We start from the raw sequence: 70,865 nt of genomic DNA on the forward strand, positions 1-70,865 counted from the left end.
GAATAGGAACAAGTTTTGGTATGAGTTTCTTGCAAACCAAAGCTTCTCTCAAGAAGGCTCGTGGTTCTGAGAGGGAACGTGTCACCTTTGTGTGCATAATTCAAATTTTAAATACAAGCACATGCTCCAGTGCACCAAAGCTGGTTGAAAAATCACATGTGTGTCCTCGGGTAAATTTCTAGGTCCCATGCCAGAAATGGGAATGAAATTCAAACATCTGGGCATCATGGCTCAGCTGGAAACATTGAGAAACTTGGTTTTTTAATTCCTGTAAATCTGAAACACGCATGAAAATCATGAAACTTGGCTTGGTGTCATGACATGGCACCAACATGTTGTGGTAATTTTGCTGTCCGATTTGCGAAGGCGCACACATTAACAATCGACAAAGTTATTTTGGAACAAGTGTTGTCATGTTACAATCGGAAACAAAAGTATTATTGAAACCGTGGGCGTTCTATTTACCATTTACGTGCCGCCACGCGTCCCCTTTTTTATTAGCTAGGAGGCGTCGTGCAGGGTAGCTATTTGAGTACGGGAGGCGTGCGATCAGACCCCTGCGCATGCTTATCGGGAGGAGAGCCCTTTGACCTCCATCTGCCGTCCACCTCTCTCCCAAGGTCTCCATTAATGGCGCCCGAGCCTCTGTTTAATGGCTTGGCAATGTCTCACTCGACTGAGATTTAAGAGAGAAAAAAGAAAATCTGAAAATAAAATTTTGCATGGATCTTGATGTAAGATCCGACGGACCTATATAGCATCTACTGCGACTTATAGCAAGACTGATGAATATATATAAGGACGACGAGAGTGGATAATAATTGTCTTACGTAACTAGGAAGGTAACTAAAAAAGCCACATGCGGCTACGCCCGAAATACACAAGGGCAAAAGAAGAAGGAAGATGCATACAACGATCTGGCTCGCTGATCTCTACTTTCTTTATGCGTTGCAGGTCGCGGAGACTAGTTCTCGCGGTGGGCGATGATCTCTTTCATCAGTTTCATGTCCTTAATACGCTGCTTGGCAGCATCCATGGATTCCTCCACCAGCCTGTTGCGCTCGATGCGGAGCATGGCATTCTCGTCCATAAGTTTCTTGATGATGACGCCCGTCCTCTGCAACAAGGCAGCGGTTTCCTCCTCCTGCTTTGCCCTTCCGGCGATCTTCTCCCTTAGCAGGTCGCGCTCGCCCCGGAGCTTCGCATTGCCCTCCCTTAGTTGCCGGATGACTCTGGTAGCCTCGTCCTGCAACCTCACCCAGCCGGAGATCTGATCCATCTGGCTATGGACCATCGCATGCATGCGCCTGCAAGAGTCCTCGCCTGCTCGTGAGAAATTTTCCCAGGCCGTCGCGGCGCGACGGGACCTCCGTGCTGCTTTGGCGGCGCGGCGGGACATCTTTGCTGCTTCCGCGGCATGGCCGGACCAGTCCGCTACATCGACGACGCGGCGGGACCTCCGTGCTGCTTCGGCGGCGCGGCGGGACCTCTGTGCTGCTACTGCTGCGCGGCTGGACATGTCGGCTACTTTCGTGGCGAGGCGGGCCATCTCTCGTGCTTCCTCTTCCATGCTCACCTCTCCCTGGTGGAAATCTCTCGACCCAGAACTCATGCTGGCCATGGCTTGATTGACTTGATTGTTTTTTGTGGATGAGGAGTTGAGGAGGAATGTGCAGTCATCTTAGCATAGTAGTATTTATAACCGAGTACTACTAATACGCTCCTAAGTGGGAAACCGTTTAGGTTGTGATCGGTGTGAACAGGTTTGGAATTAAATATAGCGTGGTAGTAGTAGTAATTTGGAATGTGACGAGACGCGCTCAAAATTTATTGACGGTTCTAGTTTCGAAGTGCGGCACAATTCCCGGATGGCGTAACGTCGACACGTTTCTCGGCCATGGTGTAGCATATGCCATGGTACTAGTTCTTTTTCTACTGTTGTGTATGTGCAAAAACTGGCACCGTCGGATACATATCTTACGCTTGGCGTTCGACAGAATAACCTCGTGGCGAGCTATAGACTAGTCTTTTTTCAGACGAATTACACCTATCTCTCGGGACTTCTCGCACGCACCATCACTGCTCCCTAGGTCGATGCCACCCACATACACTTGTACTCTGAGAAGAGGTGCACGCACGCACTCGTCCTCTCTCATACACGCATCTGTAGCTACGAATTGTAGTGTTCTCAACCATCCGATTGGCTCTATCATAGGTTTCACGTTGCTCCTTGGCCTTGAGATTGAGAAGTTTAAAACGCGGAGGCTAAGATGGAGGCGCGAGGTTTTGGTTAATGTGCGGGCCGCACACGGCACCAACACGACATGAGCTTCGTTTGCCTGGTGCGCATGCAGTCGGGTGAGTTGTCCAAGTATAGACACAACCAGGCCCTCGTTGGTATCCGCGCCTCGACTTTGGCTGGTCATAGTGGAGAGTAACATAGACAAGTTACTAGTCTATGTTACTAGTACCTTCATAGTGGGTAGTGTCATATAGTATACGCATAATTTGGTGACGAGCGCTCTCTATATGTACCACCTTTTTTCTTTAATTTCATCTTGTTAGTTTTGCTCCATGGCGCAATCCATCGATACTACTACTGTACAAATGTATACTTTTTTTAAAAGGCTAGAGGGCGGGTAGTCTAGCTTGGTCCTTTTCACGAGAGGCGAGGGCCTTTGTGATTTGACGGCTCATTACTGCTGGAAGGCGGGGCCTTGTGATTTGACTGCTCGTACAAATGTGCCGATGACCTGAGGAGGAGCAAAGAACCGTGCAGTATACTCAAGTTTTCCACTGGAGTAGTACTACGACGGAGGAGCGCGAAACACGGCAGCCCAGTGCCATATGGCGATAAAAATGATCTAATTTGCTAGTCATCTCATTGTTAGCATTGTTCTATTCATGTCTCGCAGAGAACGTGACACGTGCGGCGAAACACCCGAAGCAAAAGAAGAAACACAGGAGCAAAAGAAGAAGGAAGATTATCACCCCAAATGATCTAATTCGCCGCGGAGTCGTAACTGCTTCTTCATCGCCTCCACGACCTCCATCTCCTTGCGCGTCTCCTCCGCCATCTTCTTCATTCTGTCCATGACGCGGGATTTCTCGACGCGAGCCTTCATCATCTGTTCCACGGCCGCATTACGTACCTTGACAGCAGCCGGGTGCTCGATGCGGAGCTTCGCCAACTCCTCCTTCTGTTCCATGACGAGGGCCTGCAGCATCTTCATCGAGGAACTACTACTCTCATGCAGCTTCTTCCAGCCGGCGTTCTTCTCCTTCAGCAGGTCGAGCTCGTGGCAGAGCTTCGCCTTGTCCTCCTCAAGTTGTAGGATTTCGCCGGTCGCCTTCTTCTCCGAGGCAATGCTCTTCTTCAGCAGCATCACCAAGCCGGCGGTCAACTCCCCCTGCTTATTGAGCTCAGCGGGCATGTCGTCGAGGCTCTCCTTCAGCAGCTCCACCAAGCCGTGGATGAACTCCTTCGGCTTATTGAGGTGCTTATTGAGCTGATCAGGCATGCCGTCGAGGGATAACAACTCCAGCGCCGCCAGCTTGGCATGTTCGCCTCCGCGGCGAGGGCGCTCCTGGGAGCCATCGCTAGCCCGTGAGAGATCTTTCGAGGTCTCTGCGTGGCGGCGAGCCCTCTCTTTTTTTCCGCAGCCTTGGTTGCCGCTCCCTTGTTACGAGTAGTTCTCGACCTAGAGCTCTGCGCACCCGACATGGCAAGGACGGACGAAGAAGAAGCACTTATGAGGAGGAAAGGTAGAGTAATTTTCGGTTAGGTAGTTCCCCTTTTTATAACCTAAGTACTAGCACTAGTACTAATACCTGCATAGTGGGAACACATTCAGGTTTGGTACGTACTAGTAGGTGTGAGCAGGCTTGCACTTAATTGTAGCACTAGTACTTTCGAATGTGATGGGAACAAGGTAAAGATAAATAGATGGGTTTTGGTTTCGAGGCCCGAAACGGCTCCCGATGAGTTTAATGGAACATAAATTTCAAGTAGACTACACTGCTCAGATGTGTAAATATTATGTTACTGTCAAAAATTGGCACAAAATACAAAGGAAACCAATGGAAGTACTACTAGCAACCCATGATTTAACTACTCGCATGCACGCAGTGGAGTAGTAATGTCTTTCTTCCTCCCTCACGTCCACTCAATTTGCATGTGTTGTATTAATTGATCATCAATGAAGTGAAGGACTTTACACGCGTCAAATTATCACATGGGGTGGATCTTGGTACAAAATTGCGTCCGCCCGTGTACCCACTTGTGCGTGCGAGGGAATGAGTGCGTGCATGGCGTGCGTGCACATCTTCGCTTTGTGCATGTACCGCCAGTGTGGCTCAGGGAGGACGAGTACATTCTTCTGGAACCAGCAGCACGTCACTGTGATCAATCCACACAAGGATGTCGCGACAACGCCTCCACATGTGCCACGTGGCTTCATGAATTGTAAGAGAGACACTGTGTAGCGTGCCACTGTGTTTGCACCTACTCGAAGTACTACTAGTAAGGTACACGTGCATTGCACGCGTCAGATTTTGCAACGAAATTATGAATAAATACCACACTATAGCATGTAAGCTCTGAGTCATATATGCCTGATGTAGACCTTCGTTTAATTCTTATAGTTCATCTCATTCAAAATCAATTAGTTTTTGTAGAAAACATAGGGCCTCTTTGATTCGTAGGATTTCTAAAACGCGGGAATAGGAAGAACATGGGATTAGAGTGGAATGTCGTCTTGAATCCTACAGGATTGTACGAGTGTTTGATTGTGCATAGAAAAAACGCAGAATTCTTTCAAAGAGGTTTGAGTGGATGGGATGTTTCCTATGAAATCTAGTGCAAATGAATCATATGGAAAAATTCCTATGGTTTACAATCCTACGAATCAAACAACCAAGATAGGAAAAATTCCTAAGGATTAGAATCCTCCAAAATTCCTTTGATAATCCTTTGAATCAAAGAAGCCCTTAATCTATTTTATGATTCATGGAATTGTGCGTTGTAAAGCATAAAGTAAAAACAAATAATGGCAATTCAACTAGAAAAAAAGTTTGGGCAGTTATAATACGGAAGATTCTAGAACAAAGGAGAACCACTGTTGTTTTGAGATTTGTGCATTATGCTTAAGTTCAACCATGGAGTCTGCTAGATTGTACATGTGGCAAAATCCGATGGGGGCTAGAATATGGTGCGAGGGGCCGAGTGGAGGGAGACTATGAAGGAGTGCACAACTGCGAGATCGATATTTAGAGAGAGGGGGCGAGAACGTGCGCTGTTGCGCGCAGTGGCGGAGCCATGAAAAATGTCCCATGAGCTAGGGGGCCAAGCATTGCTAATCCTTTACGAGGAGGGCCAATTCATCAACTTAAACCATTTTTACCAGCAATTGTCTAATGATCACATTCATATTAGCCTCGATATATAGTGATGTTGGGGGGCAGGGCCCTTGCTGCCCCCTGTCTTCGCCATTGTGCGCGCGTCTGAGAGATGAAGCGGAAGGCATGGATGATGAGAGGGGGCGTTGGATATATAATTAATGTGGGTGTATTAGCTATATATGTAATCCTATATAGAGAGGTATAGATTGATCGATGTGGATGTGGGAAAGAGGGTGAGACATCACTAGATATATAGATTGATCGGTTTATGTGGAAAACTATGAAAGACCTAGCTATACACACACACATAGAGGAACATCGATTGTTGCGCATGCACGTGAGAGATAAAGAATGCCCGATATGATGGAGAGGGGGATGTGTGTGTGTGCCTTCATGGGAGAACGACCTGAAGAAAAAGATTACATGTGTGCGATGGATAATGCCGACTGGTAGTGTGTGTGCATGCATGCATGCACGAGAGAAAGTTAGTGGTACAATTATAAAGAGAAGACCAATGTGTGGGTGTAAAAGACTAGGTGAGGTCATAATCAATGTAAAGTTGAATTCAAATATTTGAATAAGAGATCATGATGTTTGAAACCCATGCATGCATGAATATAACGGAGATCTGCGCGGTGTGGTTTGGAAACGAGCATGTTGTAATGTATACACATTGAACAAGGTCAGACTGGTTTGAATTTGAGATACCGATGGCAGACATCGTTTGGCTACATTGCATTCGTGCATGGACACACTATTCTAATTGGAGATGATGGGTGGCTTTCGCATCAAATATCTATATCTATACCCCTATATATATTATATTTTATATTTTTTATATAGTGTGCGGATAACTTTAACTTTGAAAGATGGTCGTTGGATGAGGCCAATCCGATGGTGCAGAGCTGGCAAATTTGAGCACTACTGGCCGTTGGATATCATCTAGATTCCACCAGATTTTGCCACATGTACAATCTAGAAGACTCTATGGTTGAACTTAAGCATAATGCACAAACCTCAAAACACAAGCACTTCTTCTTTGTTCTAGAATCTTCCGTATCAGAATTGCCCAAATGTTTTTCTACATGATTTGTTTTTACTTTATGCCTTACAACGCACAATTCCATGAATCTTAAAATAGATTAGCTTTCTTATAAAAACTAGATGATTTTGAATGAAATGAACTATAGGAATTAAACGAACATCTACATCACGCATATATGACTCAAAGCTTACATGATATAATGTGGTATTTATTCATAATTTGGTTGCCAAATCTCATGCGTGCAATGCACATGTACCTGACTAGTCTAATGGTGTCTGTGTGTGTTGTGCGTGTTAAACATATTGTACGTAGTATATCATACTAGTCTAAATTGTCCTTTTTTAGTACACGTTAAGCTTGTTCTCCCGAAATTTCAAGCCGCGCCTTGTTATGCCGAAATTTCAAGCTAGCGTCTCTGTCTATCGTGCTGCGAAACTCCCGCCTCTTCAACCAGCGCCTTGTAACCCCGAAATATTTAAGATAAATCTTTGTCTCATTGTGCTCCGACAACTCCCTCCATCTCAACCCGCGCCTTGCTATTCCAAAATTATAACGCACGCGAAAACTCCCACCTCCTGTGAAATCCTGACACGCGAAATGCCCGTGATACCCCTGAACCGAAAGAACCGCCTCAAATCGGTGGGGGTACTTTCGTAACTTACCCCACATTTGGGACAAGCGCGTCCCTAAGCCATGGTTCCCCACTCCCATCCCATCCGCCCACCCATTCGTACACCGAGGCCGGGAAAACCCGCGAAGCCCCACACCCTCCTCTGTCCGCCACCCAGCCGGAGCCTCTTCCCCGACGACGTCGTCCACAGCAACACCTCGATGTCCCTCATCCACCATACCGGATGAGGATCCGTCGTCGATCTGGTCGTCCCGCCGGTTCAGCCACCCCGTCCTCCACCTCCAAGGAGCTGCCCCGACGTTCCCCTCGTCTTTCGCGCCACCTCCATTCCCACACCGCCATCTTCACCTGCACCACCGGAAGAGCATCATCATCACCGTTTCCTCGGATGAAGCTGCGGCCTAATCGGCGCCACCAAAGAGGTTGTACACTAATCGCCGCATTTTCTTCTTGATTTGATCTCACGGTGCTGCCGGCGCTCAGTCCCGAGCCAACACGGCGCGGCTCCATCCACGGCGGCGTTGCCGGCCACTTCCTCCATGGAGCCGCTCCCTCCGCGGCGACGTCCACATCAGTAGGAGCTGCTGCTGCTTTAGCTCTCGCTCGCGCTGCTGCTCTGCTCTTGCTCTCGGTCCCCTGCCTCGTCTGCTCTTGCTCTTGCTCTTGCTCTTGCTCGCACTGCTGCTCTCGCTCTTGCTCTTGCTTGCGATGTTGCTCCGATTTAGCTACACTTCAGTTGACTGAATCGACTTTTGTGTCAGTCGATTTTCAGGGGGGGCTCGCCGGAGTTAAGGAAGAACCAGCCGCAGCGGGGAGGGGGGCTCACCGGAGAGGTACCCCACTATCTATCTTAGGGTTTAGGGTGGGGGCGGTGGTCGCCGGCGGTGGTGGGGCGGTGGCGTGGGGATCGCTGGAGAAAAAGCTCGGCACGGGGGGGCCTAGAGGGATGGCCGGGGCGGCGGCGGACCGGCGGTGGGGAGTGTTTTCAGGGCGGGCGGGGCGACGCACCACCGGCCGCGGGCGGCTATTTGGCCGGTGGTGGCTGGCGGCTCAGGGGGGTGGAGGTTGAAGATGAACTGCAGGCCCTTGATTTCGTATCCAACGGCTGCAAAATCGACTGACCAGAGATGAAAAAGTCAGTCGACTGACGTGTAGCCTCACCTCTAGTGCGTTCAGTTTCGATAGTAAAATTCAGTTTCGACAGCAAAATTCAGTTTCGATAGTCAAGTTCAGTTTCGACAGTTAAATTCAGTTTCGACAGTTAAGTTTAGAGATGAGCGGCTGATGTATTTTACATCTAGCACTTTGTGGTTATGTATTTTACGTCATCTATTGGAGATGCTATTAGAATTCCACTCAGGTTAACATTGTCTCTCTTGTCCTGCTTCAGCCTCGGCATCGTACAACTCACCGGAGCTGCTCCAATGACGAAACCCTCCATCACAGCGGAGCAGTACCTCGGGCTCCATCTCCAGACGCCTAAGATCTTCTTCCCCTCCTCCGACAGCCAAGTCAGCCGGAGCATCCTCACCGGCTAACCCAATCACGTTGAGATCGACATGGCTTCGCCAAAGAGGTTGTACACTTGCTGCATATCTTTTTTACTCTACATGTTATATATATTGTCCACTGAGCACACGGAGTAACGGGAAATACGATTATTTTATCCTACTATATGACAAGCAGTGAGGTACCAGGCAACTTAGCTATCCGTGATGGACTCTCTTGAACACCATCATTATTTATCTCTGCGCGTTTGAGCTGTGCATTTGTCGATGGCCCTGGGAGTTGAGCTAGTAGGGCAGTGGCCTGGGTCCAAAGTAACAGAAGTAGCACAAAAACATTTTTTTAGTGTAGGCTTTTCCTTCCTCAAGCCTGCCTACTAGAATCGCCAGTGCTTGAAAGGACAAGTGAATGAAAAACATAGGAATTGGAAAGTTTCGTATGGTACTACTTTTCATGAATTTGGTGCAAAGGAATGGAGCAAAGGAAAACTGTAGGATTTGTTCCTTTAGTGTCTCCTTGAAAGAAAAACCGTAGGAATTTTAATTTCCACTTGTCCTCCTTTTCAAATTCCTATTCATGAAGCACAAGACTAAGAGATAGTAGCATTATAGCATTATAACCGTACATTTTCTTGTGGTTTAACTTAATCTCACCATGCTTCTTTGCATCATGTGATCTTCCAATTCTTGTGAACCAAACACCCAGATTGGCAGAAATCATGTGTTTTTAAATTCTCTGTTTTGCACGTGCATTCCTATCCTATTCCTGTCTATTTCCTATCCCTGCATTGTTAGAATCCTCAAATGCAAACAAGCCCTTACACAATTACTTCTGTTACAGATATGTGTCAAAGAAAACCTTGTGTGGTTTGTCCTGCTCCTGCGGTGCTGTGTTCCACCCCAGCTCAGCTGCTCCAATGACGGAAGGGTTCACCACAGCAGGGATCCGCTTTCCAGACTGTCTTTCGCCGCCTCAGATCTTCTTCCTCACCGCCGGCAGCCACGACAACTGCATTACCATCATCAACTGAGCTGATGACCTTGAGGACTACACGGGTCCGCAAGAGAGGTCGCACTCTTCCGTGTCTGCTTACGTTATGCATCGCTTAATATGATGACATGCTACTTTATCGTCGTGTTCACCTATTAGACTCCGAGTCAGGTCCAAACTTATGCTGAAACTTGAGTTTTTAAATGGTTGTGGGGTACATATTGGGGCAGCAATCAGTACTATCTGTCTATTATCTGGTTAATCTCGGGTGTCTACTATGAGTTTCATGTTGGGTGCAAACAAACATTAAAGGAGCCATTATCTGTATTTTTTAGCTAAAGCTATTATCTGCCTGCTATCATTGGTTTTGGGTCTATCCACAGTTTGCTACCATCACTCTGGATTTGTGCATGCACTCCTTACATAATCTCGCTATGTTTTATTCCTATGCATGTCAGTTATTGTACACAATGGAACTGAACATGTAGAGCAAAAGAGACGAGCCTTGCGTGCCAATAAAATTTCATGCAGACGTCGCTCCATGTGGGCGCAAAGGCAGCCCCCCTCCACCCATTTCGGATCGTAATCAAGAGGAAGATAACTGTTCTGAGGGGGATTCAGAAGCAGAAGACCACTCCTATTTACCCCATGAGGTCTTCGCTCCAACTTGGCATGCTGATGCTGGTAATATCATGCATATGGTGCCTTGCATTGCTTACTGTATACATCAAAGATGTCATCTGCTTAGTTTAGACATGCTTTGTGTCAATGCCATCTGTTTAGTTTCTTTATCGTATATGTGAATCATGCAATGCCATCTTGTTTAGCCAGGCATCATATATGTGAATTTTGCAATGCCACCCTGGTTAGCCAGTCATCTTATATGTGAATTATATCATGACATCATTTTTTATTACGTGTTAAATTTGTCAACAATTTTAGTACATTCAATTACTCTTCCTGTGCATCAGCATTCGGCACGGTCATGGAAAAATCTGGAGTGGAAACAAGGTCTTCAGAGCAGACAATGCTATCTGACGAAGCGCATGTCTTGCTGGTTACAGATAGCTCCTCAGAGGAGGATTCAGAGACAGATGACCAGTCCTATTCCCCCCCCCCCGAGGTGCATGCTCTAACTTGGCAGGGTTATGTTGCTCATATCGTGCGTATGGTATCTTGCATTGCTATGTCATTTGCTTAGTTTAGACATGCTTTGTGTGAATGCCACCTGTTTAGTGTCTAATTACCATATATGTGAATTATGCAATGCCATCTTGTTGCAAGACATTATATATGTGAATTATGCAATGCTATATTGTTGCAAGGCATTATATATGTGAATTATGCAATGCCATGATGTTTAGCCAAGCGTCATATATGTGAATTATATCATGTCGTCCTTTTTTTTGTATTTCTCATTGCTTTTGTCGACAACGTTTGTATATTCAACTGCTCTTCTTGTGCATCAGCCATTTGAATTAGTGATGGGAAATCTGGAGTGAAAACAAGGTCTTCAGAGCAGACAATGTTACCTGCTGAAGCAGATATCTTGCTGGTTACAGATAGCTCTTCGGAGGAGGATTCAGAGGCAGATGACCAGTCCTATTATCCCCCTGAGGTGTATGCTCAAACTTGGCAGGGTTATATTACTCATATCATGCATATGTTGTATTGCAATGCTTAGTTTTTACATCATATACACGATATTGAATGCCATCTCCTTAGTTGACACATCATATATGCGATTGCCCTCTGCTCACTTCCTTAGTATCTAAATCATATATTTGAATTATATCATGCCATGATGTTTACATAGACAGCATGTATCTGAATGATGGCATGCCAACCCATTTTCTAAAGACATAATATAGTTATATCATCTCATCATGTTCACATAGTCATCATATTTTGAACTATGTCATTCTATCCGTGAATTATATCATGCCATCATGTTTCCATCGACGGCATGTTTGTGATTTATGGCATGCCAACCACTTTAATAGACACATCGTATAGTTATATCATGTCATCCTGTTTACATAGTCATCATATTTTGAAGTATGTCATTCTATCCTGTTTAGTTAGCCATCATACATGTGAAATTGTGTCATGCTATCCTGTTTAATTTGCCATCATATATGTGAAATTATGTCCTGCTATTCTGTTTGGTTAGACAACATAAATGTGAATTATTTCATACCCTGTTTTCTTCCCTACTATCCATTGCACCTATCTATCTTACAATGTCTGTACATTCAATTACTTTTCCTGTTTATCAGCCATTTCAATTGGAGGGGGTGATGGTAGTATCTGTGGGAGTAAAAACACGGTCTTCAGAAAAGATCGTGCTACCTGTCGATGGAGATAGAACCACGATTGTACTTGCCCAAGAACCAGCCCCACCACACATAACCCAGACTCACGCAGATTGTACCCCTACCCAGTTGGACAGAGAACCAGCTACACCCCTTCTAACCCCAACCCCAGCAGATAGTAACCCAGTTCCCATTGACACAGCACCGTCTCCACCACAGAGCACCCAAACACGAGCAGTTAGTAAGGCAACTGCAGTGCCCAAAGCACGAGGACCACCACTCCAAACCCCAAGTCAACGCTTAAAGCAGAAGAAGAATTGTTCTCAGGTCAGGTTCCGTAGCTATGGTTCATACTACTTTGCTCTTGCATCACTGTATTTACTCATACCAACTAATTTCAAATTTGAAGGATGCAATTGAAACTCCAATGGCGCAACAGGTATGTTTTAAACCTGTTTCTTTAACATGTTTGTTGTTGTAACTTGCTCTATGTTGATTTCAGTTTCAATTGAATAAACAGTTATGTTCTCATGCCATGCACATTACAAGTGTTGTTATTGCTGTGTAGTTTCCCACACTTATATTCTGTCTATGTTGCTTTGTCTTAAATAGATATGATTCGAACTGTATCTATCTTGATTTGGCAACATAAACTAGAATGATATAGACCATACAGTGACCATACTACATAGATATATGTTTGTTTCATGTTGTTATCCTATCCACCTTACTACTGAACTGGTTTACCAAAATGAGTTTCATATACTACATTGTAAACCTGTGATGTGTTTGTTTGTTTCTCTTTTAGAACGCGGATAAAATATTGGAGAAGAGTACCCCGTTATGCAATGGTAAAGGAAGTAATGCAGATAAGGTTCAAGATAGTGAGACGTCCCTGTTGGCCTCCAAGAAAGCTGATAAAAACTATATTGAAGACACTGAGACAACCCCAAAGTCCTATCTTGATGTAGTGTTCGAGTTACTGGCTACTACTGCTGGCACCAGCTCTTCGAACTCGCTGCCTGAATCAGTTCGGCTTCTTGAGTCTCAACTTCAAGTTGAAAGACATCGATCAGATGTTATGCGACAGGAAGCTGAAGGACTGAGGAAGTCCTTGCAGAATTCAGATGCATACTTTCTGGTGCAACAGCAAGTGCTGGAGGATTTAAGCGCCAAACAAGAGAAAGTTAATAAGCTTGCTAAGCATCTTGCCAGCATTATGGGTACCCAGGATATTGTTTCTTGAGCTCTTCTGAAGTGGTTTTATGTAACACCCCGCATGTAACTTGCCATATTTGTAACTCCGACTCTTGCCATTTTCGGCTATATGCTATGATATTCCCTTCGTGGTCGCGTTTTGTTTGTCGTTTTGTATTTTGTTCATGTCATGCATTTCATATCATGTCATCAAGTGCATTGCATCTGCATACGTGTTCGTCTCATGCATCCGAGCAATTTCCCCGTTGTCTGTTTTGCCATCCGGCGCTCCCATCTCCTCTGGTGCACCCCTCTTGTTTTCTTTCGTGAGCGGGTGTCGAACGTTCTCAGAATGGACCAAGGCTTGTCAAGTGGCCTTAGTATACCACCCGGAGACCACCGGTCAAGTTTCGTTCCATTTGGAGGTCGTTTGGTACTCCAACGGCTAACCGGGCATCCGCAAAGTCCATTTGTGTGTTGCAGAAAAAACCCCTCTCTAAACAGCCCAAAACCCACCAAACTCTCTTCCATGTTGTAGGTCGTTCGATCACGATCGTGTGGGCGAAAACCGCACCTCTTTTGGACTCTCCTAGCTCCCTCTACCTATTTATATGTGACCCTCCCGAAAAACGAACGCAGACGAAACCCTAACCCGCTCCTCGCGCCGCGCCGGACGTGTCCGCCGCCGGCCGGACAAACCCGCCGCCGCCCGCAGCCGCTCACGGCGCGCCACGTGGCAGCCCGTACACCGCCGCCGCCGAAGCCCGCCGAGCCCAGCGCGGGCCCGCGGGGCCCGTTCGCCGCCTCCGCCGGCTCCCGCGCCTCCACGACGCCATCGCCGCCGCTCGCCGGTCCACCGCCGGCCAACCTCGCCGGTCCGCCGCGGGCGCCGCCTCTCCGTCGCCGGCGGGCTCGCCGCCGCCACCGCGGACGCCGGCCCCGTCCCCGGCACCCTCTTCCTCCTCTGCCTCCGGTCGCCGCCGCCTCCTTCCCCTTCCTCTCCTGACGCCGGCGGGCCCGAGCTCCATCGAGGCCATCCCGATCGGATCTGGAAGTTACTGTAGCAGGTTGACTTTCCCCGAGACCCTGAGAAATCCTAAGTCATTTGATTTTGATGATATGTGCCTCTGTTCAACATTGCATAACTCTCTGCATATAGCTCCGTTTCGCGCATGTAATATGTCAAATTGTTCGTATCGTGATGCTCTACATTTATTTCAATTGCACCATGTTCATTAGAGGCCATCTTGATCCCAAATCTCTATTGCAAGAGTGCTAGTTGCTGTTATCTGCTGGTTCTTATCAGAACTTGGAGATTTATCATTTTTGTATCATTAAATCTGTGCATCTTATGGGCATGAGCTCTACATGTGTTTTGTTGTATGCCATGCCATATTTCCAGTGGTGTATGCCATGTATTTTTGTGATATCTGTGGTGACTAGCACAAGCATGCAAACTAGGCCCCGTAATGTTTCTGATTTCAGGGACTTAGTAATTTCTCCAAGTCTTCGTCTGCTGTTATTTTGTTGTCATGTAAACTTGATGCTACAGAGAGATCCATACATATTTTGGAGATGTTCAGTAAGGATGTTTTGTAGATATTGTTGTAGTTGATCCATTCCTGCACTTGTTTGCAATTATGGAGTGCCATAGCATGACTCAATCTTGCTCTACTTTTGCTATAAAATATTTCTGGCAGATTCTTAACATGATATTCATTTTTGCCAAGCTTGTTGTAGTTGGTCCATACATGCTATGCTTTTGTTCTTTCCATGTATACCTTCATAAACATGCCATCTTGCTGTAGGTATGCTATATTTGTCATGCATTGCTCTGCGGTGAGTGCATCAAGCTAACAAACATGCCTTCATATTATTGTTTCTGCGATGCTCTGTTGTTTCTGCCATGCTCTGTTTTCTGCCAAGTCTGAAACCTGTTATCGAAACTTGCTATGTTTACAAGCTTGTCATCATATCTTCTGGTCCTTTTTGGCTTATAGTCATTAAGGGACTTTTGTCGTATGCATTTCGTAGAATACTTCCATGCCTTGTTTTGCCATGTTAAGTTCCGGTAGCATGTTGATTTCGTGCTCTGAACATTGCTGCCTGATGCTGTTTTCTGCCATGTCCAGTAATTTCACTAAGTCTGTGAACCTGTTATCTTTTGCGCTTTTGCCATGCTTGTTTGAGCTTGTTATATTGTGATCTAGCCATAGCTCAGTGTTCATCTTTTGTCGAGAATATCCTGTAGATTACTGTCATATGCATTGTTGCTACGTTGGAGTGTTGTAGCATTGTTACTTGTTGCATTCTAAGTGCTATCATGCCGTTAATCGCAGATTCGTGTCATTCTTGTTTTGCTTGCCATTTGCAAACCGTGCATCCGTTTCCGGTGATCTTTATATCGATTTCGACCGAAATAATCTCATATTTCCAGTGGCATGCTTGGTTTGCCAAGTTACTGCCTTATTCATCATTTTCCTTCCGGAGCACGCATATGCATCGCATATCATATCTCGCATATCATACATGTTTTGCATCATGTTGCTTGTGCATTTCTCGTGATTGATTGTGGTTCTGTTGCTTGTGTTCTTGTCTTGGGTAGAGCCGGGTGACCAGTTCATGAACGAGGAACCTGTTGAGTACGCTTACGAGGATCAAGCTTTCGACAACTCTGAGAACCTTGCAAGCAAGATGACCACCCCTCGAAATCACTTCTATCTTTGCTTTGCTAGTTGTTTGCTCTATTGCCATGCTGCGCTACCTATCACTTGCTATATCATGTCTCCCATTTTGCCATGTCAGCCCCTAACCATCCTTTCCTAGCAAACCGTTGTTTGGCTAAGTTACCGCTTTTGCTCAGCCCTTCTTATAGCGTTGCTAGTTGCAGGTGAAGTTGAAGTTTGTTCCATGTTGGAACATGGATATGTTGGGATATCACAATATCTCTTATTTAATTAATGCATCTATATATATTTGGTAAAGGGTGGAAGGCTCGGCCTTATACCTGGTGTTTTGTTCCACTCTTGCCGCCCTAGTTTCTGTTATACCGGGATTATGTTCCTTGAGTTTGCGTTCCTTGCGCGGTTGGGTGATTTATGGGACCCCCTTGACAGTTCGCCTTGAATAAAACTCCTCCAGCAAGGCCCAACTTTGGTTTTACCATTTGCCACCTAAGCCTTTTTCCCCCGGGTTTTCTAGAGCCCGAGGGTCATCTTTATTTTAAACCCCCGGGCCAGTGCTCCTCTGAGTATTGGTCCAACCTGTCAGTCGCCGGTGGCCACCAGGGGCAACTCTGGTCTGGCCTATCGGAAGCTTGGACAATCCGGTGTGCCCTAAGAACGAGATATGTGCAGCTCCTATCGGGATTTGTCGGCACATTCGGGCGGCTTTGCTGGTCTTGTTTTACCATTGTCGAAATGTCTTGTAAACCGGGATTCCGAGACTGATCGGGTCTTTCCGGGAGAAGGTTTATCCTTTGTTGACCGTGAGAGCTTATGATGGGCTAAGTTGGGACACCCCTGCAGGGTATTACCTTTCAAAAGCCGTGCCCGCGGTTATGAGGCAGATGGGAATTTGTTAATGTCTGGTTGTAGAGAACTTGTCACTTGACCCAATTAAAATACATCAACTGTGTGTGTAGCCGTGATGGTCTCTTCTCGGCGGAGTCCGGGAAGTGAACACGGTCTGAGTTATGTATGACGTAAGTAGAAGTTCAGGATCACTTCTTGGTCATTGCTAGATGACGACCGTTCCGTTGCTTCTCTTCTCGCTCTCTTTTGCGTATGTTAGCCACCATATATGCTTTTGCCGCTGCAGCTCCACCTCATTACACCATCCTTTCCTATAAGCTTAAATAGTCTTGATCTCGCGGGTGTGAGATTGTTGAGTCCTCGTGACTCACAGATTCTACCAAAACAATTGCAGGTGCCGACGATGCCAGTGCAGATGATGGGGTCGATCTCAAGTGGGAGTTCGATGAGGAACGTGGTCGTTACTATGTGTCTTTTCCTGATGATCAGTAGTGGAGCCCAGTTGGGACGATCGGGGATCTAGCATTTGGGGTTATCTTATTTTCATTTGGATCTTGACCGTAGTCGGTCTATGTGTGTATTCTGGATGATGTATGAATTATATTTATGTATTGTGTGAAGTGGCGATTGTAAGCCAACTCTTTATCCCTTTCTTGTTCATTACATGGGATTGTGTGAAGATGACCCTTCTTGCGACAAAACCACTATGCGGTTATGCCTCTAAGTCGTGCCTCGACACGTGGGAGATATAGCCGCATCATGGGCGTTACATTTTAGTTCTGGACTTGTTTTGCTGCGGCGTTTATATGCTGCTTTGTTCCCTATATTTGCACTTGTGGCGAACTTTGATGCCTAGTGGATGTAATATGTGTAATAGCCATGATAGCCTAGCGTAAGTTGCTTGCTTATTTATTTCCTTATTGTCTTGTTTATTTGTTTTCTTGTAGTCAGTGCAGTTCTTTTTCCGTGGTTTGCTAGTGGCCGCAATAACCTATTTTTAAAACTAGGCCACAATAACCATGGGCTACATATTCACTGTAGTTAACATGGGCCTCCTACAGGCCATAGAAACAATGCGCCTTCTAAGGGCCGTAGAAACAATGGGCCTTCTGTGGCATAGAAACAATGGGCCTTATACGGGCCGTAGACACAATGGGCCTTCTACAGGCCGTATCATCAATGGGCCTTCTACGGGCCGTATGATCGGTTGGCCAAACATGGGCCAATATCAGACCACATTATGGCCGTAAATGGGCTAGAGTTGAAATCGTCCATTCATGGGCCGACCATAACGGGCCGTCGTTAATCGGCCGTATTTGATGACGCTATGAAAACGACCCAACGTATTAACGGGCCACAAACGGGCCGACTATAACCACGGGCTGAATTTGGCCCACAAGCGGAAAATTACAGTAACGGGCCGTAAGTAAATGAATGCTGGAAATGAGCCCAAGAATAAATGGGCCCTAAGAAGGCCGAAAGATAACATGGGCTGGAAACGGCCCAACGGAATAATGGGTCGTTAATGGGTATAAAGTGATACACTGTTCATTACAGGCCAGTTTCACCATGTGCCGTTAATGGGTATAAAGTGATACACTATTCATTACGGGCCAGTTTTACCATGGGCCGAGAGTTACTAAGGGCCTCATATGGGCCGAAAGACGTCATGGGCCAGAAGTTAAAATGGGCTGGAATTATATTGGACGGCCCAGATGACGATACTGGGCCTAATTCGGATAGGCCGTAAACGGGCCCTGGGTTAGCGGGCTGTAAATGGGCTATATGCGAACAGGCCATTAACAAGCTTGCCGTGGGCCGGCCGGCCACCTTTTGACCAAGCCAAACGGGCCAGCCTTTTCACAGGAATGGGCCTCTGTTGGGCTGTGCCACATGTCGACGTATCATAGGCGCTTTGGGTCCAATGAGTGGATGACATCTGTCCCAACGGTGAGCCGACACGTGTTTCCTCCAGCCAATGATGATTTTACACGTGGAAAATCCCCATTGGTCGGGGCTGTTAACGGGTTATCGGATCCAAAACCAGACCCGATAGCTTAACGGCGTTCCGTTACGGTGGATGCCACGTGTCGGTCACCCGTGACGAAAGCACTTCTATGACGCGTGATTTATCGTCATGGAAGTGGACACTTCCGTGATGATAATTTTGGTAATGTCATGGAACACTTCTACGACAGCACAGGTATGACTATCTTGATTCTGTCATAAAATTGTCATGGATGTACATGCATAACAGAAAACGTGACCTACTGTGACAAACACGTATCATCACGGAAGTGTATTTTTCTGTAGTGATAGCAACGGGAGATCTATGAAGCTGTGGTGTGCCCTCCAAGTCAAGGATAGGCAGGATCTCTTTACCTCTTATTGTAATCTATCTCCGGTAACCCTAACCCTACCGGTGTCTATATAAACCGAGGGTTGTAGTCTTTAGATGTAGAGCTACATCAATCACCTCATCACCTTAGGGTTTAGCTCATGTTGATCTCGAGGTAGATGTACTCTGTAACCATACTATACATCCAATACAATCAAGCAGGACGTAGGGTATTACCTCTTCAAGAGGGCCCGAACCTGGGTAAACACTGTGTTCATCATCCCTTGTTCCCCATCGATCCCAGATCCACAGCTCGGGACCCCTACTCTGAGGTCTGCCGGTTTTGACATCGACACCAAGGTTAGCGTAATATGCTCTGGAGAGATTGCTTATAACTGAGGGTCATGAGCGATGCGGTCGGGGGCATTGCATCAACTCATGAGGACCCCTGACCTCGTGAGACCTTGGAGATTTTGACGGTCAAGCCGGCGAGGATCACATGTGTGAGCCCCGCCTCCGCCCACGTGGTGAACTTGTCGATGGCGGCGCAGAGGCGGCGGTAACCGCCGTCCTGAAGTCAGCCCCAGATTCCTCTGTCTTGTCGTCTGTTATCGCCGCCACCGGGTTGTGCCGTCTGAGGGGTGGCCCGCGGGGGCAACCTACCCCGATCGACGCTTGGGGAGCGCCTCTAGGGCTGGAAGGGAAATCCAGCTCGCTGCCCCGCCGCTGCGGGGCCCTCCAAGTCCTCTCCTGAAGGACGAGCAGACGCAACAAGGGCAGTGTCGGATTTCAGGTTCCGGCAAAACCCTTGAGGTTCGAACACTGGGGTGCGCACGAAGATTTCCCCCTACATAATCACGCCCTCACCCTCACCGCAATCTCAAAGCCTAGCTCGACGAACTCGTAACACAAGGGACACAAGATTTATACTGGTTCGGGCCACCGTTGTGGTGTAATACCCTACTCCAATGTGGTGGTGGAGGATTGCCTCTTGGGCTGGTGATGAATAGTACAAGGGGAAGAACAGCCTCCTGAGGAGAGGTGCTCTTGTGCTTGGGTGTGAGGATGGAGTGGATCCTATCCAAGATGAGTTTGAGATGATCTGAATCAGTTCTCGCTCAGTTGCCTCCTACTGTGGTGGCTAGTCCTATTTATAGAGGCCCTGGTTCTCTACCCAAATATTGAGCGGGAAGGGATTCCACAATGGCCTGTTTGAAGGGAGACAACTAGTACAAGCTATCCTGACAAAAGTAGTCCTTGCTTGCCAAAGGCTCTGATGGTGACGCCGTCTTGGGCTCCACGGTGACCTCCGTCCTGCCGTCCTACTGGTCTTGGTCTTGTTGCACCGATATGGAAACCTTTGCCTGATGCCTCATTCTCATCGCCTGCACTTGCCTCTTTAGCACCAAAGAGGAAGCGAGGACACTGTGCACGCTGGCGCCCGCCTGGCGCCCGCCTGGCCTTGGTCGTCATGGCTGACGTCGGAGGAACCTCGCGAGGTTCTCCTTGCCTTGGTCTCTCCGCCCCTCGCGAGCCAGCCTGGTGAGGCTGCTCCCGAGGAGGTCTTGTGTCGTCCGCCTCGTGAGGCTTGGCCACTCACGAGGGTCTTGAATGCTTGCTGGTGACGGGCCGTACTGGGCCGCGCGTGGAGCCACGCCGCGGGCCGCAGGCAGGCAAGTCTGGGGACCCCCGTTCCCAGAACGCCGACAGTAGCCCCCGGGCCCAAGGCGTGCTCGGACTTGGCTTCGAGGCAAAGCCAAAGAGCAAGTGTGGAGCGTCGCGGGCCCCAACAGCATGTGGCCTTGGTTGACGCGTGGCGATTGATTGGACGTGGGCGTCTCCGCTTCCCCATGCTGCCTCGGCAACTGCCTGATTTGATGAGTCCCTGCTGCATGCAAAAAGGGTTACATTACCTGCGATCGTGGAGGCCGACGGTTGGCCTCCCTTGGGCTATAAATGAGGAGGGAGGCGGAGCCCCCGTTGCTCATCTCTTCTTGCCACGCCCGCTTCTTCTCTCTTTGTCCATTGCTGGTAGAGACACCAATGGCGCCTATTCGGAGGTTTTCGGTCGCAGAGAAAGGAAAAGCTCCCCGTGACGAGCCCGGGCCGCTTCCGCCGAAGAAGAGGCCGAGCCACCGCCGCGACGTGGTCGTGAGACCAGAGGTGACGAGGCCTTGGTATGAGTGACCTCCTCCTAGGTACCCGCTGCCTCTGTACGCCCAAGCTGAGGGCTTCGGAGGAAGAGGCGACGAGCGACGCCGCCCGCGCCGGGGCGACGCACGCTGTCGCCCCAGGAGTCCATGACGCGGACTCCTCGTGTGAGCTCGTGCTGTGGGTGGCGATGCCTCCACGCACTTGGATCCGCTTCCCCCAGTCTTCTCTGCCGAGATGCCGCTGAGGGGCCCTCTGGAGCTGTGGCTGCAGCACGCCGACTGCGACGCCCGGCGACCGGAACGGAAGTTGAAGTCATCTCCCCGGGCAAGATCTTCATGACCCGAGGCTAGGGTGAGGTCGTCCGGGTTTGCCGTGTAGAAGGCACCCTCGCGATCCACTTCGAGTACGACGGCGCCTCCACCATGTTCTTCAAGGTCTTCGACACGGAGGGCCGCCGCTTGGAGTGCTGCCTAGGACAAGGCCGTCAGGATCGCCCCGCTAGCGGTTCCTCCAGCAGCAGCAGCGACGCGTGGGAGTCCAGCGACTCTCCCGATCTCTACGAGACTCCGGAGACGAGCGATGACAACTACGTGCCCCCGAGCTTTCGCCGCACCCGGAGCAAGGCTGTAGCATCTGGTAGCCGCCGTTGCTGATCTGGATGGGGTTGGCGCCGGCCTCCCGTGGCCCACTGTTGATGATGGCGTCGGCCGTGCTGGCGCGTGTAGATAGGGCTCCTTGAATTTCCTTTCTTTTGCTTCCTGCGAGGAATCGAGAAGAGCCCCGCGAGGGTGTGTAAAGGGCCTGTAATGTCTTTTGTTGACACTATCCTTATTGTGAAATTGTGCGGGCGCGTGCCCTGTTTCGGCTCAGTCTCCCCTTTCTATCCTCGCGACAGCTTGATGCTCTACGCTGACAGGTCCCGGTCCCCAGGCAGGCTGCAGCCGTCGCTGGTATGCCAGGTTGCGATGCCGTGGTCAAGGCCAGGAGGTGAGCGGCCTGAGGTCCGGTAAGAGCCCTTGAGACGCGATGCTCAGGAGGTCCCCTTTAGCGCTCAAGCGAACATCGAGGTAAGAAAGGGGGCGACGCTGCCGTGATAGGGCTGCGGCAAGTGAGGATCCCGTGCCGTAGCGATTGGTAGATTTCGAGCGCGAACTTATCTTGGTAGTCTGGAGTCGTTTCCTTGCGTTGCGCCTAACTCGTGTGTTGGCGGTCGTGGTGTAGCTAGGTCAGGCCCGTGCGTGCCTTCCCCTCTTCTTCATTCTCTCCTTGGTGCTCTGCGTCCTCAGGTCCCGGCCATCGAGCGAGCACAGCCACCGCTGGTATGCCTGGTCGCGATGCCGTGGTCAAGGCCAGGGGGTGAGGGCTGGAGAGCCAGTAGGAGCTCCTGAGTCACGATGCTCAGGAGCCCTCCTTTTAACGCGCAAGCGAATCGCATGGGAGAAGAGGGAGCCCGTGGTACCGCCCGCTGTTGTCCTCGGGAGGTTCCTGCACGTCAACACGAGGAGAGGCACAGATTGCCATTATGATTGTCGGCCGGCCATTGCCCACTCCGCAAGAGGATGAAGGCACTGAGGGCCTGGTGAGGTGACGCGCGCGGGGCGTGCCACGGGTCATAGCTCGACCGCTCAGATTTGTCGACGTTGCAGGGACGGACCCAAGCACAAGCGACGTGCCAGCGTGAGCAGCTCCCGTGGTAGGTGTCAATCAAGCAAGTGAGAGCCATAGATAGATTACGCATGGAAAGCAGGCTAGCTTAGGTAAATGCAGGAATGATACATGCCACTGGGTCAGACCCAAGCGGCTTGGGGATGATGCAGCCCGAGGAGCGCCCCCAACAGAGTAAGCTAAAGACGCAAAGGGATACATGCCACAGGGACGGACCCACGCGGCCTGGGAATGATGCAGCCCGAGGGGTGCTTGCAGCTAAATGAACTTGGAAAATGTCACCTGGTTCTATTGTTGAAGACATGTTGGGGCAGTTGAAGACGCGTGGTGCAGGGGTCGCTCCTCACGAGCTACCGGAGCCCTGAGCCTCAGGAGGCTCTGGGGGTCCAGACGGTTCCTTGAGGACCGTCTCCATCTTCGCCAGGACTGCGTGGTGCCTGGCCTCCTGAGCCGCCAGGATGCTCCGCAGGTTGCGCTGGAAGGCGGACGCCACGCTCGGCAGGCCAAAAGGCATGCGAACGTAGCTGTGAGGCGGGCTCTCGCAGCGTCCCACGCGCGAAGGCCAGAAGAGCTCCTGAGATGTGGCTCTGTTGAGCCCTGGGATGTCGATGTAGCCGCACAACCCGCCATCCTCGCCTGGATGGGGAGCTGCACCAGGTGAGCGGCGGTCGCCGCGCATGGCTCTTGCTTCCTGCAGTTCCTGAGTGGTCTTGGCGATGAACTCCTGAGCGTTGGGCGCTCCTCGCCCGATGTCTTCCTGAGGGAAACGTGCTGTGAGGCACGCCTCCACATGGTGCCCGAGCGCCTCCCTTGTGATGTTGGCAAGGTCTGAGGCCCTCCAGAAGAGAGCCCCCGAGCCCTGCCCGAGGAGGGCGCCGGGCGCGCCTTCCTATGCGAGGGAGGGAGGCGCCCCAGGCGTGGGCGCTGATCCTGACGAGGTACCACTTGCGGCGCCGTTCTCCTGAGGCCCGGCACGGAGTAGCTGCTTCTTCTTCTTGGGGACAACCTCAGGAGGGTACTGTGCTGCATTGTTGTCGGGGTCTTCGATTGACGCTGCTTGGAAGGCGCGCTCGAGGGAGCACACCGCATCTCTTTCTTCGTAGGGGACTGTGATGATCCCGCCACTTCCTGGCATCTTGAGGACGTTGTAGCCGTGGTGCGTCACTGCCATGAACTTGGCCAGGGCCGGGTACCCGAGGATGGCGTTGTATGGCAGGCGGATGTGGGCGATGTCGAAGTCGATGAGCTCGGTGCGGTAGTTGTCGCGCTGTCTAAAGGTGACAGGGAGGCGGACCTGCCCTATCGGCATGGTGGAACCATCGGTCACTCCTGAGAAGGGCTTGGTAGGCTGAAGCTGATCGTAGGGCACCTGAAGGCTGTCGAACATTTCGACGGACAGGACGTTGAGCCCTGCGCCGCTGTCGATGAGGGTCTTGGTGACTTGTACGTTACTGATGACGGGAGAGCAAAGCATTCGGAGGGCGTCAGCGGTAGCCGCGCACTTGAGCTGATCTGCTGAACTGAAGGTGATGGCGCACTTGGACCACCTGAGTGGGAGCGTGGCCTCAAGCTTGGGGAGGACTGCATTCACCTCGCAAGCAAACTTCTTGAAGATTCGCTGTGAGGCTGGGGCTTGAGCTCCGCCCAAGATGCAGGCGATAGCGTGCGGCTCTTGGAAGCCCCCAGCCCCCTCGTCCTGATGGTGCTCGTCGTTCCTTCTTGGTGGTGGCGGCAGCGGAGGGAGACCGGCGTTGCCTTGAGGGCGGTCCTCGCGAGGCTGATCCCTCCATGCGCCCTGGCGAGGCTGATCTTGCCAGCACTCCTCACGAGGCCGGTCACGCCACTCCTGGCGAGGGCCACGGTCGTCCCTGCGTCCTCCGCCGCGTCCTCCTCCTCGAACGTAGCCCCGGTCATTGCGCTCGGGGCATCGACCGAGGCGTCCATCTCGAATGGCCCTGAGCTCTTGACAATCGTTGGTGTTGTGGCTGTGAACGTTGTGGAAGGCGCAGAACGGCCGGCTGCTCTTGGATGACTCGGGCTGGTCGCGGCCGCGCTTCGTGTCCGGCTCCGCCGCGAGCACGGCCACTCCCTTACGCTTCACGTCCTTGGCCTTGGCCTTCTTCTCCTCCAGGTCGGCAGCTGGGAGCTCAAGGAGGGAAAGGCGCCCTTCCTTAGCCCTTGCGCACTTGGTCGCCAGGTTGAACAACTCCAAGTACGTGCACAGCTCCTCGTGGATGGCGAGCTCCTCCTTCATCTTGACGTCGCGGACACCATCGGAAAACACAAAGATGATGGCCTCGTCCGTCACCTTGGGGATCTTGAGGCAAACATTGTTGACGCACTGGATGTACTTCTGGAGGGTCTCTCCTGGCTGCGGCTTGATGCGGCGCAAGTCACCCGCGGCCAAAGGGCGGTCGCGAGTGTCCTGGAAGTTTGCGACGAAGCGGCAGCGCATCTCGTCCCAGGAGGAGATCGAGCCCGGAGGCAGGTTCAGGAGCCATGAGCGAGCACCATCGTTGAGAGCCATAGGGAACCAGTTCGCCATGACTTTCTCGTCGCTGTTGGCCGCCTCAATGCTCAGCTCGTAGAGTTGCAGGAACTCCGCGGGGTCGGGGGTGCCGTCGTAGCGAGGAGGCAGGTCTGGCTTGAACTTGCCCGGCCATGCGACGCTACGCAGCTCTGGGGTGAAAGCGCGGCAGCCCGTGGTGGCCACCGGGACCCTTTGCTGATGTGGAGCCCGCCCTTGATGTCCGCGCAACGCCCCCGCAGGCGGCGCACGGCCTTGTCGTGGTGGCGCGGGGAGCACCGGAACGTTTTCTCGCGGACGAGGAACTTCTTGGCAGCTTCCTTCTTCGCGCGCGGGTGCCCGACACGGGGGGTCGCGCCGGGGGGGGCGTACGCCTTGGCGCCAGGACGCCGTCTTGGTGCCGAGGTGGTGGAGGTGGCGCTCCGTGAGCCACGTCGCCCGCAGCTGGCAGGGGGCGAGGCAGCGAGAGGGAAGGCGCAGGGGAGACCCCTGCGGCGCTGACGAGCTCGGCGATGCGGTCCAGCCAGTCCTCGTAGAGGTCGTCGATGGGGCGATAGCGCGGGAGCTCGCGTGCCATGAGCAATGCGGCCTGCGCATCCATGGGAGCGCGACGAGCGTGAGACGCCGAGCCGGCCCGGGTCAGCGACGGAGTGGCAGTGCGGCCGTCCCGCCGCACCGAGGGGTGCGGCGAGGATGCTTGCTGCTCGTTCCCCGCCGGGCCGGTGACGGCATTGGCGGCAGGCGATGGGGAACGACAGGGAGGCCCGCCGACGGGAGCCGTCTGAACGACGCGGGCGGCGAGGGCGGCCCGGCGCTCAGCGCGGGCTCGACGGACGTTCGACATGGAGGCGATGAAGCGATGGGACGCGGATCGGTGGAAGAAAATTCTGGCGCACCCCTACCTGGCGCGCCAAATGTTGGATTTCGGGTTCCGGCAAAACCCTTGAGGTTCGAACACTGGGGTGCGCACGAAGATTTCCCCCTACCTAATCACGCCCTCACCCTCACCGCGATCTCAAAGCCTAGCTCGACGAACTCGCAACACAAGGGTCACAAGATTTATACTGGTTCGGGCCACCGTTGTGGTGTAATACCCTACTCCAGTGTGGTGGTGGTGGATTGCCTGTTGGGCTGGTGATGAACAGTACAAGGGGAAGAACAACCTCCTGAGGAGAGGTGCTCTTGTGCTTGGGTGTGAGGATGGAGTGGATCCTATCCAAGATGAGTTCGAGATGATCTGAATCAGTTCTCGCTCAGTTGTCTCCTACTGTGGTAGCTAGTCCTATTTATAGAGGCCCTGGTCCTCTCCCCAAATATTGAGCGGGAAGGGATTCCACAACGGACAGTTTGAAGGGAGACAACTAGTACAAGTTATCCTGACAAAAGTAGTCCTCGCTTGCCAAAGGCTCTGGTGGTGACGCCGTCTTGGGCTCCACGGTGATCTCTGTCCTGCCGTCCTGCTGGTCTTGGTCTTGTTGCACCGATATGGAAACCTTTGCCTAATGCCTCGGTACTCATCGCCTGCGCTTGCCTCTTTAGCACCAAAGAGGAAGCAAGGACACTGTGCGCGCTGGCGCCCTCCTGGCCTTGGTCGTCACGGCTGACATCGTAGGAACCTCGCGAGGTTCGCCTTGCCTTGATCTCTCCGCCCCTCGCGAGCCAGCCTGGTGAGGCTGCTCCCGAGGAGGTCTTGTGTCGTCCGCCTCGCGAGGCTTGGCCCCTCACGAGGGTCTTGAATGCTTGCTGATGAAGACGGGCCGTACTGGGCCACGCATGGAGCCACGCCGCAGGCCGCGGGCAGGCAAGTCTGGGGACCCCCGTTTCCAGAACACCGACAGGCAGGCTCCGTTCCAGGGTGGAGGCCGTTACTCTGGTAGAAAGCGGGAGGTCTCCATGCCCCCGCATGTGACGTTGAGCAACTCGGCAACCCATTCGAGCCAAGCGTCATAGTTACCATTGGTGGGACGGTAGCGCAACAGCTCACGCGCCATGAGGAGCGCAGCCTGCGCACTCATGAGCCCGCGATGAGTGTGAGGGGATGACGTTGTTGCGGGGCCAAAAGGGGACGCGGTGGCGCGACCGGCGCGTTGCACGAAGGGCGGTGGCGATGGGCCCTACCATCGACGAGCAACAATGCCAGCGGCTGTGTTGGCCGTGGGGTAAGCAGGGCGGCAATGAATACCACGGCTGAGGAGCGCCGCTTGGGCGGCGTGAGCGGCCCAACACTCAGTGCGAACTCAGCAATCTTTAGCCATGGGCGCGGCGAAGCGGGACCGGAGCGTGCTTGGTGAAGAAACGAAGCCCCGACACGCCCCTACCTAGCGCGCCAAATGTCGGATTCAGGGCTCCGTAGACCCAAGAAGGTTTGAACTCTGGGGCGTGTGCGAAGATCTTGACCAGCTCCAAACTCAAGCTCACCGCTCCAGGGCCTAGCCTCATCGAGTTCGTGCGAACGGGGAAGTAGATGAACGTGCTAGTTACCCAGGTTTGGGCCACCTTGCGGTGTAAAAACCTACTCCTGCTTTCGGTGGATTGGCCTCACAAGGAGGGGGCGGATGAACTAGTACAGAGGACGAGCGACCTCGCGAGGGCTCAAGTGGCGAGGGTGGAATGGATTTGATCCCCCTCTATGGTGGAGACTAGCATATCATTATAGTGGCCTCAGTACTCTTCCTTCATATCTGGCGGGAAGGGATCCCACAACTGCCAATTTTGAAGGGGGACAAGTAGTACATCTTATCCTGACGAAAGGTAGTCTTCGCCTGCAAAGCTTCTGGCCATGATGCAGCGGTGGGCTCGGTGATGACATCCGTCCTGTCGAGCTCGTGGTCTTGGTCTCGTTGCACCGGAATGGAAAGCTTTGGGGCCTCCCTCGGGAACCTGCGCCTGCCCTTGCCTCCTTAGCACCAAAGAGGAAATTGTCCCCTCTGCACCTGCTGGCGCCCGCCTGGCCCTGGTCGTCATGGCTCACATCATCTTGAGCCTCATGAGGCGGGTACCTGCATAGAAATCTCCACTCCTCGGGAGGCATCCTGGGATGGCGCTCCTCAGGAGGTCTTGGTGTTGCTCACCTCGCGAGACCAGGGGCTCTCGCGAGGGTCTTGTACTTGAGGTCTTGAAGCTGGGCCGTATCGGGCCGTCGGAGAAGCCACGCGCTGGGCCACAGGCTGGCAAGTCTGGGTACCCCCGTTCCCAGAACGCCGACAGGAGTACTAATAAAATCATTATTAGTGTTGAAAAATCACACAACTTAGTATTTTCTTGAGACATCGTGACAAAGAAAGCAATCTAGCACACAAGGAAACGAAAAGACGAACGAAAAGAAGGCAAAGAAAAAGGCAAATATTTTTGCATTTTTCTGAAAATGTTTTTGAAGTGGGGGAGAGGGAAACGAGAGGCAAATGGCGAATAATGTAAATGCAGGATATGAGAGTTTATGATCGGTACTTGGTAGGCTTGATGTAGATCCTCCCTGGTAATGGCGCCAGAAATTCTTCCTGCTACTTCTTGAGCTTGCGTTGGTTTTTCCCTTGAATAGGAAAGCGTGATGCAGCAAAGTAGAGATAAGTATTTCCCTCAGTTGAGAACCAAGGTATCAATCCAGTAGGAGGAACACACAAGTCACCAATGGTTGCACCTATACAAACAAACAAGTACTTGCACCCAACACGATAAAGGGGTTGTCAATCCCTTCACGGTTACTTGCAAGGATGAGATCTCATAGAGATAGGTATAAAAGATAAGTAAAAGTGCAAAATAAAGTAAAGGTAAATAAATTGCAGCAAGGTATTTTTGGGTTTTTGGTTTTATAGATCTGGAAATAATATGATAAAAGATACACCTGGGGGGCATAGTTTCACTAGAGGCTTCTCTCTTGAAAGAAAGCATACGGTGGGTAAACAAATTACTGTTGAGCAATTGATCGAAAATGCATAGTTATGACGATATCTAAGGCAATGATCATGAATATAGGCATCACGTCCATGACAAGTAGACCGACTCCTGCCTGCATCTACTACTATTACTCCACACATCGACCGCTATCCACCATGCATCTAGTGTATTAAGCTAACAAGAACGGAGTAACACCTTAAGCAAGATGACATGATGTAGAGGGATAGATCCAATCAATATGAACAAACCCACCTTTTTATCCTTAATGGAAACAATACAAATACATGTCATGCCCTTTCTGTCACTGGGAGTAAGCACCGCAAGATTGAACCCATTACAAAGCACCTCTCCCATGGCATAAAAAATCAATCTAGTTGGCCAAACCAAATCAATAGATCGGAGAGAAATACAAAGCTATCTTAATAATGCATAAAAGAGTTTAGAGAAGACTCAAGTAATATTCATAGATAATCTGATCATAAACCCACAATTCATTGGATCTCAATAAACGCACCGCAAAATAAGATTACATCGAATAGATCTCCAAGATCATCGAGGAGAACATTGTATTGAAGAATAAAGAGAGAGAAGAAGCCATCTGGCTACTACCTATGGACCCGTAGGTCTATGGTAAACTACTCACACATCATCGGAAGGGCATCAAGGTTGATGTAGAAGCCCTCCGTGATCGAGTCCCCCTCCGACAGAGTACCAAAACAGGTCTCCAGATGGGATCTCACGAGGACAGAAACTTGCGGCGACGGAAAAGTATTTTTTTGTGCCCTCTGGTCTATGGGGAATATTTGGGTATTTATAGAAGAAGAATTAGGGTTAGAGGGGCTACGAGGGGCCCACAAGCTTGGGAGGCACGCCCTACGAGCTTGTGTCCACCTCGTTGATACGTCTCCAACGTATCTATAATTTATGAAGTATTCATGCTGTTATTTTTATCATTCTTAGATGTTTTACAATCATTTTATAGCAACTTTATATCATTTTTGGGACTAACCTATTGACCTAGTGCTAGTTGCTGTTTTTTGCTTGTTTTTTACATCGTAGGAAATCAATACCAAACAGAGTCCAAATGCAACGAAACTCCACGATGATTTTTTATGGACCAGGAGACATCCTTTGGGCCAAAGCAGCACCTGTGGGGTGCCCCGAGGGGGGCACAACCCACCAGGGCGCGCCTGCGCCTCCAGGCGCACCCAGGTGGGTTGTGCCCACCTCGGTGGCCTTCCGCACCCCCTCTTTACCGTATAAATTCACAAATATTCCAAAACCCTTCGGAGTTAACCTAGATCGGAAGTTCCGCCGCCGCAAGCCTCTGTAGCCACCGAAAACCAATCGGTAGCCCGTTCTGGCACCCTCCGGAGGGGGGAATCATCACCGGTGGCCATCTTCATCATCCCAGCAGCCACCATGATGAGGAGGGAGCAGTCCGCCCTCGGGGCTGAGGGTTTGTACCAGTAGCTATGTGTTTAATCTCTCTCTCTCATGTTCTTGAGATGTCACGATCTTGATGTATCGCGGGCTTTGTTAATATAATCGGATCATATGGTGTTTTCCCCTCTCTATCTTGTTGTGATGAATTGAGTTTTCCCTTTGAGATTTCGTTGTTATCGGATTGAATACTTTTATGGATTTGAGAACACTTGATATATGTCTTGCAATTGAATACTCGTGGTGACAATGGGGTGTCGTATTGATTCACTTGATATGTGTTTTGGCACTCAACTCGTGGATTCCAGAGGTGACATTGGGGTAATCTATGCATAGGGGTTGATGCACGTTCTTGTCTTTGTTTCTCCGGTAGAAATTTTGGGGCACTCTTTGAAGTTCTTTCCATTGGATTGAGTATTACGGATCTGAAATTATTTGGTGTTATTTTAGTACGAACTCTAGGATAGATCGAACGGAAAGAATAGCTTTGTGTTATTTTAGTATGAACTCATGAATAGATTGAACGGAAAGAATAGCTTTGAGGTGGTTGCGTACCCTACAAACAATTTCATCTTATGTTCTCCACTGGATAGGAACTTTGGAGTGATTCTTCGTTGCACTTTGAGGGATGGTTATATGATCCAACTATGTTAGCATTGTTGAGAGATTGCACTAGCGAAAGTACGGACCCTAGGCCTTGTTTTCAAGCATTGCAATACCGTTTGTGCTCACTTTTGTTACTTGCTACCTTGCTGTTTTTTATTGTTACTATTACAAAAATCAATATCTACTATCATTACTACACTTTTATCACCATCTCTTCACCGAACTAGTGCACCTATACAATTTACCATTGTATTTGGTGTGTTGGGGACACAAGAGACTGTTTGTTATTTGGTTGCAGGGTCGTTTGAGAGAGACCATCTTCATCCTACACCTCCCATGGATTGATAAACCTTAGGTCATCCACTTGAGGGAAAATTGCTACTGTCCTACAAAACTATGCGCTTGGAGGCCCAACACAAGTTTACAAGAACAAGTTGCGTAGTAGACATCACTCGTGGCTCCTCTGGCCTCCTCCCGAAGCTTTAAGGTGTCTTGTGGTCCAAGAAAAATTGTCAAAAAGTTTCGTTCCAGTTGGACTCCGTTTAGTATTGATTTTCTGTAAAGACAAAAACAAGGAAAAAACATCAACTGGCACTAGGTTAGTAGGTTAGTCCCAAAAAATGATAAGAAATAGCATAATAATGCATATAAAACATTCAAGATGAATAATATAATAGCATGGAACAATAAAAAATTATAGATACGTTGGAGACGTATCATAGGCCCAACACGAGTCTACAAGAATAAGTTGTGTAGTAGACATCAAGGTGCATCTCGGATATTAGGCCGACACACACCTTGAGGGCTACTGGCTACACATCTCATCAACAAATAAATTGCACCAATCGGAAATAAATTCCGCAAAAAATCAACCCACGGCCGAGGTGGTGCACCACCTCGGAAGCAGTCCGGTGTGAAGCTCGGATGCAAGTGACAGGCTCTATAGAGGGCATTTCCTTCATTAAGCTCGGCTTCAAAAAGGCACATCAGATGCAATCCCGCATTGGAACTCGGCTGCAAGAGGACACCGCCGCTCGGGAAAAACTTCAATCCCGAAGTGTCGCGTAAAAAATAACAAGGCATTGATAAAGGCCAAGAATTTTAAGGGGGTCCTCAGATGCCCAGCGTGTGAACTCTTCGGATATACCTCGACGATCCTCAAGATCGAAGATGAGAAGATTTGTTGAACCAACTTTCAAGACCGATGACCGAAGATGAAGAACAGTTCAGAAGAACCGAGGAGCATCCTCACCTTGAAGACCAGTTCAGGGGGCTACTGATGGTGTCCTGGACTAGGGGGGTACTCACCACGTCGTCTCTCGACTAGGTGGATCGGGGCGAGGACCCCCATGGCGGTTCACTATTGGGCCACTTTGGGCAGCCCTTGACATATACGAGGAAGATTCCACAAGACTTGGTGATCAAGACAAGGACTCCTCTTCACCGACGTATTCAACTAGGACTCTTGTTATCCTAGGCCTCCAGTACATTATATAAGCTGGAGGGTTTAGTCCGTAGAGACAAGCATCCATCGATACACCCATTCATACATTCATCATACCCTAGGGTTTAGACCACAACTCACGATCTCGAGGTAGATCAGCTCTGTACCTTGATACATCCATAATATAAGCAAGAGCAGGACGCAGGGTTTTACCTGCTTAGAGAGGGCCTGAACCTGCGTAAACTTTGTGTGTGTTCTCTCTTGTTACCCATCGATCTGATCTAACAACTCGGGCCCCCCTACCCGAGATCTGCCAGTTTTGACACCGACACCCGGGAACACCCCTTTCTGATTAAGTTGAAAATGCCAAAACAATAGAGTCATTCCAGGATGGGAGTAAGGCAAGCCTGATTTTGTTTTTTACTTTCACCTCGAAAGCCTTCAGGTGGCCAGCTTATTGCTTCTGGTGTCCCAAGTTTTGCGCCTAGGCTGGCATATGATGTGTGCTTCTCGGAATGGATCCGGTCAGCGTCCTGGGGTGGAACTCTTAAGAAGATAGTTCTTCATTGAGCCCCCAGGGTTATGTGGGTGGCGTGCAAGTTCTTTGTTCTGAGCTGCCGAGTGAACCTCGTTCAAACTAGCAACCTGAACTACCCAGATAGGACCTTCCTGCATGCATCGGTATAAAAACTGCAATTTAATGGATACACAACTGCTATTACACACCATGCTATCCTTTGGAGAGAAACCATTAGTGAAGCTATGGATACCGGTCCATTATTCTTCATATTTCTTACAACCTCGATCAACACTCTCTTTACAATTCCTTGTTTTATTTTCTTGTTGCAATCAATCTTCCATACACCCATGCATTTAATCCTTGTAACTAGAAAGCTAGTGAGACTAACAATCTCACTAATTTCGTTGGGGACCAAGGAAATTTCGTATCTATGTGTGCATGTACTGATAATTGGTTGGTCTGCAACTCCCACTGGTCTGATACACCTTAAGGGCATCCGCTTGAGGAAAACTACTGCTCGCTACCAACCCTTGCACTTGGGGGCTGGCATCTTCCTAATTCAGAGGAAGCAACCGAGTTTCTCTATACCCTCCATAAATACCATCATTATGGCATTGTCTAAACCCTGAGATTTGTTTAGTCACTGTTGCAACTTCATGTAAACGGATATATCCAACGGCCACAAGCGAACCACTCGTCGAAACCTCAAGTTAACCAATCATCCATCCATATTCGTAATACTCATATTGATATCCATAAATCTTACTACCTCCGATTCAAAATAAGTGTCGCAGTTTTGAACTATGGTTAATTCAAAACTGCGACACTTATTTTGGATCAAAAGTAGTACTCCCTCTGTAAACTAATATAAGAGCGTTTAGATTACTAAAGCAGTGATCTAAACGCTCTTATATTAGTTTACGGAGGGAGTACTTGTTATCGGTTGCACCGAAGGATCAAACCTTTGTAGTCGGGTGTATCATGCCCCGCTTGGTTAATAACAACTTCAAAGTTAGTTTAACGATTGATAGGTGCAGTGCCGTCGTAGGTTCTAGTTGAATTGTCAAAGTCGACTCGAATGAAATATTAATGCGAAAACTTTTCAACACACTAGTCTCTCCTAAACAAGCATGTTCCTCCCCTGATGGATGGCTAAACCGCCATAACGCCTCTAAGACATGAATATATCACCATGCATTTTTTTACTATAGACATGAAACGCAAACTTGGGATGTGATTTTGGACGAAGAAAAATAACATCTTTCTCGTCAGCAAACCTTTTTTTTAGCATGGAGCAAAATGGCAGGTGATGTATGTCTCTAGTCACGTGGGTAGGAGCGTCCGGCGACTAGAGGCAGGCGGCGTGGGTTGCGGGTGAAGTTGTTTTGGGCGAGCACGAGCAAGGCAGCACCCAAATTGAGGGGATCCAATTGCGATCAGTTTTCTTTTTCGTGCCTTGCGTAATTGTAGGGATGCGGGGGGTACGACAGACAATCTAAATTACTAAATGCACATGAGAGAACGGATTAGATTAAGGTTAGGTGTTAGATTAAGTTTAGTGGACCTAATCATGTATATTGATCCATGTATATTTTGTGAGGTGCGTTTAGAAAAGTTTATGTTTGCTAAGTCTATACGAGTAGATATAGAGAAGTTTGGATTTGAAAAAGAGAGGATGTTCAAAAAATTGGAAGATATCCTGACCCTGGAATGGGACTCGAGCTTGTCAGAGACGGGACGGCCGAGATCCGCCCGAAAACCGCTCGCGCTTCCTGCACCTCTCAGCCCGTGTCCATTTCCACCCTCCAAACCAAAATCGGATCGCGATCCTAGGGTTACCACACCCTCCTCCCCACCCCCATCCCCGTCGTCCGATCCGGTCCGATCCGGTCCTTCGCCATGGCACAGCACGACGGCAAGCCATACCAGCCGCGCCGGGGCCCCGAGCGGCCCCCGCAGCCGGCGGAGGACCCGCCCGCGCCCGCCGCTGCGCCCGCAGCAGCGGGCGCCGTGATTGACCACCTCGCGGCCGTGGCTGCCGAGGCGGAGGCATTGAACGCGTCCATCGCGGCCGTCGCGGCCGAGGCGGAGGCGATGAACGCGTACGAGCACGCGCAGGAGCAGGAGATGGAGGAGGAAGAAGAGGAGGAGGAAGAGGAGGAAGAGGAGGAGATGGAGGAGGAGGAGGACGAGGGCGAGGGGGATGGGCAACACGAGCATGGGCAGCACGGCGGCAACGGGGAGTCCGTCCCGATGGACGCCGAGGCCGTGGCACAGGCTGCTGCTGCAGCTGCGGCCGGCGCACCGTTGGACCCGCACGGGGCGATGGTCTCTGCGATTGTGCCGCCCGCCACGGGTAACCAGCTCACCCTTTCATTTCAGGGCGAGGTCTACGTGTTCGACTCTGTTTCCCCTGATAAGGTTGGTCTCTTGCCGTTTCTAGTAGTAGTAGTATAATTTTGTCTCCCCTGCCTCTTTCGTAAGTAATTCAGTAGTCTTTGATTGCTGTCGCAGGTGCAAGCTGTGCTTTTGCTGCTAGGGGGAAGGGAGCTGAACCCAGGCATGGGTGCCGGAGCATCATCATCTACTCCATACAGTAAGGTTGAGACAAGTGATGACAGTTAATATTTTATGCGCTGGATGATTCACATGCGTCAGAGGTTGAATTTACTATGATTCAGAGGTTGAATTTTCCACACCGGGTGGCATCGTTGATGAGGTTTAGGGAGAAGCGGAAAGAGCGGAACTTTGATAAGAAGATCCGGTATACAGTTCGCAAGGAAGTTGCACTAAGGTTGGTGTAATGGTTGGCTGGGAATTCCAATCATCATGTCTGAAATGTTGTCTGGGAAATTGCAGTCACATTATGTCTTGAAAGGTTATTAAGGCAAAATTTGATGGCATACATTTAAATATGTTACATCCCTTATGCGTATTATTTTGCCGTTGTTTTCTTGGGAACATATGCTCATCCACTGCATTTTTATTAGCAAACTCTGTTCAGTATGCAGATTAATTAATTGCCTCTAGTTGTTCCATTCGCCTTGTTAGTTTGTGCCGTGTCAAATATCATTGGTATGCCATGATTCTTGTCGGTTGTAATACCAGTGTGGCACTTCTTGATTTTGGTATGGTTTCAGGGTCACGGCATAGATCACAGTATCATACTATCTTGTGATTCTACATTCTTACCAGAGCCAAATGATTTGTAGTGTATCACTATCATGTATTGCAATTCCACCTTATCATTGTTACACTACATTCCCACAGGTAGAATCGCTAGGATTGGCGCACATGAACTATGTGTGGTACCACTATCTATGGGAACAAAACCGCAAGGCCTGGCCATGCTTTGCAATGGTGGGTTAAGCAAGGCCACATAAAACATTATAAGCACGTGTAGTTCTAGTCGAGGTGGGCACTAGACCTCTCGTCTATTGCTCCTGCATAGTCACCTCACAAACCCTGTGAAGGCCTTGGGCTTCAGCTTCTTAGTAGAAGCCCACTTAGGTACATTCATGTGGGCAAGATCCAAAAAAGAGTCAGGTGTACATTCCTAATTTTGCCTCTGCATAGAGTCTATATCGCCTAAGCGCACGCGTAGGCATGGTTGGCTAGGAGTTCTGCTGTCGCCTAGCGCCTAGGCACGCTTAATCGTACATCTATCAGTGCTTTTTTAGTTGGGCTGCATTCATTAGACACCATGTTCTCCATCTCTTGAATGAGGAGAGTAAATGATTTTCCAGAAATGAATTTGTAGTGAAATTAATGTGAACGCTGCATTCAGCAAAAAAAACATAGACACTGCATCTATTAAAACAATTTTGTTGTGTTGTGTCGGTCGGGTTAGAAATTTGCACTTCATCAGTTTGGGATTGATCTCATGCATGGTATTAGTATAATGCAATTCTAGAGCAGTATTGTCCTATAATTTGTGTTAGATGAGCATTTTATTTATTATATATACTAATTGTAGTTTTATAAAAAGTATCGTGATTCTATGATATGATACTGCTGAAAAAAAACTACCTAGTATTCTGATACTAACATTCTTTGATTTAGATAAGATTATATTTTGCTTGTTGTCTAAGTTACTTCTGCACTGGTTATGCACAGACACTATTGATGCATTTCCATATTTTCCATGTATTTATAGGATGCAGCGTAATAGAGGCCAATTTACATCTTCAAAACCAAAACCTGATGACGGAACTTCTGAACTGGCAACTGCAGATGGCTCCCCAAACTGGGGATCAGTGGAAGGTCGACCTCCGTCTGCTGCTTCGTAAGTTGATGAAATGTATTTTGCTGAGTCAGTGGAATGTATTCGAGTTATCCAGCAATATTTCTAGATGCTTTGAAAGATGCCTTCTGTGCGATAAATTGCTGTTTTTGAAATTAAATGCTCTAGTATGTCACTGTAGGTGCCACAAAGAAACACAATTTATGGCAGATAATTCATAGAGCTGGCTGGTACACATAATAGTATATACCAGTACCTTTTTTTTTGCCTAGCTCATCTTCCCTGGGATATTCAGATTTCCTTACTTTGTTAGTTGTGCAAGCAAGTTTGACATGGACTGAAGGTATTATCTGACACCTAGCATACATGGACAGATGCTTCTTTCCATATGGGGTATCTGTTAGATCTTACCTTTTTATTTCTTAAACACATAGGATTTTATTTGTGAATTTTACCGATGGCTGACTTCTTTCAAATTCTTTCAGATGCCATCACTGTGGTACTAATGCACATAATACACCTATGATGCGTCGTGGACCTGAAGGGCCAAGAACATTATGCAATGCTTGCGGCCTCATGTGGGCAAATAAGGTACTTGTAAATACTTGCTAGTGCTGTTGCATATCAATTTAATTGACGATAGAGGCATATAGTGTACTACCTCCATCTCACAATATCTGTTCAGATACCTAGGGACACAAATTGGAGTATTAGTTTACGTAATCGTACTATTCTTTTCTCACTAGATAGATTCTATCAAAGTAGGTATCCATGCGGGTAATATATTGTTGAATAGACAGAATAACTTTTAGATGATGCTGTATAAAGGAATTATCAACAGTCGGGTCCGGAATGATGATATACGAGATAGAGTTGGGGTAGCACCGCTTGAAGAGAAGCTTGTCCAACATCGTCTGAGATGGTTTGGGCATATTCAGCGCAGGCCTCCAGAAGCTCCAGTGCATAGCGGACGGCTAAAGCGTGCTGATAATGTCAAGAGAGGCCGGGGTAGACCGAACCTGACATGGGAGGAGTTCGTAAAGAGAGATCTGAAGGACTGGAGTATCACCGAAGAACTAGCCATGGACGGGTGCGTGGAAGCTTGCTATCCATGTGCCAGAACTATGAGTTGGTTGCGAGATCTTATGGGTTTCAGCTTTCAGCTCTAGCCTACCCCAACTTGTTTGGGACTAAAGGCTTTGTTGTTGTTGGGTCCTTTGTGTTGAAACGACTCACTTCACTATCAATTAATTAATACTCCCTCCGTTCCTAAATATTTGTCTTCTTAGAGATTTCAAATGGACTACCACACACGGATGTATATAGACATATTTTAGAGTGTAGATTCACTCATTTTGCTCCGTATGTAGTCACTTGTTGAAATCTCTAGAAAGACAAATATTTAGGAACGGAGGGAGTACTTAGGTTATTTTACTACTTGGTTAACTTATCCTATATACCTAAATAGTTCATCCCCACTACCTCTATATCTTGACATGCACACACCTCATCAAAGGCCCACCACTTCATGCATGAGAAAAAGTTTTCCATTATTAGTTGATCTCATGCACACCTTCCACCTCACCACACATGCCACTTCATCAAAGGTCCACTCAACATGTATGAAAAAAAGCTTTCCATTACGTTATGCCATTTATAATCAAAATATTTTCAGACTACACAATAACCAAATACAGTATATAATATTTATTTTTAGCTTTAGTTCATATATTATTAATTCAGCGATGGAAGGTTCAGACAATCAAATCGCTGAAATATATTGCAATCAATTCCCGCAGCAACGGGCGGGGTATTCCCTAGTTTCTAAAGTTTATTAGAACTCTATACTTTAAATCACCAGTGTTTATCTTGATCTATTTATGTATCTACACAATGATTCTATTGGCCGTAAAACACTGTGTCCTTTTCTGTTTGCTGTATGTCATATTGGTGAAGTTCAGGGCACTAGAACGCTTAGTATCTAGTTTGTTCCTTGTTTTCTGTAAAACGAACAGTTCTAACATTCGTTTAGATTAAATTCTACTGAACAAAAAATCTAGATGATTGTAATGAGTCTAGATGCATCCTGGATGGTGTTCATGTTTGGTTGTATTTAATCTCTGCTGTGGAAAAATGCTCGACAAATAACAGGTGTTACCATTTGAGTGTATTTCGTAGTGGAGTTAAAGAGTATTTTTCTTCTCAGCACTTTATACAACTTGAAGCAAATTAACTGTCAATAATGCTTTATGGGTTAATCATTATTTTTATTTGAAAAAATATCGGCGGTCCATAAATGATCTGTTACACAGAAGGTTGGGGATGTCTAAATTCTGCATCGCTTAGTTTCTCTTTCATGTATTATTGGATTCAAGCACCTTACCTTGCAAATGAAAATTTTATGTACATGTAGTTTTTTTTGTATAATCCCTTTGTGAATTCTAAAAGAGACCCTTGGGAAGGAGTCTCATGGTTTTGTTTGAAGAAGACAACGTGGCACCAGCTTTTCCACTCCGTAAAATACTCAGAGAAATTAATTCACATCACAGGAATCGAACCTTGGAGGGTGGGGTGACAGAACTTCACACCCACCACTGGGCTGTAGCCCAGTTCTCCTCTTTATATGAAGCTGATTAATTATTAAGTTGATGCCACTATGCCAGACGACTTGTTAACCTTCCATGTTTATTTTCTATAGGGCATGTTGAGGGACCTATCAAAGTCTACTCCCCCATCTCTTCAAATGGTGTCAACAGGTCCAAATGATAGTGTAAGTCTCTTATCTATTATTAGCTGCTTCTGAAAATACTGAGTATGCTTGGTTTAAACTTCAGGGTGAGTATGCTTGGTTTAAACTTTCCCTATAAGCTGAAGTGATTATTTGTTCTTTCTTAAAAAATGAGCTGAGTCCATATCTTATATAATTATCTGAGAAAGGATTGTATTTTGCATGATGTCCATCTTAACAATGGTCCCAATACTAAGCAATGGCTGAAACTTCTGAAAATACTGAGTAAAAATTAGTTAACGTATTTTCAGTCATTTAAAATTAACAAGCACGTACATAACAGGACATAAAACAAATTATGATTCCCGTGTCCTGAAAATTGGAATATAAAAAAGAGGATCATCGGTTTATGTTATAATCTTAACTAATCTTGATCTCTTTCAATACATCATTGACCCCAGAAAGTGCCCATTTGAAAATTTTGGTGACATGAATGGGTGCCTTGTTTTTATGGAATCCATTGTTTATTAAACATTGGTTTGGTTAACACTGACAAAATGTCTGATTTTGTTCCCATATATTTGCACCAAGAGTCCGAAGCACATAAGGTGATATGCCATTTTCTTCTTCCGATGCCATAAAAGTGTTAGATACCCCCATTTCAAGCAGCAAGTATAGAGGATCTATGTTAGAAGTATCTCCACCATCCTGTTACGACTTAGGAATCCGTTTTCCAACCTACACCTAATCCTTCCAACGATTTTCATATTATGAATGAGCTGGTGGTTGACGCTTGAATTCACTCTCAGCAGAATGGAAACACCCTCTCTCAGCAGAATGGAAGCACCCTCTCTCAGCAGAATGGAAATGCTGCCATAGTGCCCTTTGCCGAGCAACAAAACCCAGCACCAGCGACCGATGCCAACGGTCACGGCCATGGGTCTTCAACATGATGAGCGGGATTGCTGCTTGTTTTTAACGGTGGATGGATGAAGGAGCGTCATCCTCTTTGAGTGAACTTCCTGTGTAGGCGAAAACTGCTTGTATTATAACCTGAGTTAGGTTGTCCATCTTAGTGTCGTCTAGGGTTTAAAGAGCTGTTGTTTTTATCTGATGGAATCGTGCTTACCGCTGTTGTTGTGGCTATATAACAATTCTGTTTCTTCTTGGTTGAGTCCAGTGTGAATGCCCTGTGGCCTGTTGTTATCTACAGATGATATCAAAGTAGTCGTTTTAACCCATGCTGAAGCAACCTAGTGTTTCTTACTGAGTTCTGTGCTGTGTGCTGAGTGCAGAATTTATGTTAAAAAATAAAAATAAATACAGAACGACATACCTCCCCTGGTGCTGGACATACAGCTGAGTCCGCATGAAATAAAAAATAAAAGATCACCGTCTCCACCGTCCATATCCAAAAAGAAAGGACCCTCTTTTTTCTTTTCTTTTTTTTTGGCGAGGAAAAGGTAAATTCATTCATCAAGCAACAGCCAAGTCGAAGCCACCATGCAGTGGGCTTCTTAATTCGACCAAAGTTTGCTAGAAAGTGACTAACAACGGTTTGTTCTTTCCTAACATGCGTTGAAAACTTGTGTGTACAATCTTCATGACAGTTTCAGATTTTTGTCTTATTTTCATGGTTCAATTCTGTACAATGTTGTGGCAAAATTCAGTTGAAAACTGTGCCAAAATACTGTCCAAAAATTCAGTAAACGTTTTGGCAAAATTTAGAACATGTACAGAACATCCAAATAAAAAGAGAGGACTGGGATTCGAACCCAGGTCCTGCCAATATTACTTGACAACATATTGCCAATTGGGTAATGAGCAGATTCTGCTCAAATCTTGCCACCCACCAATTTTCTATAGCAATCTCTATTATCTCTCTCCGGTGCCCGTACGCCTGACAGACAGATTCAGGGGGTCCGTGCAAGTTTACCACGCGTTGGTTGCTCCAGAGCGTCTTCGGTCACTGACAGTGGCTCCATGCAGACGTGGCATGCCACGCAAGCGCCGAATACGCATGGAGTGACCGTATCTGCACTGAAACGCAAGTTAGCTGACTAAAAAGACGTATTTTGCAAGTTGTAGCACTAAACTGCATATCCAATGCAAGTAGTGTGACTATTAGTGATATTACCTCTGACTAAGAATTCACCACGATCCTGAAGAAGAGCAACAATCTTTCGAACCATCATCATATGCTTCGACTGGTCATCTACTCCTTCCTTGATCAGCTTTACCACGTCGAAGCAATCCATTTGAATCACAATTGGCAACACAGACCACTGGGAAGCAAAGGAGATGCCCTCCAAACAAGCAGCTCAAGCTTAATAGAAAATGGGGATGCACTATGCCGTAGCTCATGGCAAGAAGAGAAAATAATAGCACCATGTTCATTACGGAGGACCATGCCAGCCCGAGCACTCTCGTCCTTAATAGAAAACTAGATGACCTGGTTGCGCCAATGACGCAAGAAGCGAATTAGAAAAAATGTTAGTAGTGAGTAAGTAGGAGATGTAACTGGAAATATAATGCAATGTGGATTGTATTACGTCATGTATTAACCACAAATCATGAAATCAATACCAAAGAATCAAATAATGTCACCACCTCTGTACTAACAACCAACATTGTAGCATAAGGAGTATCACAGGAGTGTTTACTTGCACATCAGGAGTATCACAATTACAACTAAAGAGGCATAGTCCTCACTGCTGTTCCTGAGCCCTTCACAAGGAGAGTTCCAAGCCTCGCAACTTCTTCCTCCAGCTCTGCACATGACCCTCAGTTACGAACCTCGTCCCTCAGCTATGATTATTTCAAGATGAAATCAACATGTTATTTCTCTCACATGGAACATGTTCAAAATTTAGTCAGTCTCACTAATCTTTCAGCTACAAAGGAAAAAAGAAAAATGGCATGATCAATAACTAAAAAAACTGGAACAATAACGCTTGTAGCATTAAAAAAACCGAGAAAGTGAATTGAGGACAACAGAACAATTATTTGTAACAACGGCAAGCTTGGCTGATGCAAAATGATCACTCAGAAACTATATCTTTAGAACCAAATTAAAAAGGAACAAAATAATATAATACTCCCTCCGTTCAAAAATAACTGTCTCAACTTTGTACAAAAACATCATGTATCTTTAGGACCAATTTTTAGACCATGGTACCACATAAATCAAGAATTAGACATATCAGATTGCAACGTATTCATGGTCAGTTACCAATCATGTCACACCAAGGATTTGCACATATTGAAGGAAATATGCCCTAGAGGCAATAATAAAGTTATTATTTATTTCCTTATATCATGATAAATGTTTATTATTCATGCTAGAATTGTATTAACCGGAAACATGATACATGTGTGAATACATAGACAAACAGAGTGTCACTAGTATGCCTCTACTTGACTAGCTCGTTGATCAAAGATGGTTATGTTTCCCAGCCATAGACATGAGTTGTTATTTGATTAACGGGATCACCTCATTAGGAGAATGACGTGATTGACTTGACCCATTCCGTTAGCTTAGCACTCGATCGTTTAGTATGTTGCTATTGCTTTCTTCATGACTTATACATGTTCCTATGACTATGAGATTATGCAACTCCCGTTTACCGGAGGAACACTTTGTGTGCTACCAAACGTCACAACGTAACTGGGTGATTATAAAGGTGCTCTACAGGTGCTTCCAAAGGTACTTGTTGGGTTGGCGTATTTCGAGATTAGGATTTGTCACTCCGATTGTCGGAGAGGTATCTCTGGGCCCACTCAGTAATGCACATCATTATAAGCCTTGCAAGCATTGTAACTAATGAGTTAGTTGCGAAATGATGTATTACGGAACGAGTAAAGAGACTTGCCGGTAACGAGATTGAACTAGGTATTGAGATACCGACGATCGAATCTCGGGCAAGTAACATACCGATGACAAAGGGAACAACGTATGTTGTTATGCGGTCTGACCGATAAAGATCTTCGTAGAATATGTGGGAGCCAATATGAGCATCCAGGTTCCGCTGTTGGTTATTGACCGGAGACGTGTCTCGGTCATGTCTACATAGTTCTCGAACCCGTAGGGTCCGCACGCTTAAAGTTCGATGACGGTTATATTATGAGTTTATGTGTTTTGATGTACCGAAGGTAGTTCGGAGTCCCGGATGAGATCGGGGACATGACGAGGAGTCTCGAAATGGCCGAGACGTAAAGATCGATATATTGGACGACTATATTCGGACTTTGGAAAGGTTCCGAGTGATTCGGGTATTTATCGGAGTACCGGAGAGTTACGGGAATTCGCCGGGGAGAAGTATTGGGCCTTATTGGGCCATACAGGAATAGAGGAGAGAGGCCAAAAGGAAGGAGGCGCGCACCCCCCCCCCCTCTGGTCCGAATTGGACAAGGGGTGCAGCCCCCTTTTCCTTCTCCCTCTCCCCCTCTTTCCTTCTCTCCTACTCCAACAAGGAAAGGAGGAGTCCTACTCCCGGTGGGAGTAGGACTCCCCCCTTGGCGCGCCCTCCTCCTTGGTCGGCCGCCTCCCCCCTTGCTCCTTTATATACAGGGGCAGGGGGGCACCCCATAGAGACAACAATTGATCGTTTGATCTTTTAGCCGTGTGCGGTGCCCCCCTCCACCATAGTCCACCTCGATAATACTGTAGCGGTGCTTAGGCGAAGCCCTGCGTCGGTAGAACATCATCATCGTCACCACGCCGTCGTGCTGACGAAACTCTCCCTCAACACTCGGCTAGATCGGAGTTCGAGGGACGTCATCGGGCTGAACGTGTGCTGAACTCGGAGGTGCCGTGCGTTCGGTACTTGATCGGTCGGATCGTGAAGACGTATGACTACATCAACCGCGTTGTGCTAACGCTTCTGCTTTCGGTCTACGAGGGTACGTGGACAACACTCTCCCCTCTCGTTGCTATGCATCACCATGAACTTGCGTGTGCGTAGGAAATTTTTGAAATTACTACATTCCCCAACACATATAACCTGAAATAACTGCAGCTAGCTTGAAGTCTGAAATCTACCGGGTGACAAACAAAAACAATACCACCAAACCTTATTCTTATTGGACGAGCACAAGATTTATGAGAAGATAACACATAAAAAATCCTATTTGATTTCTGGATGCATGCACTTTCTGGATTGTGCACATCAAAGCATGGAAGGACATTCCTAGGAGAGCCATTGTAGCACAACGAAGTAAACCAAAAATCAAAAAAGAGAAGTGAGTTTGTATCATGTAATTTAGCAATGTATCAGCCCATATCACCATTTATTTTTCAGAGACCAAAGAAAATGACAGAAGTTTTCCTATTCTTTCCTATACCTTTCTACCAGAATGCTCTCTATTTACAAGCACCACACAGACTAACTCCACTTGGCGGCAGGTTGGACACAGCAATCCTCGCTGCAAGCTGCAGAAGAACCACACACGCACATACGTCAGGCCAGGAGACACGAACACGAGCGCCGTGAGGGGGGAACGGAACGGACCGGAAGGGGAGAGACAGATCGAAAGAGGGAACATACGAAGGCATAGTCAGGCTCGGAGACGTGGAGGGCTTTCTCCTTCCTAGCAGTTCTTGAGGGTTTCTCCTTCCTAGAGATTTGCATAAATGGACAACATAGCCATGCCCTTCGTTTGGTGGGCATGTTTTTTTTTTCAAAAATTGTGTTGCTGGTGCTCTCAAATAATTAAATGGATTAGTTTGAAATTCCAGATTAATCTAATGAAACTCCCAAATATAACTATAAATATTCCAATTTACCGAAGCTTAGCTTTGAGCCATAGGTTTTACATAACATTTCAGTAAACGTTCTTTTACACAACTTCCATAGTATACATGACTTAAAAATAGCTTGAACCGACAATAAGTTTTCAGCCCAAGATAAAGAAACACACAAAAAGTACTATGAGATCAATGGAAACAACATATTGGTGTATAGGTTAATAAATAAAGAATCGTCTACTCAAAAGGAAAAACATGGCATCATTATATGGATGTGAAAAGCGTAGATAGGATATGTATGTTAGTTAACGAATCTCGAAGGTGACCTAGTAAATACCAAGAGGCATATGCAGAAACAACTCAAAAAAATTCTTTTAGTAAATTATGTATGGATGTAGATCGACACTTTGGGTGAGTGTGTTCCGGTAATCAGCTGCAACACACCGAATCAAAAATCATGAACTGAGAAGTAGGTGATCTAAAATGCATTTGTTTAAACTAAGCCAGCAAGAATAACACATTAGATTTTAATCTGGATCCTTCATGTAAAGAAATAACATAAAAAGAATCAAGAATTTCTCAATTTATTCAACAAAGAGCAGTGAAAGTGAAACATAGCAGGCACACCAAATAAATGTGGGCACATATAGAAACATTCCTAACATTCTCACACATAAAAAAGCAGCTAACCACCCGTTGCACCGATGGTGCAAAGGGCGACAGCAAACCAAGCATTCAAATCATGCACGTAAAATTTGTTTAAGGACTGATAATAAGATCCTTAATGTATAAAGAAATAGATACTTAGGTAGCATGTTAATACATAGTGATATATGTTACAGTGCATGCTAGCATGATAGCCCAAAACAAAGTTGTCAGCAGTTCATGATAGGAAAGCAAAGCTATACAGGTAGCCTGAACCATGATTGGACTTGGTCCAGTGGGGTTTGTATAAGCAGCATGCCCAGCATTTACAAAAACATTAGTCTACAAAATAAAAAAGCTATAAGAATACTTAAACCTTGTGAATCACTTGTGTGATAGTGACATAGTAGAAAAATGCATACAGGAGATGGCCCCATTCTAAGCGCCATCATTGTCCGTCCAAGCTCAAAAAGCATAGCCCCCAGATGTTGTATCGCTACTCCCAACTCTGTCGACTCATTCTGGATCTGGCTTTGCACAGATGTATCACTAGTGGCAGCATCTCTCTGAATACATTGTGCGAGATGCTGAAATAGAAATCAGGTGAATGGAGGTAAGTCTACACAAAAGTACGCATTTAGCTCTTCCGTTGTCTAATAAATTATTTGTGAGTAAAAAATAATTTAGAAGACACAAAGCTACATCATAGCACTGCATAATCAGTTGCCGAAAAACAAAGCACGAAATTCTAACAGCAGAAAAGCATCAACAGTCCTATGAGCATTGTGTTCTGAGAGTAAGATGTGTTATCAGGAAAAAAACACATAAAACTGAAAGAGGCATGGTTGTATATAGATAGATCGATACAACCTTGTACAGTCGGTCTTCGGGCAAGCATCGCCTGCAAGTTCACTTCAATTACAGCGCCTCACATCAAACCAACGATGAAAAGTCTACCATCAACTGCTAAGCTATCCAGAGTGCCTTGGAGATAAGATCTGCCTACGTTGTCCAGAATGACATCAAGGTCTTGTAGAGATATTCCACATATTACAGTTAGAATGTATATGAAATTGACGGGTATAACTTGGTAAAGCCAAATAATTTTATTTTACTTTTGCATCAGGGCATCAAGCGTCACAAGAGGATGGCAGGATAATACCATTTCCATTAGTTTCTTCTTCGATACGTGCTACAAAGGTTTTGTAGTTTCTGCATATATCCACACCTTAAACGTCGCAAGCGGTTAGTTTCTCTTTGGCTTTCTAGAGCGGCATAACAGAGTTGCTTCCGGAAAACAACTTTGTACCATATATATTGTATCTATCTGAACCAATAAACCTGCAGTGACAAAAACCTTGATTCCAAGGCGCTTTGCAATCTGTATAGCAAATGTGCCAATTCCGCTTGATCCACTGTGGATCTGCATACGACTGGAGATAGGTCGACATGGAAAAAAACATAGGCATGAAAATTCCGTTCCAGTTCAATTCTCACAACACCAAATTGTGCACCTCTTTTTGCATACAAGTGATTACTAAATCATTTCATACTCCATTCGAGTAGCACCATTCAATACTTTGTTGTTTTTTAGTTGGTCAGAGCATGTCAATTTGGTGATGACTAAGGAAGATTCACGTTCTGCAATCCTAACAAACAAATTAGCTAGATAGATTTTCCTAAAGGGAAGGGATTCACCTGGGGAGATGGCTGGTCATGAAGACGTGCAGGCCACCTCGGGCAAGCCGGCGGCATCGGTCAGTGACGCCCTCTCTAACACCGGGAGCAACAGCCTCGGCGGCACCACCACCTTCTCCATGTACCTGCGTAAGCAACGAGAGCAGCTGCATGACCTCAAGCCAATACAAAATATTCAAGAAATCAATCAATCAATCAGTACACAATATTCTCTTAGTTGTCCCAATCAATCAGGAATTGTGTACCTTTTGAACAGTTATAGGAAAATCCTCTTCTAGCCACTTTGTATCTTTGATGACTTCTTTTACTGGCCTCCCATTAATTTTGGCATTCAAGAAATTAGGAACCTACTCAAGTGGAAATCATCAAATCAGTACTCCAAAGCACTACCAACAGAGTAGCCATGTTTGTAATCATATCTTCACCTGAGTTGTTGAATGGTTTCCCCAAATAGTCATATTTGTCACTCTTTATAAAACACATCAGCTTTTAATGCTAGCTGCAAAAACATGGTGAATGACAGATTAGTCTTGTCATTTGTTAAAATAAAATAACTGAAACATATCAGAAATAATTAAGATTCATTGAGAGTATAACACAGCAAGCAAATGGCAGTGCCTGGTCCTTTCAACTATCTACTTTTTTTTTTTACTGACGACACAAGTCATAAGTTTCTTTTGCAGCTAGATGAACATACACAAGTTATCTGTTGGCCTACATATGACAACAAAATTAACATATGGCAGAAAAAATAACATTAGGACCAAGGCAGAATAAAAGGACAGAAACTTGTAGTTTTGGGAACCTGGTTGGCAAAGACTAATGCAAACTTTATCCATGACTGCAGGATAAAGTTGGCAGTGGATAAATTCAAGAGATAACAGAGTCTCTGCATGGCAGGTCAGAAGCAGGTATACACCATTAACCTGTCCGTGGAAATTGATAAGCGTATGATTATTCGAAACAAGTGTATGATCATTGGTCACATAGCTGACACAAATTTGATTTTGCAAAAATGGAGGGATATTAGGAGATAAAGTTTCAGTTTTTTTGTCACACCTAACCTTCTAATTCAGCCAGAGCAAAGAGCAGAGCATGAGAGACTTGAAGAGTCGGAGAGGAGCGGCGCTCTTGTCCTGTAGGTGGTGCTGACCTCCATTTCCAGATCCAGCAATCTCCTCTCTCGTCTCCTCACTGAAGAAACCAACATGGCCATGTAAATGCTTCAGTTTTGAGAATCAGTGCACATGAACTGCACATGTTCGCTTGCATACTGAAACTGAACAAAAGGGAGGGTGCTACCTGCAGCAGGGAAGGGAGCAGGGACCTTGTGCGGTGCATTGTGCAGGACATAAGAGTATTGAATATTGTGCTGAAATATGGAACATTGGATAATCTGATGTTAATATTGCACAGCAAAGAGGAACCATCACAGTTTTAGTGGTACACCACTGAATTTCTACTTCTGAATATTGACAGTACAATATACTCAGAAGTTTAATTTCTGCTACTGAATATTGACAGTACACCAGTATTCAGTTTATATAAACAACAATATATTCTCTGAAGTTTTAGTTGCTTTCTTCAGTCAATCTTACCCGATGCAGTCAAAATTTTCAGTTTTGACAAGTCTTGCGATAATTCTAGCAAATTAATTGTCAAGATTGATGGCACTGCTTACCATCTCTCTCGGGAGCACATTGTCTTCTGCTTCCTTTGCAGTTTTTTCAGATATACCCACCGGCATTGACGAACATGACACATTCATCTTCATGAGAGCAGGCACTGAAAGGGTAATAAGAACAGGGAGCAGTATAAGATGAAGGTTTCTTCGCAGGGAGCAGTACACAAAAATGAACCTGATCGGAGGGAACAAAAATGAAGGCTTTTTAGCAGGGAACAAAAACTTCAGTCATAGCGTGTGAAATAGCCTAAGAAAGGTTAACTCTAAACCTAAATCAGGGCCATTTTCAAGCAGGGGAGCAGCCAAGGCTAACTCTGAACCAACTCAAGGATTTGGGGGCTGCACCATTCCCAGTGCTTATCAAACCGAGCCAACTCAAGGATTCCTATCCAGATTCTTATCAATCCGACCTTATGAATCCACTTGTCAACTCATGGACCGCAACAGCCTAATCCACGGCAAGACCAGCGAAGGACGGTAACTTGACATGGCGGAGAGCACGACCTGCGCGGCAGTCGGCTCGCCTCAGCCCGGAGACGGCGACGCGCGGCCCGGAGACAAGCATCATGGACTCCGCCTCCACCTTCTGCGGCGCCGGGTTGGTCGGGGTCGGGGTTGGCGTTGCAGGCTGGCGGCGCCGCCTCCCAGCCCGCGTTCCAGGCGAAGTCCATGGGGTGGCCGACGGATCCGGCGACCCATCAGCTCCTTGGACCGAAAGCACAACCTTTTCGGTGGCAAGCCGGAGCAGAGCACGGTGACGACAAGCCAGAGCAGAGCGCGGCGGGGACGAGCCGGAGCAGAGCGCGGCAGAGGCGAGAGGAGCAGAGCGCGGCGTCCGCGAGAGCCATCCTCTTGTGTCTTGTGACGAGAGCTCTCCGCGCCGTCCACCTGCTAGCCTGAGGCGCGGCGGACGAGAAAGGCAGAGGTACGGCGGCACAAGAGCAGGACGGAGCCGGCCGCCTCTGCGTCCCGCGCTCCTCCTGCTGAGGACGACAGTGATAGCGCCGTGGACCACCGCGGGGAGAAGACTGGAGCTGCGGCCTCATCCCGCAGGACGTACCCGCGAGCGCCGGCCGGCGTCACCTATCCCGCTTCACCGCGCACCGCGGATCTGCTTCTCCGGTGCCGATGCCTCACCACCGCGCACCCCCTTCTCCCATCTCCTCTGCAACGGCTCGCTCCCTCCTCGATCTCCCATCCTCTTCTTTGCTACACCATCATCGATCCACACCTCCCCTGCCTCTGAACTCCGACGCGGGATTGGGATGGGGGCTCCTCCGTCGGCTGGGAAGGGCTCGAGATGAGGAGGGAAGGGAAGAGGCGGCGGCTGTGTGGGGGAGGGTGGGGAGTGGAAAGCGGGGGAGGAGGATGGACGCGGGGCTCGAGGAGCACGAGGGATTTGGCTGATAGGGTACCCCACGTTCTCGTCGTCCCCACTGCAGTAAAATTCCCTCAGTACGCAAAATCGAAGCAAAACCACCTAATTCTCTCGACCCCACAGCCAACGAGCCCCACCCGTCACTGACCTATGAAGCTGCTGCTGATGTACAGAAGGACCAACGGTTGACCAAACGCCAGCAGACAAAATCGATGAACAGTAAAAGATTGAACGGACGACGAAGCTCAGCGCGCGCAAGGCCTCCAGAATGGCGGGTTGCCTAGAAGGGTTTATATGTTCAATGAACCATCGATGTTAAGCATCGCCCCGCCACCCAGATGTCGCGGCTTCTCCTGCTGCACATGTGATAGTTTTTTCCTTCTGAGCTGGGGGCACAGCCACCATCTTCCCTTTGACATGATCACCTTGGGGATTCGCCTCAATGGCTAGAAGAAAGTTGATGTAGCTAGTTAGCAACCTAGTTGAGGCTTCCACAAAATGGGTCGTTTATCGTGGACAATCTCATTCCTGACATGCCAACATCGCCATAGAGTCATGAGCGTATACATCCGTTCCTCTTCGAACAAGTCAGCGAGCACATGAAGGAACCACTCCAGCCCTGTGTGCACTAGACGCCGGACGTCCGGAATATTCCATTGCCTCGCCATTGACTGCCACAAGGCTACTGCTAATGGGCATCCACAAAGAGCATGAAAAGAAAGGACCCTCTTATATGAGGAACGTCAACCGAGAAAAGGGTGGCGATTGCGAACGTTTTTCCTTAACAATTTACGTTGTGAGAGAATAATGGCAATTTCTTCAGACACACATAGCAACTTATAGAAAAGAAGAATAAAATTGCTGCAAAAAAGGAAACGATTCTCCTCAATCGACTGATTTCTTAGCTTCCGTCCGTCGTCTCGCTCGTACCACACATGTTCCCCGCTCCTCACGATTCCACTCGAATTTTCATCACCAATGTTGCGGAAGTTTTTCCACTACCATCAACTATGTTGTAAAAGGATGAAAACGAAAAAAATTGCAACAAGACATCTACTTCAAAAAAGTCTGTAAGAACTGCGTTGCAATGGTGGAGCGTCGGATCTGACAGCTCGCGAGCCAGCCAATCTTTTAAAAAGATCAGCAGGCGGACACATAGCACGCGCAGAAAAAAACTGCTATTCCGTATATCAAAATATAATATAAGACATTTTGGTGACACTAATAGAGGCACTAAGACATTTTGTGACACCAAAACGAGCCGCAAAAAAAAAAAAAACAATACCAAAAGAAGTAAGATCCGAACCCGTTCGCGATTCGAGCCCGACGCGACCCGACCCTACCCGTTAGTTGCCATCTCTCGTGCGCCGCGGCCTAGTACCTATCTCGGCCTCCCTCGGCTCCATCGCCAGCCGCTCCACTCCTCCTCGGCTTTGCAAACCCTAGCTGCCCCGCCGCCAAGCGCCCCTCCCATGGCGGACGTCGTAGACCCCAGCCCCGGGGCGCCCCGCCCGCTGCCTCCGCCGCCCGACAGCCCCAGCCCCGAGGACCGCCCCGTGCCGCTGCCCCCGCCCCCGCCGCCGCCGCCCGGCGGGCCCCCGCCCACCCGCAAGCGGAGCCGCTCGCCCCCGCGGCCCTCCCTGCCGCCGCCGCCGCCCATCGGCTCCTCGCGCCCCGAGCGCATCCGCGACCGCGACCGCCGCGGCTCGCGCAGCCCCCCGCCGCGCCGCCGACACTCGCCGCCGTCCAGGAGGTCCCCGTCGCCGCCCTTCAAGCGGTCCAGGCGGGACGACGGGTACGACCGCCGAGGAGGCCGCGGCAGCCCCCCACCACGGTACGGATAACGCACCCAGGGGGTGTGGGACTCTGGGCGTCCTCAGCTCGGTCGCTGATCGAGCTTTTCGTACTGGATGCCTGATTAGCTCCGGTCGTAACTTGTAAGGTTTCATGGTGTTGCTTCTGCAGGTACGACCGTGGCGGAGGCAGAGGTGGGTACGACGATGACCGGCACCACAGGCATCGTGCTTCAGGTGAGGATTTTGCCCTTCTTCATTGAGAATTCAATCCTATCAATCAGTCTCCAAAAGTAAGTATACGCAACATCAAACCATCGGTGGGAACAGTTTATGAATGCTCGGTTGCACCATTAGCTCTCATCCTAGGGATGCTCTTAGTTGCAGACTTGCAGTTCGAAATTTGACCACCTGACCATATCTATCTACCAATTTGTTATCACAATTCATCGTTTCTTTTTACCTTTAGAAAAGACTCCTTGTTCTTTCAGTGAAAAATCTGACGACAACTCAATTGTGATATCCAGATTGGCCTGATTCTAGATTTGGGGCACCGAATGATGGTCCTGGGAATACCCAAAGGTATATATGTTTATAATTACCTACATCTACATGTTTATTTCCTTGTTATGGTTAGTCTTTTGGGTTTCTGGACACTCTTATTTTTCCTCCTGGGCACATGCAGGAATCGTCAGTGTTGTAAAATAATATGCAAATTAAGTCTTCTACTATGCTCTTAGCCGCAGTTAACAGATAGAGAATCTTCTCAGAAATTCTCCATATTTGATGTTCGAAAGCAAACTGATCCTTGGCTCTATGCACGTTGGATCCTTGATTCCTCATTACTCTTATTAGCCACCAGCAAGCCTTGTGCTCTTTTTACAGTCAGCACTACTACCACCACCACAAAAGGCCTCCTCCCAGTAATCTAGCAGCTAAACTCTCGAAGGCAGGATTGGTGTATGTTTTGGATGCAGTCGAATGGAGAATCTTATGAGAATATTCTTTATCTGTTAACAACAGGCAGTTTGGGCATTGACTTTATTTGAATTATTTCTCAGTTATTTATCTCAAGATAATAAACATGAGGCCAACTTTGCTGATTATTTTATTGTTTGCATGTTATAGTCCACTATTTTGATGTGCATGCTACTATATTGAGCACAAATCTACATTAAAAATTCCACGTAAAAACCTTGAGATATATGTAGTCGTGTACTACTTTAGTTTTCTTGCATATTTGCATAGATATTCATGCTACACGGTTTACACTAATCCTTTTTTTAACATATTCATCTTTGCCATTTTAATCATATCTGCAATAAGTTCCTTTATTCGTTGGTACTTGTTCAGAAGAGGGACATGAATGGATGGCCCATTTTGTTTGGAGTAGTCGAGTTAAATCATATATTTTTCAACCTGGTGTGAACATGCATTTTACCACTACAAAAAGTCATTCTTAAAGGTTGATGGATATAAATTATATACATTATGTCATGTACAAGGAAGAGCAATTTGGTCAAGTTAGCGTGGTGAATAGTGTGTCATTCAAACTGCATCAATTAGTAATTTAGTTTTTTTTATGTGCAGAACAAAAGTCATGTTTTGGCACCATATTTTGCAATTGTACTTGTTAATTGTTATAGCATGATACCATCCGTGATATCTCAAGAACACATGACACCTTATGGAGTACATAGAAATTTGAATATGTGGATGTGGAAATCAGAATTCTTGATAGTTGAGGGCATTAGAAGGTTAGATGGTCCAAGTCTATTATGTACTGGTATAAGTGCTATATGTCTACATGGTCTAACTTTAACTTATCAGTTCAATATTCTGTCGATTCTTTTTGTGCTATTGTATGTTGATGCATCAACAAACCTGTGGGTCAGTTTTTTTGATTTGATTGTTGGAGTTGAGATCTATAGAAGGAGAAACTAAATTGTGTTGCTGTGTCCCACAACTTTGCTCCCTGTAGTTCTTAAATTGCCATCTAATGGAATTACATAAGTTTGTTATACCCAAATAAAACAATTTCAAGACATGAGCTGGAATTTTTTTACATACAAATGAAACGATTGCATCCCTTGGAAATATGAAAATGTCTCACCCCTTTGCCTTTTTCCTTATGTCTGATTCATGATTTGTCCTAAAGTTCTTTTTTGCCTGCTAAAGATGTTTGTATATTGGTAGTTCTATCAGAAAAGATCTTGTTTAATATGTTTATCAGATATGTGAAGTATTTTGGCAGGATCATGGGAAGTTGGAACAGGTTACTATTGTATAATACTCACTCCGTTCACAAATATAAGATGTTCCAACTTTTTTTCTGAATTGGATGCATATAGACATGTTTTAGTGTGTTTGTTCACTCATTTCAGTCCGTATGTGGTCCATATGGAAATATCCAAAACATCTTATATTTGTGAACGGAGGGAGTATATGTTTGCAAGTCGGTAACATAATTCTTTTTTGGTTTTCTTTCGTCTTTGAGAACAAATTGTATCTCTTCAAGATACTTTGTTGACCAATCTGAATTGAACATTCTACCGAGCAGCAATTTTATGTAAGTAGGAGTATGTAATAAAACACAAATGTGGAGACTTCACATGAATTCTATGCTATGTTGATGCACGCCAAGAACACATGTTAGATATTATATTTGCAGCAGAATGCAATTCCTTTCTTTTTCCGAACTTTTCTGGCAAGCATGCGTCTGAAAACAGAGTTGCTTGATTTGATGTCCTAGCCATCCTCCCCTCCCCCCCCTCAAAATTGAACAAATCTGAGAAGACTCCTATTGTAGTTTAAGCTTACTCGTATCTATGTATCAGATTTCTATTTGGGTCATTCCTCAGTAGCTTTAGGCACCTTTTCTCCTCAAGTTTCAGGACCTATCCATTCTAACGTTTCAAATAGAAGATTGGAGCATAGCTTTGTGTGTTTCTGATGGCATATTTCTCTATTCTTATATGATTATGCATCTTACCAGGGAAGGCTTAATGACCTACAAACAGTTCATTCAAGTTCTTGAGGATGATGTATCACCAGCTGAAGCTGAGAGCAGGTAATCATTACTGTCATTAGCGAAAGAATATTTTCAATTATATCTCTGGTGCCATCTTCTTTTTTCTTACTTACTATTATGCTTGTTAATAAGGTACCAAGAGTACAAGACGGAGTACATCACTACCCAGAAACGTGCTTATTTTGATCTCCACAAGAATGAGGACTGGTATGCTTAGAATGATGTAATTCCATGTGCTAACTTTCCTCAGCAGGAATACATATAGCCCAATTACTTAACTGTCCAATTCAATTTTTTCACCTGCAGGTTGAAAGACAAGTACCATCCAACCAACTTATTATCTGTTATTGAAAGGTGGAGTTGCATACCATGTTAATACTTCTCTGTTGGTCTTCTTACCCTTGTCATACCCTTGACCTTGGAAAGTGTTTTGGTTGTAAAATCTCTTTACATAGAGAGTTTTTTTACGGTTTATTTTAATTCCTTCTGCATCATCGTTAGTTTAGTCTTGCTAATATTGGTCTATTTCGATTTGCTTACACAGGAGGAATGAACGCTGTAAAGTAGTCGCTAAGGACTTCTTTCTTGATTTGCAAAATGGAACTCTGGACCTGTGAGTAACTTTCCTACAGTTTGTGTTATCATGCTCATTTGGATTTCGTGTTGATAACTAATATTCTGCTGGACAGTGGCCCTGGAATAATTGCGTCTGCAGCAAATAAATCAGAAAATGGCAATGATGGAAACTCCGAGGATGATGCAGATGGTGACAAAAGAAGAAAACAAAGCAGAGGTTCTTCAAAAGAAACAGATCCTCTTTCTGCTGCTCCGAAGGCTCATCCGGTCAGCTCTGAACCTCGACGAATTCAAACTGACATAGAACGAACCCTAGGTCTTGTCCGTAGGCTGGACACCGAGAAGGGTATTCAGGGAAATGTCTTGTCAAGTGGTGATCATGAGAAGTCGGATGTAGACAAATCACATATGGGATCTATGGGCCCTATAGTTATAGTCCGAGGCTTAACAACTGTCAAGGGCCTTGAAGGTGTTGAGCTCCTTGACACCCTTCTTACATATTTATGGCGTATTCATGGAGTTGATTACTATGGCATGTCCGAGACGAACGAGGCAAAAGGCCTTCGTCATGTGAGAACTGATAATAAGACTCCTAGTACAACTAATATCAATGCTGCTGATTGGGAGAAGAAGCTGGATACTTACTGGCAGGAAAGGTTGACGGGTCAAGATCCCATGGTTATATTAACGGCCAAGGATAAAATTGATGCAGCAGCTGCTGAAGTCCTTGAACCTCATGTCAGGAAAATAAGGGATGAGAAGTATGGATGGAAATATGGCTGTGGAGCCAAGGGCTGTACAAAACTTTTCCATGCTCCCGAGTTTGTTTACAAGCATTTGAGGCTCAAGCATCCTGAGATTGTGTTAGAAGTTACTTCAAACCTCCGGGAGGATATTTATTCCCAAAATTACATGAGGTATGTTCCTGCAATCTTCTATTTCAATCTGTAGGACAGTACCATCAATCTCTTTTTAGGTGGTAATACTTATCAAGTTTTTCCTTTGTGAACAGTGACCCTAATGCACCAGGTGGAACACCAGTTATGCAGCAATCTGCAGCAGTAAGAATCACATACTCCATTTGCATTCTTAAATAAAATATAAAATAGCATAACCTGCAAGTGCTGCATACTTTTTGCAAGTTTTATGTATTTGCTCTACTCTTGTGGTTTTAGTTATGGTTGAAGCTTGGTCTTGAATCTGTGGTTTAAATTAGTCTGCACTAATACCCTACTTCTATTGAAGATATATTTTGTATGTCTCTTGCCTTTCTGTTACTAGTTAGTGTACAGAACAACACTGCATCAGCATCAACATCTATTGAAATATGTAATGGACAATCTTGATAAAATGATCCTACTTCTGATTTGCAGGACAAATCAAGGCGGAGATCTGACAATGGTATGGATAGTCGTCTGAGATATGACCGTGGCAATCGCAGAGAATATGACAGGGCAGATAGAGATGGAGGCAGACATGGTAGAGGTGATGGCTCTCCAAGCCGTGATGGACCTGACAATCAGATGTTTGATTCCTTCCGTGGAAGAGGCTCCAATGCTCCTTTTTCGGCTGAATTCCCTGCTCCGCCGATATTGATGCCTGTTCCCGGTGCCGGGTACGTGAAAAGCTATGAATTTCAATATACCCTCAATAGGAACTTTGTAGCCTGCTAAATGGTGTGGGTGCTTTTGTTTTCAGTCCATTGGGACCATTTGTTCCTGCACCTCCAGAAATAGCCATGCATATGCTGAGAGAGCAAGGACCTTCCCCATTCGAACCAAATGGCGGACCTCATGGCAACTCAGGAGTGCTTGGATCGATGATGGGCGGGGGCCCAGCACCAATTATAGCCATGCCACCATCTTTCCATCATGATCCTCGTCGTTTGCGAAGGTTAGTAGTTAGTTATGATGATGCTAAATTTAATTGTCTCGTTATATTTATTTGCTCTAGATACTTCCTTCAATGTAAAGCAACTTATGTTTTAGTAGCATTTAGTAATAAAATACAATGTCACTATACTTGTGGGGCTTAAAGTTTAATGATAACATTTCTTTTATGTTGTTGTATAGGCAAGTATTGTTTTATGTTATTGTATAGTATGTCTTGGTTTTTGAATTTTATCATGCTACTCCACTCCATCTTAATCCTTTGCTGTCTTGTTAACTCATCTCGGGTCCTGGTTGGGTTGCAGCTATAATGATCTCGATGCCCCCGACGAGGAAGTTACTGTTCTTGACTACAGAAGTTTGTAGGCTGTGTCCTGCCATACAGGCAATCTTGCCAATGCCCAACACTCGCTAGCATCTCCATTTGCGTTGAGGTTTTTGGACCTCCCATTAGAATGAGGACGTATTTTTATTTCCTGCGAAGAGGCATAGGAGGAAGATATGTTATTTTTTGAGGACGCCTGTAATGTGTTGTGAGTTTTAGCTTAAATGGCTGGAACTTGATATTTTCTACTATTATGCAGTCACAGAAAAGGATTGAATCTATTTGAAACAACATTTTTTTGTCTTTTGAGACTGTATTTAATAATGGGATGTTGTATGAAAATGAAATCGTTTTGGATATTGCACTCCATGAGCCCTATATATTTTTTAAAAAAGTTGGAACTTTTGAAGTGACAAAAAATTCTGAAAAAATTACACATGTACGTATGGATTTGTTCTACACGTGTGTCGGGTGAGATACTTCACTCGCATGAAAGAAAACAAAATCGTGGATTTGAAAAAGGCGCTGTTCACATATCCCTATTCACGTGGTTGTGTTGGTAAAGCAGATGCTGTTTTTTTTTTCTCTTTTGATGAAGGGAAGCAGCTGCTGCTTGTCTTGTCATGGCACATCATTCTGAGACCACAGAGAGTCTGGGAACTCGCCCATCTGAAGCCGTACCATCCAATAGCCACACCGAAAATCTCGTAGCAACGCTTTCAACAAGAGTAGGAAGGCATCTATAGCCACGTCCGTCCCTTGGGTGACGGTTAGCGTAATTCGCTGAGTGGCGATCGTGGGGGCGATCTCAGGAGCGATCCAATCTCACTAGGTTTTTGCCCTGCGTCTCAGGAAATTCATCTTTGTTCCTTCGTCCCTGTCCTCGTGATCATGAACCACTATTCTCTTCTTCCCATCTCAGTCCACCAAAGACCTTCCGTGTGCACTAGGGAGCACGGTCGCGGCGGTAGGGGGGAGAGAGGATGGAGGAAGTCGAAGGTGAAGGGACTGAAGTTAACGGCAGCGAAGCGGGAGGGTTTGAAGATCGGTGCATGGAGATGGGAAAGGTGTATGAAGGGGAGCAGGAGGAATTGCAGCCAGTGGGGAAATTGTTCTCTGAGAGGCTGACATTGGGGCGGATCTGGTGTCCGATCAAGGGTTTGGACTGCAAGGAACTGAAGGAAATATGCCCTAGAGTCAATAATAAAGTATTATATATTTCCTTATATCATGATAAATGTTTATTATTCATGCTAGAATTGTATTAACCGGAAACATAATACATGTGTGAATACATAGACAAACAGAGTGTCACTAGTATGCCTCTACTTGACTAGCTCGTTAATCAAAGATGGTTATGTTTCCTAGCCATAGACATAAGTTGTCATTTGATTAACGAGATCACCTCATTAGGAGAATGATGTGATTGACTTGACCCATTCCGTTAGCTTAGCACTCGATCGTTTAGTATGTTGCTATTGCTTTCTTCATGACTTATACATGTTCCTATGACTATGAGATTATGCAACTCCCGTTTACCGGAGGAACACTTTGTGTGCTACCAAACGTCACAACGTAAATGGGTGATTATAAAGGTGCTCTACAGGTGTCTCCAAAGGTACTTGTTGGGTTGGCGTATTTCGAGATTAGGATTTGTCACTCCAATTGTCGGAGAGGTATCTCTGGGCCCACTCGGTAATGCACATCACTATAAGCCTTGCAAGCATTGTGACTAATGAGTTAGTTGCGGGATGATGTGTTACGGAACGAGTAAAGAGACTTGCCGGTAACGAGATTGAACTAGGTATCGAGATACCGACGATCAAATCTCGGGCAAGTAACATACCGGTGACAAAGGGAACAACGTATGTTGTTATGCGGTCTGACCGATAAAGATCTTCGTAGAATATGTGGGAGCCAATATGGGCATCCAGGTCCCGCTATTGGTTATTGACCGGAGACGTGTCTCGGTCATGTCTACATAGTTCTCGAACCCGTAGGGTCCGCACGCTTAACGTTACGATGACAGTTTTATTGAGTTTTGATGTACCGAAGGAGTTCGGAGTCCCGGATGAGATCGGGGATATGACGAGGAGTCTCGAAATGGTCGAGACGTAAAAATCGATATATTGGATGACTATATTCGGACTTCGGAAAGGTTCCGAGTGATTCGGGTATTTTTCAGAGTACTGGAGAGTTACGTGAATTCGTATTGGGCCTTAATGGGCCATACGGGAAAGGAGAGAAAGGCCTCAAAAGGTGGCCGCACCCCTCCCCATGGTCTGGTCCGAATTGGACTAGGGAAGGGGGGCGCACCCTTCCTTCTTCTCCTTCCCCCTTCCCTTCTCCTACTCCCACAAGGAAAGGAGGAGTCCTACTCCCGGTGGGAGTAGGACTCCCCCCTATGGCGCGCCTCTCCCCTTGGCCGGCTGCCTCCCCCTTGCTTCTTTATATACGGGGGCAGGGGGCACCCCAGAGACACAACAATTGATCCTTGAGATCTCTTAGCCGTGTGCGGTGCCCCCCTCCACCATATTACACCTCGATAATACCGTTGCGGAGCTTAGGCAAAGCCCTGCGTCGGTGGAACATCATCATCGTCACCACGCCGTCGTGCTGACGAAACTCTTCCTCAACACTCGGCTGGATCGGAGTTCGAGGGACGTCATCGAGCTGAACGTGTGTAGAACTCGGAGGTGCCGTACGTTCGGTACTTGATCGGTCGGATCGTGAAGACGTATGACTACATCAACCGCGTTGTGATAACGCTTCCGCTATCGGTCTACGAGGGTACGTGGACAACACTCTCCCCTCTCGTTGCTATGCATCACCATGATCTTGCGTGTGCGTAGGATTTTTTTTGAAATTACTACGTTCCCCAATAGTGGCATCCGAGCCTGGTTTTATGCGTTGATGCTATGCACGAGTAGAACACAAGTGAGTTGTGGGCGATATAAGTCATACTGCTTACCAGCATGTCATACTTTGGTTCAGCGGTATTGTGAGATGAAGCGGCCCGGACCGACATTACGCGTACGCTTACGCGAGACTGGTTTCACCGTTGCGAGCACTCGTTGCTTAAAGGTGACCGGCGGGTGTCTGTCTCTCTCACTTTAGTTGAACCGAGTGTGGCTACGCCCGGTCCTTGCGAAGGTTAAAACAGCACCAACTTGACAAACTATCGTTGTGGTTTTGATGCGTAGGTAAGAACGGTTCTTGCTAAGCCCGAAGCAGCCACGTAAAATATGCAACAACAAAGTAGAGGACATCTAACTTGTTTTTGCAGGGCATGTTGTGATGTGATATGGTTAAGACATGATGTGATATAATGTGTTGTATGAGATGATCATGTTTTGTAATCGAGTTATCGGCAACTGGCAGGAGCCATATGGTTGTCGCTTTATTGTATGAGATGCAATCGCCATGTAATAGTTTTACTTTATCACTAAGCGGTAGCGATAGTCGTAAAAGCAATAAGTTGGCGAGACGACAACGATGCTACGATGGAGATCAAGGTGTCGCGCCGGTGACGATGGTGATCATGACGGTGCTTCGGAGATGGAGATCACAAGCACGGTGCTTCGGAGATGGAGATCACAAGCACAAGATGATGATGGCCATATCATATCACTTATATTGATTGCATGTGATGTTAATCCTTTATGCATCTTATCTTGCTTTGTTTGACGGTAGCATTATAAGATGATCCTTCACTAAATTATCAAAGTATAAGTGTTCTCCCTGAGTATGCACCGTTGCGAAAGTTCTTCGTGCTGAGACACCACGTGATGATCGGGTGTGATAGGCTCTACGTTCAAATACAACGGGTGCAAAACAGTTGCACACGCGGAATACTTAGGTTAAACTTGACGAGCCTAGCATATAACAGATATGGCCTCGGAACACGAAGACCGAAAGGTCGAGCGTGAATCATATAGTAGATATGATCAACATAGTGATGTTCACCATTGAAACTACTCCATCTCACGTGATGATAGGACATGGTTTAGTTGATTTGGATCACGTAATCACTTAGATGATTAGAGGGATATCTATCTAAGTGGGAGTTCTTAAGTAATATGATTAATTGAACTTAAATTTATCATGAACTTTGTCCTGATAGTATTTTGCAAATTATGTTGTAGATCAATAGCTCGCGTTATTGCTTCCCTGTGTTTATTTTTGATATGTTCCTAGAGAAAAATTATGTTGAAAGATGTTAGTAGCAAAGATGCGGATTGGATCCGTGATCTGAGGATTATCCTCATTGCTGCACAGAAAAATTATGTCCTTGATGCACCGCTAGGTGACAGACCTATTGCAGGAGCAGATGCAGACGTTATGAACGTTTGGCTAGCTCAATATGATGACTACTTGATAGTTTAGTGCACCATGCTTAACGGCTTAGAATCGGGACTTCAAAGACGTTTTGAACGTCATGGATCATATGAGATGTACCAGGAGTTGAAGTTAATATTTCAAGCAAATACCCGAGTTGAGAGATATGAAGTCTCCAACAAGTTCTATAGCTAAAAGATGGAGGAGAATCGCTCAACTAGTGAGCATGTGCTCAGATTGTCTGGGTACTACAATCGCTTGAATCAAGTGGGAGTTTATCTTCCAGATAAAATAGTGATTGACAGAATTCTCTAGTCACCATCACCAAGTTAGTAGAACTTCGTGATGAACTATAGTATGCAAGGGATGACGAAAGTAATTCCCGAGCTCTTCGTGATGCTGAAATCGACGAAGGTAGAAATCAAGAAAAACATCAAGTGTTGATGGTTGACGAGACCACTAGTTTCAAGAAAAGGGCAAAGGGAAGAAGGGGAACTTCAAAAAGAACGGCAAGCAAGTTGCTACTCAAGTGAAGAAGCCCAAGTCTGTACCTAAGCCTGAGACTAAGTGCTTCTTCTGCAAAGGGACTGGTCGCTGGAGGCGAAACTGCCCCAAGTATTTGGTGGATAAGAAGGATGGCAAAGTGAACAAAGGTATATTGGATATACATGTTATTGATGTGTACTTACTAGTGTTTATAGAAACCCCTCAGTATTTGATACTGGTTCAGTTGCTAAAGAGTAGTAACTCGAAAACGTGAGTTGCAGAATAAACAGAGACTAGTAAAAGGCGAGGTGACGATGTGTGTTGGAAGTAGTTCCAAGATTGATTTGATCATCATCGCACACTCCCTATACTTTCGGGATTAGTGTTGAAACTAAATAAGTGTTATTTGGTTTTTGCGTTGAGCATGAATATGATTTGATCATGTTTATTGCAATACGGTTATTCATTTAAGTTAGAGAACAATTGTTGTTCTGTTTACATGAATAAAAAAAACCTTCTATGGTCATACACACCAACGAAAATGGTTTGTTGGATCTCCATCATAGTGATACACATATTCATAATAATGAAGCCAAAAGATGCAAAGTTAATAATGATAGTGCAACTCCAAAGTGGCTCTATTTCATTCTATTTCACTTCCTAGCACTTCCTATCATTTAATATCCATCCCTTTGGTCTTATTGACATAAGAGATGTCATTTATAGTCTATCTCTTTCTATATATGGAAAGCTTATTTGTGGCACTGCCGTTTAGGTCATATTGGTGTAAAGCGCATGAAGAAACTCCATACTGATGGGATTTTGGAATCACTTGATTATGAATCACATGATCCTTGCGAACCGTGCCTCATGGGCAAGATGACTAAAACGCCGTTCTCCGGAACTATGGAGAGAGCAACAGATTTGTTGGAAGTCATACATACAGATGTATGTGGTCCAATGAATATTGAGGCTCGTGGCGGATATCGTTATTTTCTCACCTTCACAGATGATTTGAGCAGATATGGGTATATCTACTTAATAAAACATAAGTCTGAAACATTTGAAAAGTTCATATAATTTCAGAGTGAAGTGGAAAATCATCGTAACAAGAAAAATAAAGTTTCTACGATCTGATCGTAGAGAAGAGTATTTGAGTTACGAGTTTGGCCTTCAGTTAAAACAATGTGAAATAGTTTCACTACTCACGCCACCTGGAACACCACAGCATAATGGTGTGTCCGAACATCGTAACCGTACTTTATTAGATATGGTTCAACATATGATGTCTCTTACCGATCTACCACTATCGTTTTGGGGTTATGCATTAGAGACAGCAACATTCACGTTAAATAGGGCACCATCAAAATCCGTTGAGACGACGCCTTATGAACTGTGGTTTGGCAAGAAACCAAAGTTATCGTTTCTTAAAATTTTGGGGTTGCGATGCTTATGTGAAAAAGTTTCATCCTGATAAGCTCAAACCCAAATTGGAGAAATGTGCCTTCATAGGATAACCAAAGGAGATAGTTGGGTACACTTTCTATCACAGATCCGAAGGCAAGACATTCGTTGCTAAGAATGGATCCTTTCTAGAGAAGGAGTTTCTCTCGAAAGAAGTGAGTGGGAGGAAAGTAGAACTTGATGAGGTAACTGTACCTGCTCCCTTATTGGAAAGTAGTTCATCATAAGAACGGTTCCTGTGACGTCTATACCAATGAGTGAGGAAGTTAATGATGATGATCATGAAACTTCAGATCAAGTTGTTACTAAACCTTGTAGGTCAACCAGAGTAAGATCCGCACCAGAGTGGTACGGTAATCCTATTCTGGAGATCATGTTATTTGACTTTGACGAACCTACGTACTATGAAGAAGCAATGGTGAGCCCAGATTCCGCAAAATGGCCAGAGGCCATGAAATCTGAGATGAGATCCATGTATGAGAACAAAGTATGGACTTTGATTGACTTGCCCAATGATCGGCGAGCCATTGAGATTAAATGGATCTTCAAGAGGAAGACGGACGCTGATAGTAGTGTTACTATCTACAAAGCTAGAATTGTCGGAAAAAGGTTTTTGACAAAGTTCAAGGTGTTGACTACGATGAGAGTTTCTCACTCGTATCTATGCTTAAGTCTGTCTGAATCATGTTAGCAATTGCCGCATTTTATGAAATATGGCAAATGGATAAACAAAACTGCATTCCTTAATGGATTTATTAAAGAAGAGTAGTATATGATGCAACCAGGAGGTTTTGTCAATCCTAAAGGTGCTAACAAAATATGCAAGCTCCAGCGACCCATCTATGGACTGGTGCAAGCATCTCGGAGTTGGAATATACACTTTGATAAGTTGATCAAAGGATATAGTTTTATACAGACTTGCGGTGAAGCCTGTATTTACAAGAAAGTGAGTGGGAGCACTACAGCATTTCTGATAAGTATATGTGAATGACATATTGTTGATCGGAAATAATGTAGAATTATTCTGTAAAGCATAAAGGAGTGTTTTGAAAGGAGTTTTCAAAGAAAGACCTCGGTGAAGCTGCTTACATATTGAGCATCAAGATCTATAGAGATAGATGAAGAGCTTGATAAGTTTTTCAATGAGTACATACCTTAACAATATTTTGAAGTAGTTCAAAATAGAACAGTCAAAGAAAGAGTTCTTGCCTGTGTTACAAGGTGTGAAATTGAGTAAGACCCAAAGCCCGACCACGGCAGAAGATAGAAAGAGAATGAAAGTCATTCCCTATGCCTTGGCCATAGGTTCTATAAAGTATGCCATGCTGTGTACCAGATCTATTGTATACCCTACACTGATTTTGGCAAGGGAGTACAATAGTGATCTAGGAGTAGATCACTGGACAGCGGTCAAAATTATCCTTAGTGGAATAAGGAAATGTTTCTCGATTATGGAAGTGACAAAAGGTTCGTCGTAAAGGGTTACGTCGATGCAAGTTTTGACACTAAATCTAGATGACTCTAAGTCTCGGTCTAGATGTATATTGAAAGTGGGAGCAATTAGCTAGAGTAGCTCCGTGCAGAGCATTGTAGACATAGAAATTTGCAAAATCCTTACGGATCTGAATGTGACAGACCCGTTGACTAAAATTATCTCACAATCAAAACATGATCACACCTTATTACTCTTTGGGTGTTAATCACATAGCGATGTGAACTAGATTATTGACTCTAGTAAACCCTTTGAGTGTTGGTCACATAGAGATGTGAACTATGGGTGTTAATCACATGGTGATGTGAATTATTGATGTTAAATCACATGGCGATGTGAACTAGATTATTGACTCTAGTGCAAGTGGGAGACTGAAGGAAATATGCCCTAGAGGCAATAATAAAGTATTATATATTTCCTTATATCATGATAAATGTTTATTATTCATGCTAGAATTGTATTAACCGGAAACATAATACATGTGTGAATACATAGACAAACAGAGTGTCACTAGTATGCCTCTACTTGACTAGCTCGTTAATCAAAGATGGTTATGTTTCCTAGCCATAGACATAAGTTGTCATTTGATTAACGAGATCACCTCATTAGGAGAATGACGTGATTGACTTGACCCATTCCGTTAGCTTAGCACTCGATCGTTTAGTATGTTGCTATTGCTTTCTTCATGACTTATACATGTTCCTATGACTATGAGATTATGCAACTCCCATTTACCGGAGGAACACTTTGTGTGCTACCAAACGTCACAACGTAAATGGGTGATTATAAAGGTGCTCTATAGGTGTCTCCAAAGGTACTTGTTGGGTTGGCGTATTTCGAGATTAGGATTTGTCACTCCAATTATCGGAGAGGTATCTCTGGGCCCACTCGGTAATGCACATCACTATAAGCCTTGCAAGCATTGTGACTAATGAGTTAGTTGCGGGATGATGTGTTACGGAACGAGTAAAGAGACTTGCCGGTAACGAGATTGAACTAGGTATCGAGATACCGACGATCAAATCTCGGGCAAGTAACATACCGGTGACAAAGGGAACAACGTATGTTGTTATGCGGTCTGACCGATAAAGATCTTCGTAGAATATGTGGGAGCCAATATGGGCATCCAGGTCCCGTTATTGGTTATTGACCGGAGACGTGTCTCGGTCATGTCTACATAGTTCTCGAACCCGTAGGGTCCGCACGCTTAACGTTACGATGACAGTTTTATTGAGTTTTGATGTACCGAAGGAGTTCGGAGTCCCGGATGAGATCGGGGATATGACGAGGAGTCTCGAAATGGTCGAGACGTAAAAATCGATATATTGGATGACTATATTCGGACTTCGGAAAGGTTCCGAGTGATTCGGGTATTTTTCAGAGTACCGGAGAGTTACGGGAATTCGTATTGGGCCTTAATGGGCCATACGGGAAAGGAGAGAAAGGCCTCAAAAGGTGGCCGCACCCCTCCCCATGGTCTGGTCCGAATTGGACTAGGGAAGGGGGGCGCACCCTTCCTTCTTCTCCTTCCCCCTTCCCTTCTCCTACTCCCACAAGGAAAGGAGGAGTCCTACTCCCGGTGGGAGTAGGACTCCCCCCTATGGCGCGCCTCTGCCCTTGGCCGGCTGCCTCCCCCTTGCTCCTTTATATACGGGGGCAGGGGGCACCCCAGAGACACAACAATTGATCCTTGAGATCTCTTAGCCGTGTGCGGTGCCCCCCTCCACCATATTACACCTCGATAATACCGTTGCGGAGCTTAGGCAAAGCCCTGCGTCGGTGGAACATCATCATCGTCACCACGCCGTCGTGCTGACGAAACTCTTCCTCAACACTCGGCTGGATCGGAGTTCGAGGGACGTCATCGAGCTGAACGTGTGTAGAACTCGGAGGTGCCGTACGTTCGGTACTTGATCGGTCGGATCGTGAAGACGTACGACTACATCAACCGCGTTGTGATAACGCTTCCGCTATCGGTCTACGAGGGTACGTGGACAACACTCTCCCCTCTCGTTGCTATGCATCACCATGATCTTGCGTGTGCGTAGGATTTTTTTTGAAATTACTACGTTCCCCAACAGGAACTGCAGGAAAACATCTTCTTGTTTACTTTCAGGCAAGCATCAGGATGGAGAAGGGCGTTAGAGGATGAGCCTTGGTGGTTTGATAAAGAACTGTTGGTAATGGAAGCCTTTGATCCGGACAAAACAGTGGAAGAGTACGATTTCAACATCATCCCTATGTGGATCCGGGTCTTCGGACTGCCACTAGGGTTTATGAATCGGGCAACCGGTGAGCTGATTGGGAAGGATTTCCATGAGATGGTACAAGTGGATGTAGGTCGTGATGGAAAGGCTCTGGGCAAATTTCTTCGAGTAAAGGTCAAATTGGACATAAGGATGCCACCGATGAGGGGGTTCTTGCTGGATAAGGGGGGATGCCAACAACCTACAGCGGACACGAACAATAGCAGTGAGGGTAATAAAAAAAGAGGTTCCTGTGGTGCAGATTTGAGTACGAATATCTGCCAGACTTCTGTTACACGTGTGGGATTATTGGCCATGGAGGAAAGGAGTGCTGGTCGAAGCCGGCTAAGGGAGAGGCACCACAGTTTGGGCCATGGATGAGAGCAGAGGAAGAAAGTAAGAAGATGGAGGACGTTGCGAAGGGGAGAGGGACCGACAATAGATGAAGCAGTGGGAGTAGGAGCATTATGGCAGGCAGGGGAGGAGGAGGAAACCATCATCAAGGGGGGGGGGGGCGGAGGGGGTATAAATTTGGGTCGGGTAGTGGTGGTTCTGGGAGTGATGCACCCACCTGGAGGAAGGATGGCACAAATTCTAGGAGAAGTGGCAGAAACAACGGTGATGGGGATGGTGAAGTCACTAGTCCGCTGAAAAAAGATGTGGGATCAGAACAGGCGGGAAAGACAGTTCCGAAGCAATTAACATTTGGTAAAGGTGATGCAAAGGAGAAGGCAGAAGAGCCTAATGGGAAGGAACAGGCGAACCCAGAGGACATGCAAGTCGATGGGTCAAGGAAGAGCACTTTGGAAAAGGGCATGGAGATTGAAGCTAGGCGTACGGTGGAGGCAGGCGGAGGAAAAGCAAAGGAGATTAGGGGAGGCTCAGGTGGTGTGAGGGAAAAGGGAGGGAAGCATGAGGGAAATTATAAGAAAAACAAGACATATAAGAGACATGTTCGGGAGGTGTGTGTGGTACTAGGGGAGAAGATTGGAAGTGTGATTGGCAAGAGGGGAAGTGATGACATGGAAGTGGAGGTTCCACATGTGGCAAAGAAGGGGAGAGGGGAGGAGAAGGACGAGACGAAGGGTGATGAGGCTCACAACACAAATGATGCGGGGCTGCTGGAGCAGTCCTGCAAGAACCAATGAAGCTCATCGCTTGGAATTGCCGGGGGTTGGGGAACAACCCGGCAATTACGGGTCTTCTGGACATCCAGAAGAGGGAGGACCCCGACGTACTTTTCTTGTCGGAGACGAGGATGATACAGGATAGGATTGATTGGCTAAGGTGGAAGCTGGGCATGCCACATATGGTGGTTAAGGATTGTTGCGGGAAGGGAGGGGGAGGTGGTTTAGCGCTATTCTGGAAGAGGGATGTTGATGTGAAGCTCACCGGGTTTGTGTCTCGGTATCATATCGATACTGATATTATGGAGCAGGATGGCTATGTCTGGCGTTTTACGGGGATCTACGGTGAACCAAAGATGGAGTTGAAAGACCAAACATGGAAGCTGTTGCGCACGTTAAAGAACCAGAATAATAAGCCTTGGCTGTGCGCCAGCGCTTTCAATGAGGTTCTGCACTCGTGGGAAAAGGAGGGAGGAGTGACCCGTTCTCAGGCTAGTATGGACAAGTTCAAGATGGCCCTGGAGGACTGCGAGCTACATGATCTGGGGTTTATAGGTGATGTGTTCACGTGGAGAAATCATAATCATAATCCCAGCGATATGTTCACGAGAGACTTGGCCGAGCTGTTGCGTCACAGTCCTGGAGGGACAGATTCCCAGGTGTGATGGTGATTAACGGAGACCCCAGACATTCATACCATCGACCCATTATAATTGATACGATGGGGTTGGCTGGGAGGAGACAGAAACCTACCAGTAACATAATGTC

The 70,865-nt window shown here is 46.6% G+C and overlaps 4 protein-coding genes across 27 annotated transcripts; 3 read left to right on the plus strand and 1 right to left on the minus strand.

The window, feature by feature from the left end:
- Positions 1–34,994: 34,994 nt before the first annotated feature.
- On the plus strand, positions 34,995–41,427 carry LOC109778613 (GATA transcription factor 20). Of its 2 annotated transcripts, none has more exons than XM_020337179.4 (7): positions 34,995–35,629; positions 35,723–35,809; positions 35,890–36,002; positions 37,365–37,493; positions 37,937–38,042; positions 40,150–40,221; positions 40,992–41,427. In XM_020337179.4, the coding sequence occupies exons 1-7, from the start codon at positions 35,108–35,110 to the stop codon at positions 41,130–41,132; spliced, it is 1,170 nt and encodes a 389-aa protein (XP_020192768.1). In that variant the 5' UTR covers positions 34,995–35,107; the 3' UTR covers positions 41,133–41,427. The 2 variants fall into 2 exon arrangements, with proteins under 2 accessions (XP_020192768.1, XP_020192767.1); XM_020337178.4 differs by having other exon boundaries at positions 34,996–35,629; positions 40,989–41,427.
- A 5,252-nt stretch (positions 41,428–46,679) lies between these two features.
- LOC141027744 (uncharacterized) lies at positions 46,680–51,407 on the minus strand. Of its 23 annotated transcripts, none has more exons than XM_073505087.1 (9): positions 50,457–51,387; positions 49,950–50,053; positions 49,571–49,640; positions 49,333–49,462; positions 48,694–48,767; positions 48,514–48,615; positions 47,733–48,393; positions 47,441–47,568; positions 46,680–47,157 (listed from the first exon to the last, which is right to left on the minus strand). In XM_073505087.1, the coding sequence occupies exons 1-4, from the start codon at positions 50,518–50,520 to the stop codon at positions 49,341–49,343; spliced, it is 360 nt and encodes a 119-aa protein (XP_073361188.1). In that variant the 5' UTR covers positions 50,521–51,387; the 3' UTR covers positions 46,680–47,157; positions 47,441–47,568; positions 47,733–48,393; positions 48,514–48,615; positions 48,694–48,767; positions 49,333–49,340. The 23 variants fall into 23 exon arrangements, with proteins under 23 accessions (XP_073361188.1, XP_073361190.1, XP_073361177.1 ...); XM_073505089.1 differs by lacking the exon at positions 47,441–47,568 and adding an exon at positions 49,074–49,194 and having other exon boundaries at positions 48,269–48,393; positions 50,457–51,370; XM_073505076.1 differs by adding an exon at positions 49,074–49,194 and having other exon boundaries at positions 47,441–48,393; positions 50,457–51,370.
- A 1,351-nt stretch (positions 51,408–52,758) lies between these two features.
- LOC109778590 (serrate RNA effector molecule) lies at positions 52,759–59,308 on the plus strand. The gene is made up of 12 exons (XM_045231534.2): positions 52,759–53,164; positions 53,296–53,360; positions 53,651–53,705; positions 56,119–56,193; positions 56,287–56,361; positions 56,461–56,508; positions 56,699–56,767; positions 56,844–57,647; positions 57,743–57,791; positions 58,104–58,345; positions 58,429–58,623; positions 58,925–59,308. Exons 1-12 carry the CDS (start codon positions 52,803–52,805, stop codon positions 58,983–58,985), a joined length of 2,100 nt encoding a protein of 699 aa, XP_045087469.2. The 5' UTR covers positions 52,759–52,802; the 3' UTR covers positions 58,986–59,308.
- Positions 59,309–70,114: 10,806 nt separating this feature from the next.
- LOC141027357 (uncharacterized) lies at positions 70,115–70,762 on the plus strand. The gene has a single exon (XM_073504363.1). It carries the CDS (start codon positions 70,115–70,117, stop codon positions 70,760–70,762), a length of 648 nt encoding a protein of 215 aa, XP_073360464.1.
- Positions 70,763–70,865: the final 103 nt, after the last annotated feature.

Source organism: Aegilops tauschii, chromosome 7 (assembly GCF_002575655.3).
Source record: "Aegilops tauschii subsp. strangulata cultivar AL8/78 chromosome 7, Aet v6.0, whole genome shotgun sequence".
NCBI classification, from domain to species: domain Eukaryota; kingdom Viridiplantae; phylum Streptophyta; class Magnoliopsida; order Poales; family Poaceae; genus Aegilops; species Aegilops tauschii.

Excerpts from the sequence above, each read along its gene's own strand:
- LOC109778613 (XM_020337178.4), top strand. The coding sequence starts at position 35,108 with ATGGCACAGCACGACGGCAAGCCATACCAGCCGCGCCGGGGCCCCGAG. Across the intron at positions 36,003-37,364 it reads CGCAAGGAAGTTGCACTAAG|GATGCAGCGTAATAGAGGCC; the intron begins GTTGGTGTAATG and ends ATGTATTTATAG. Across the intron at positions 37,494-37,936 it reads CGACCTCCGTCTGCTGCTTC|ATGCCATCACTGTGGTACTA; the intron begins GTAAGTTGATGA and ends AAATTCTTTCAG.
- LOC141027744 (XM_073505082.1), bottom strand. The coding sequence starts at position 50,520 with ATGATGCTTGTCTCCGGGCCGCGCGTCGCCGTCTCCGGGCTGAGGCGA. Across the intron at positions 50,054-50,456 it reads GCGAGCCGACTGCCGCGCAG|TGCCTGCTCTCATGAAGATG; the intron begins GTCGTGCTCTCC and ends TTACCCTTTCAG. Across the intron at positions 49,641-49,949 it reads ATGTGCTCCCGAGAGAGATG|CACAATATTCAATACTCTTA; the intron begins GTAAGCAGTGCC and ends TCCATATTTCAG.
- LOC109778590 (XM_045231534.2), top strand. The coding sequence starts at position 52,803 with ATGGCGGACGTCGTAGACCCCAGCCCCGGGGCGCCCCGCCCGCTGCCT. Across the intron at positions 56,194-56,286 it reads CCAGCTGAAGCTGAGAGCAG|GTACCAAGAGTACAAGACGG; the intron begins GTAATCATTACT and ends CTTGTTAATAAG. Across the intron at positions 58,624-58,924 it reads GATCCTCGTCGTTTGCGAAG|CTATAATGATCTCGATGCCC; the intron begins GTTAGTAGTTAG and ends GTTGGGTTGCAG.
- LOC141027357 (XM_073504363.1), top strand. The coding sequence starts at position 70,115 with ATGAAGCTCATCGCTTGGAATTGCCGGGGGTTGGGGAACAACCCGGCA.